The sequence below is a fragment of the Pygoscelis adeliae genome, unplaced genomic scaffold (assembly GCF_000699105.1).
Source record: "Pygoscelis adeliae isolate BGI_AS28 unplaced genomic scaffold, ASM69910v1 Scaffold78, whole genome shotgun sequence".
Lineage (NCBI taxonomy): Eukaryota > Metazoa > Chordata > Aves > Sphenisciformes > Spheniscidae > Pygoscelis > Pygoscelis adeliae.
Window position 1 is genome coordinate 2266599 of NW_008825409.1, and position 72089 is coordinate 2338687.

Genomic DNA, 72089 nt, shown 5'->3' on the forward strand with positions numbered 1-72089 from the left:
TGGAAATGACGGAGTGCACTGCAGGGTAGAAAAGAACTGGGCATGGTGTGCTCTGTCTTACTGCTGCAGAAAACAAGGGTTTCCAGATTTTCTCTCCTTACATTGTTTATGCTATTTCTGATGAGATTTGTTTTGACCTGTAAAAGGGCCCCCAGACTGAGAAGTGACCACACTTGCCAGAAAGACACCAGAACACTTTGGGGATTTTTTTCTGGATTGTTTAAAAATACATCTCTTTTGTGCAGGCAAAATGCAAGTTGTTTTTTTTTTTTAAAGCAGAAGTGGGCTGTTCTCTCTTTTCACAGCTTTTGATAGGGGTATATCTACTTCTTTGGACACACATTTTTGGGTTGGGATTTGAAGGTTTTGGGAAGGGGTGGTGGTATTTTTGGTAGCTTTCTGTTCTAGAGGAGGTTTCCACGAAACAGCAAACAAAAGCTGGGCAAGCTGGTGGACTGAGATTGTGTTTTGCCTGCTTGATTTTACTGTTTGTTTTCCCTCTTTAGTCCATTCATTTTTTATTATTCTCTACAGTGTGTCCCTTGGGCTCTGTTCCTTACAGCAATTGGATGGTTTTAGGAACTGTTACACTATATTTCCCTGTGGTACCCAGTGCTCTATGGAAGTTACGATTTAGGTCAGTGCTTCGGACGCTGGCTCTTTCTCCTGCAGAAATGGAGACAGTCCTGGCACACCTAAATCCCTTAGGTTTACTTCTGATCCAGTTTGGGATGGGGGAGAGATGCCCTTTTCTTATCTGTCTTTGAACACCAAGTTTTCTGAGTCCTGGGAGGAAAACTTTGGGATGGGAACTAGTCAGCAGATTCTCATAGCAGCTTAAACTTTGCGGCTGTGTAAAACTGTCAGCACAAGAACCAAGTCCTCATAGATGATGAACTTGCAATGAATCCCACCGCACCTCTGAGGATAGGCGGCTAAAAGGTTTTGAGAGGATAGAAAAAGCACTTGAACCTGCCAAAGGGAGAAGAAACAGAGAATGAATGGCAGCAGGGGGAGTTGTTAGAGAAGTGAACTCCAGGTCAGGGTGACCACTGAGCCTGGATAGAGCGCAGCAGCGATGACTTTAGGGGAAATGACATTGCCAACTCAAAAACTAGCACTGGGATCTGCTAACAGCATATGTGAGTTGTGACCCCAGCAGAAAGGCCACCGTACAACTGTTAGGTCATGCTTTTGGAGTGAACGTTGCAGTGCTGGTAGCTTTTAAATGGGTGAAAATTTCTGTCTTCTGACCAGAGTGCAGCTACAATAGGAGGAAGCGTGTGTGTCTGAAACTTGATTCCTGTTCCAGTTTCAAAAAACAGCTACATAGGAGGGGGGGAAATGGCCAATGGGTTAACATTTCAAGGCTATTTATCAACACTAGCTTAAGCAACAGGTTCTGCATAGGAAGCTGAAATTAAATCTTACTCTGTCATTCTTGTTTTCCTCCCTTTCTTAAAAAAAAAAAAAAAAAAAAAGCGAGCTCTACTGTTTCCGGATACTTTCACCCCATTACTTCAAAGCTTTAGATGAAGTTAGAAGCAGATCTGGAATAGTTGTTCCACAGTAGGTTCTTCTGCCTTCTGAAATAAGTATAAATCACCTAACATTTCCCCAAAACTTCATTGGCATTATAAGCCCTAGGGTACTGCTTATCTGGGGAGGTAAAGCCCACCATTACCCTCAGATTTTGGGATGCTTCTGTCAGCTACTTAGTCTCCCTGCCTTATACTTCTGAGCAGGAGGTCCACCTCAAAGCATTGTACTTGGTCATCTACCTATTTAAGCTCATTCAGAAAATCAGCCTTCCATCTCTTGGCAACCTTTTGAGCAACTTACTTTCTGTCCTATTTTGCTTCTTTCCTCCTTTTCTTCTTTCTTTCTTAGATACAATATACCACCTTTGCCTTTTTGATTTCCTTCTATACCCATACTTCTATCCAGCTGTTCACCCCATGACATCCCACAGTCACAGCTTGGATTGTGTACAGAATTTCTACGTTTTCCTGGGTTATTCACCATGTTCGTGGTATTTGTGTGCAATCTTTAAAGGTTTTCATCAAATTGTCCAGTTATTCTCCTGCATATCTCCTTCACCCTATTGTAATTTATCTTTCCTCTCTCTTACCTCTGATTACAATGTTTTATCAAGATCACATTATCCTTTTAACTCCTCTGTAGGCTTTTGTTCCTGGCCTCCAACAGATATTCAAGTTAATTCTTTTGCTAATCACAGAGGAAATTGATGCAACAAATCAAAAAAGGAGTTCCTTTAAGGGTTAACATTTTACTGGGAAAGGAATGGGGTGAGAGTTATACAAATACATTTTTGGCATAAGTTTCTTAAAATAGAGGGGGACTTGCCAGGGGAAGATGTATACATATTAATGTATAATCAATGAAGGGATGCAACAAGAATTTTTTTTTATTTCACTGGCTTGAAAAGTGACCAGCAGACTTCAGCTAGCTAAGACAGATTGCTTTGATAAATCTCTGGGAATTTCGGTATTTTTTGTCTCAGTTGCATTCTCTGGCAAGCACACAAAAGAGATGTCCCCTCTAGCACCCAGCAGCTCAGCTTGCCTTTTGTATGTGGATACGATTCTCCTTTCTGAATCTGCAAAACCTCTAAAATCTCCATTAATATGCACTGTAAACCTCCTCTCTTTGGGAGTACTATGGAGCTATGAAAAGAAGACCATAAAAGTGAAGCCAGAATAAATAAACCTTATTCCAAATGAGTGTGGATTGGCAAGCTTAAGAATCATTAGTTTTGCCTTAGTGAAAAAGGAGGAAGATGGAAATCCACGGGAGAGAATTAGGTTGGTTCAAGCAATACACCAGCACTGTAACCCTACTCTAGGTCTGTGTGCAATACACCCGGAGGGAAATAAGGCTTTACAGCATGAAGATTTTATCAGCCTGCATTTCTGTGACAGTCGAGTGCTTGTGAGTGGATGAAGCCAGTGGGAATTACTTGTGTTGTTCCAAATGAGTGTCACTAAGATCTTTGTGCCATACCTATCCAGCCTCTCTGTGCCACATACGGCAAATGTATATCTGTGAAAGAGGTGTCTGTATTTTGGTTTCAAAACCTTCTGCTACCAAAGCTGGACTCCAGAGCACCATGACTCCTGTCACAAGCATTGCAGTGAGCGAAACAAAAATTACAAGCTAGGTTTGGCTTTTTTCACCCCACCCATAAAAAGAAAGCAAAGATCAGCTGGCTCCATGCCCCTCTCCTGCTGTCAGTGCTTGATCCTGATATGGGAAGGGGAGGTGAGGAGGAAGAGGAGGGGGCTCTCATTAGAACTCCAGGGATCTGTATTTATTTATTTCATTTACTTAGCATTTAACTGAAATATCTGTTCAGTGGGGCTGGAGCAGTGCTGGATGAGGACATGAATTGTTCAGTTAGGAAAGAACTGAGAATCCTGTGTTAAATCAGTGCTATCTGAAGTAAAGTCCTGAGGACAGGTCTGTCAGTAGGCAAGAGACGACTGCGTGGAGACTTGCACTCCATGGCCTGTCACAAGGGACCCGGTGCTCTTCTACACCTGCAGCAGCAGCTGAGGGCTGGGCAGGACAGGCTGTGTTCCCGCATGGCAGAAAAACCTCTTGGAGTTTCCTGCTGTTCACATGAGTACTGTCATTTTTGGTTATGTCTAGCTGGTAGCCAAACAGGTTTATAAATTTCAAATGTGCTTACTTTTGCAAAAATGATGCGACCTTGAATTAGAAAATCTCAGGACTCTCCTTAACCAAAACCATGTTTTGCTTATTCCAGGAGAAAGCGGGAAGTTTCTCTCTCCCATTACTCTAAGCTGCCACTTCCACCCTTGAATGAAACTGAAATTCAGGACTGTGGGTGGTTGCAGGTTCAGGAAAAACTGTTTCCTGGTCTTGGCTTCTGGCTAGTGGAGCAGTTTGTTTGCTTGTTTAATCAAATTGGGAGTAGGTTTACTGGGAAGATTTGTATATAGTCAAAAGTTTTTGATAAGTGGATCTTCTAATGTGTTTCTGTAGGAGAGCAAGTTGCATTCAGCCTCATAAGGGACCCAGATTTTCTGCACAAGCCTTCTCTGTCTCAGATTCAGGTTGCTGTGATGTGCATGGCACAGTGAGTCTTTCTCATTGGTTCTGAGAGTTAGTTTTTGAAGGGTGTTTATTTACCAGCCTCTAAAAACCAAATCCTGTCTACAGATCACTCTGGGATATCATCTTGCATACAGCCCAACAGATGATCATAAGCAATACTTGTGTGTGTGCAAAGCAGTGGTTAAAGGAGGAGCGAAATTAGAAATGCATTTGGGACTCTGGGGAAGCAGGAGAATCCCAGCGTCTGTTTCCTAATGATGTTTCTTTGTTTGACTGTCATTGACTTCAGTTTGATGCTGCTTGTTATATTTTACAGTCTACAGTCTCTCGCCTCCCTTAGAAATACTGGTGGTATAGTATTTCTTTTCTTATGTGATTTTAAATAAATTATTTAAAATTTTTAATAGAACTTTTTTTATTCTTAATGTGGTGCAGTTGAGAAATTAAAATCCCCAAACGTTTCACTTACCATATTTTTCTTACAATGATTTTTTTTTTTACATACCAGCTGTAAGTACCAGAAAAAAAAATAAGAAATGTCCCTTCTCAATTTGAGAACTCTTATTTCTGTTTGGTTTCTTAAAAGCTGTTGTTCCTTTAAAAATCCAATCTTTTGCTTTCTGGCATGGTGTGATTAAGTGCTCTGAAGTCTAAAATTAATGAAACAATAATGGATTTTTTCCTAAATTAGTGTTTAACATACAATACAACTTATATATTATTATTAATATTAAGTAATTTTTTGGTCTGTTTTTTAGCAGGTATGAATCATGTCAGTTGTATTTTATCACCTGTGAAAAAGTGAGCTGTATTGGCTTCCCACAGAAATATATGGGAGGGGGAAGTATGCATTCAGTCTTTTTTCCTATTGGAAGGCATTCTCCCAGACTTGGCCGCAAGCTATGTCTGTAACAGGGCAAAGAATTTGGGGAAAAAACCGAGAGAACAAAACATATTAGATGCCTAGGAGAAATCCACAACACAGCACGCCGTTGTGTAAGCACATCTCTGATTGCGGAGCCTGCTGGAAGGGGATGTGTACGTCACCTGCAGGGAACACTGCACTCGCCACGAGCCACGCGGCCGCCTGGGAACAGCTGCAGGCAAGCTGCTTCCACTGGGCTAAACTCAGCCCCAAGGCATCAAAGCTGGCTTCCAGCTCTGTTGGATGATGTCTTTGCGTGGCTATTTGCACTGTGGAGCTTACAGTGTTGAAGAACTGGGGTCTGTATCGTGCTTAAGAAATAGCCCTCAGACTTAGATACCTATTACAGGCCTTCCCCTTATCTCCAAGATGAAAATTCGTTGGCTGCGTGGTGCGAAGCATCAAGGTTGCCTTGTGTACCCGCTGATACAGGTGTAGGTTGATCTGCACCTTGCTGTTACCAGGGCGATCAGAGAAATTGTCTCAGGACATCCATTCCAGCAGGAGTAGGGGGAGGCTTTGTGCAAGTGTGGAAATGCTGTTCACAACAGGCCGTTAGTCTGATGGGCTAACCGGGAGCACGACTTGTGGACGGCCCTCTCTAACAGCAAGCTGTGATGCCAAAAACTACTGTTCCTGGCCAGCACTGAGGAGCACCAAGGTAGTGATTCAGAAAGATAATACTTAAATACGTGGATAGGGGAAGCTGATGAGCTGAGGCAGAGTCTGCAGATGGTGCTGAACTCTTCCCTGAGGTCTTTTACCAGGTCAGCAATTTCTAGATGTGTATTTTGTTTGAGGCCTAGACCAATTGGCAGTCTTATTTCTGCTTAATTAGCTTCATGATTTAAAACTATTTGTGGCCTCCTAATGAACTGGGAAAAACCCAGCAGCTGTTAGCAGCTGGCTGGGATTTTAACAGCAGCCATGTGTGTTCAGCAGAACAGCAATAAAGTAGTGAGAAGAAAAGTCTGGCAGTACTGCCAGGGGTCAGAACACGCGAGGGCTATCCTCAGTCCTGTTAATGATCACCATTAGCGCAGTACAGAATGTGCTCAGCAACTGAGCCTCTTTCCTGATTTCCTTGTGATCTGGAGAAGGTGTCCTCCAATCTTTAATGGTATGTGACCATCCAGGTGACAACCTCCCACGGCTACAGTCTGCTTCTTCTGATATTCCTCCTTCTTATAGTGGTTCTCAGTTATTTCTGTGATGCAGATTTTCACGGAATTATTTTGGCCACCCCTGAAGCCCCAGATCACAAATCTGCTCCATCTCTCATGAAGATTTCTAGCACTAGTTTGGACAGAAGATCTAACATATCTTATAGTTGAGATAGGTATATTGAGATGTAGCCCATAATGCTTAATGCTCTATTTTTGCCAGTCACAATTTAACAAAACTAAATATGGATCACAGTCTCTCTCAGCGTGCATACTTTTTTGTGGCTGCCTCTCTTGTTTTGATAATATTTTCCTAAGTTTAGAGGTAATGGAGAGCAGGTACAATATTGCCGAACCTGTGCTTCAATGATAACTACTTCAGGAAAAAAAGCAGTATGTATGAAAGAAACTATGTGTTGTCTGGTGAAGATGCTGTTCAGATGCAAAACATACTTGGCTAGTTGATGTACCCGTAGGAAGGCTGGCACCAGGGGCTAAGAGCATTCTCTTAGATCATTCCAGCTCTTCAAGAGGCCCACCCCATCTTTGCTCTGGAGAAAGATTTTTTCCTGTATCACAAACATTAATTCTTTTGTGAGTGTCGAATTACATTTCGGATGAACGTGACAAAAGGTAAAGATTTTCCTTAATGTCTGTCAGTGCACCTTTGAGGCCAGTATGAAGTATGTCTGGCTCTGGTTTTAGGTTTTTCAATCCATAAATGATCCTCACATGTCCTCTTAACCCATATTTGTGGGACATTTTGGTGCCTTTGAACAAAATTCTCTCTGGAGATGTGTACACACTTCCTTTTGCTATCTCAGGTGCTAATTACATTATGTGGAGCCTCCTCTCAGGATTAACTCCCATGTTTTATTTTATGGCCGGATGGATTTCTTATATTTTGTTTTAATCAGGTTGATATGCACATAATACAGTGACCTTTACTGTGGTTTTTGTCAAGTGCTCTGAAAAATATGTCTGCAGCCACTAAATAATGCACTGGCGTGGTTTTGTTATGAAAATGGTACCTAACAGAAACAGAAATAGCAAAGAATATCTGCATCACTGTGGGAATTTAAGTGTATCTATTCTGGGGAGGGTTTCATTGTTCAGGCCAGGATTTCTTAGGTCTGGTTCCTCGAGTTATTTTCCAGGATTTGGGATCAGCAGAGCCCCTTCCTAAACCAAGGAAAGTATCATAAGAAAACAAAGCAATGTGCAGGGTTTTTAACCTGCGAGCTACTTCGGGCAAAGACATGTGGAAGCTGAGAATTTTGGTCAGTCCCTTTGATTTCCTGATGATGCAATTGGGGATGCACCTCTCACCCACAGGAACTGAAGGTCTCTCAGGTGAGGGAGATGTAGTCTTCTTTGCAAAACTGAGACTGCTGCTTCTGAGCACCTTCTCTTTCCCACCATGGTTTGCTGTTCCTGGAGGGTGACAGCCCCCATGACCTCCAGGCGTAACAGCAGCTGCCGCTTTTTTTGTGTGGGAGTCACAGAAGATTTGTATTGTAATATCAAAATTAAGATACTTATAACCTTCTTTTTCCTCGCTGCATCTAGAAATGCTCTTGGCTGAACTAGTTACCTATCTTCCATTTGTCAGGTGTCCTTGAGTCTTGACAGACATGCTGGGAAAGCTGACCTGAAACTCCTAACCTCTTTTGGATGCCCATTTAGTATTGCTAAATAGCCCTGCTAAAAAGCTTGACATATTTTTCATGTACTTGAGGGTTTTTCTTCTCATCTGCTGCCACAGTTTGTATCTTTCCCCATTTATTTATCTGGCTAGTTTGGAAACAGACTTCTTTAAAGAGGGAAAGACTTCACCACTAGAAGATCTCTGTTTTACTCCTCCACCTTTTATTGCCTGTGTTCTTCTTTTTCTTTTACCTGCCCTCCCTCACCCCCCATGCTTCAGTATACATCTTTCTGACAGTTCTTGACTTAGATACCTACATTTTGAAAGTAAGTTGAACTTTAAGAAGTGTCTTTTGGCTTTCAGTGGTGATAGTCTAATCGACCTTGGCTGCAGTTTTCGCCATTGTCCCTTCAAGTCAGTTGTGTTGTCTTTGTCTTTTTATCCATGGTGTGTACTTCTGGTTTTTGCAAAGTGATAGTACCCATTGCACGTCTTCATCCTTTTCAGAGTATTGGCAACTGCCAGCCAATCTGACTGAGCCGCTGCTGGGAGAGACAGCAGCAATGGAGAGGATATCTTACGGAAATGGCTTTTCACAGCCAGTTCTGTTGAACTGGGATAAACAACCTACAGCAAAAGCTTTTTCATTCTGGGGTCTAAGTGTCTTCCCTACCTCCTTCTGGAGCCCTTCCTTTGCAAAGTGGTTCTTTGGCCTGACTTTGGCCAAAAGTGTAGCCCAACATTTTTTTCCCCTTTTTGTCTGTGTTTTCCTTCCAGAGAGAGCTCTCATATATGGTCATAGATTTCCTTTTCATGTGGAGTGCAAGGCTCCTCAGCTTTTTGTAATGCAGCTTCACAGTCAGTCTCTGAGGAAGCTGAAAACAGTTTTAAAAGCCCTCCCCTATAAGTGCTGTTGTCAAAAATTACCTTATCCTCAAACAACTCTTTATGTGTGTTTGCATCATCCCTTACAAATCCAAAGTGTTTTTAAATCCCTGTCTTCCCCATTTTGAGAGTTTCAGCTCTTTGAACCACTCTGTTTTTCTTAGTTCACTTTAGTCTAACCATTTTGTGTCAGTCTGTAATCTCTCAAAGTCTAAGAGAGGCCTGCTTCATTTCTGCGCAGTACAGCAGCTAACTCCAACTGGCATTTATGTCAGCCTTCAGAAATACAGATCCTCACCAATGTTACTTTTTGCTCTTTTATTTTTACTTGCCTGACAGTGAAGTCACCCTAACAACTCTTCTTTCCTGAAAATCACAGATACAAATGAGATTTTAAAACATGAGGGTGTCTCATCTATTGCTGATAGACATTCGTAGCTATTAAGGCTGAGGGACCATTACGGCTCTGGAATGTGACTTAATAATTCCTGTATCAATCTCAATAACTTGTGGTGGGATGCAGGTATATTACTGTGGGCCAGCTTAAATCTTTTTGTAACCAGTAGGTGAACTGCTGTCCTTTTTTGATACTTACAGCTATAATGAACAGTCGACCTTCTTCATTGAACAAAACTGTTGAAACTGTAACAGCTTCCATACAAAGCACAAGTATATGTCACTGGTTGCGCAAATGCTTATGCGCTTATATTTGTGTGTCTCACCATGAAAAAGAAGCAATTATAGCTTCAGACCACTGGACAGAAAAGAAGCAAGAAGTCAAGCAAAGCAAGCATTAAGTGAAAACCCTGAAGGATGGATGGGAACTTACAAAGAGAGGGTTTTGAGTTCATTGTCAGCTAGATGGAAGTTGAGCACTGTGAACAAATAAGCTATCTCCTACTGTGTTCAGGGAAATAGGTTTTCATGTATGGTCATTGTAAATAGCAAGACCGTGTAAGAGATGTGCATCCTCTGTATCAACTTCTTTTTTAGAATAAAATGACACTTTGACCTTGAATTTCTGCTAACTTCTCTGGTCAGAAAGGAGTAACGATATTTCTGCTTAAACAATCTGGTCATGATCTTAAATATATTTACTGCTGGAAAATCTGACACCTTGTGATAAACTGTTCAAATCATTACATAGCCCCACTGTTTAAAAACACGTACTATAGTTTTAGAATTTCAAAGGGAATTGGGAATGGCCTGAGGGAAGAGCTGATGAGAAATCTGTAGTTAGCTGCATTTCGAAACAAATGAAACTTTGGAAGCCTTTTGCTGGTACTGTTTGCCTTTTATGCATGTGTTTCTTCTTTTTGCAGGTTGTAATTTTTTTTCTTGGAAAACCTCATCTCTTTATTTAACAGGCTACCCTTCACCCACCTACCCCAAAAAGTCAACCATTAACACTTTCTCCTTCGTTCTTATTTGTAGCCAAAAATGTTTGGATTAAGCTTTTGACAGTAGTCAAGAAATTTTGAAGATGGCAGACACTTTCTGTGAAAACAGTTATTTCTGTAAACCTGTTTATTTCAGTCTAAGGCTTGCTGAGTAGTATCAGAATTCATTTTCATCACTGCCAAAATCTGAAGTCTGGAGGTGTCACTAAGCAGATCTCTTATTGCAGTTTTATTTCCATGCTATTTGATTTCTTAAGTCATTCCAAACACATTAAGATGGGGAAAGAAGTTGGAAAGGTATAAACAGAGCAAGGAGAGCAAAATTGACAGAAAAAGGAAAAAAGGAAAAAATGCTTTCTGTAAAATATTAGTAGAAACATGGTGGATCTGTTTATCTGCAGAATGATAGATTGGCTTTGGTTTGTGGTCGGTAAAAGGCTACTCCTTTTTTTTTTTTTTTTTTAAACTGTTTCTCTTTTGTATTTTTAAATTCTTTTCTTCCCACACCTTTTATGTCTCATTTGCTTACTTTTCATTCCCTGTCTCTCCTTCTTTCTTTGGAGGTAATTTTAGATGCAGTTCCTCACTGCTGGCTTGCCAGACTCTTAGCCCTTTGGCAAGTTCTTCAAAGTCAAATACGTGTTTACAGTGAGTAATACAATGCTGGTGGGGGGGGGGGTTTGGTCTTTTTTTTTTTTTTTAGCTTCCAAATTACAGGTGCAGTTCATGCCTGTGCTTTCCAAACTCACAGTTTATTTGTGGTTATAAATCAGTGTGTATTAGATGATTTGTGCTGGTAATTAATCTATTCATTCTCCATTCTCTACAGATTTGAAATTGGAAAGGGTTGTCCCCAATTTTCATCTTGGCTAATGGAATCTCTCATTGCCAATGAATAGCTGAAATGTTCAGTAAAAACTTTAAGTTACATCTTTATAAGGAGAGGACAAGTTAATGACTTTATGTGGAGTGGAAGGAGTTCACACATTTTCTAGACCACATTCACTGTCAGTACCAGGGGTTTCTTTCATTCGTTCTGTTTCCCCCTCTCAGTTCCTCGTGTGCTTCTCGCTCATGTTTCTCTCTTTCTTGAGCTCCCTGCCATCCCCCAGTCTCTGCCAGAAGCTCTCTGTTATGATGTCATGTTTGCTAATCTTTTCTTCTCAGCCATCTGGAAGATAGGGTTTTCTGCTGAGTGTCTAAACAAAACACTCTCCTCCCCCTGCTGTCCCATCAGTGACATCTCAAGTGAAATCCTTCATTGGTCTGTCTTGGGCCTGATCCTCCAGAGTCGTCTCTTTTCATTAAGAGTTTGGATAATGGAAGAGAAAATGCACTGAAGTTTTTGTGATGGTTTGCTCTGGGGAGAGTAAACTTTCTCCAGGGATGATATAATAGGAGATTATATCACCCTTGGTGAGATATAATAGGAGATTATATCACATGACCCTTGCATGTGATATCCCAGTTGCAGTATTGTGCTCAGCTTTTCCCAGCACTGTGACAAAGTTGTAAATAAATCAGAGGTCCAGAGTGCAACAGTGGGAGTGAAAAGAGATTTAGAGCAAGTGACCTATGAGGAAAACATGAGGAACTTTTCTTTTTTTTCCCTTCCCCCTCTAAAAAAAGAGGAGATGGTCTACACTAATGGCCTCCAGTATAGCAAGGTCTGTTATAAAGAGGTCAGCAATGACCTGTTCTCCAGGATTGCTGATCATAGGGAAGAAATAAGCAGCAAGTCTGTGGCAGAGAAGTATTGGGTCCTGTATTAGAAAAACTGTATTTATAAGGGTAGCAAAATGGTGGAACAGACTGACTAGGAAGACTGTGAACTTGTCTCAGGAAGGATGGGTGTAAGGCAGGCTTGTCGTAGATACTCTAGGAACTGTTCTGCCTGCTTTCTGTCAGGGGATTTCTTCCAGCTCTGCAGTTCTGTGGGGAGGAGAGAGTGGTTACGCTGGAGGCCACTAGTGGTTTCCATTAGCCAGTTCTTTGATCTGCAGGCAATTCCTGTCCTGGCTGAAGCTGATGGCATTGCTGACAAGTTGCCATGAGATCTGAGTGGCCTCACTTCCCGCACCAACATTAACAGGCTGCTGGTCTTTCCTGCCTGGAGTATCCCCTTACATTCTGTGTTGTTCAAATGTGGCTGCGTCCTGGTTTCAGCAGGGTTAGAGTTAATTTCCTTCTTAGTAGCTGTTACAGTGCTGTGTTTTGGATTTAGGATGAGAAGAAAGTTAGTAACACACCGATGTTTTAGTTGTTGCTGAGTAGTGCTTACACTAGTCAAGGAGTTTTCAGCTTCCCATGCTCTGCCGACTGGGAGGGCTGCAGGTGCACGGGGGGCGGTGAGGGGGCACAGCCAGGACAGCTGACCCCAACTGGCCAAAGGGACATTCCGTACCATGTGACGTCATGCTCAGTACATAAAGCTGGGAGAAGAAGAAGGAAAGGGGGGATGACGTTCAGAGTGATGGCGTTTGTCTTCCCAAGTAACCGTTATGCGTGATGGAGCCTTGCTTTCCTGGAGATGGCTGAACACCTGCCTGCCCATGGGAAGGAGTGAATGAATTCCTTGTTTTGCTTTGCTTGCGTGCGCAGCTTTTGCTTTACCTATTAAACTGTCTTTATCTCAACCCACGAGTTTTCTCACTTTTACCCTTCCGATTCTCTCCCCCATCCCACTGGGGGGGAGTGAGCGAGCAGCTGTGTGGGGCTTAGTTGCCGGCTGAGGTTAAACCACAACACTGTGTTACCACTAAGCGGACAAGGAAGTGCTGTTAGGGTGAAGAGAAGACTTAATTTTGTTCCCCCTCTAGTAGTTAGTTGTCATCATCGTTATCACAGGACTTGATGTCAACATGTAGATCGGTCAATGAGGAACACTGAAATAGGTTGTGGCCCAGATTCAGATAAATGAAATGCTACCTTGGTCCCAGAGCCAACCAGTAGGGTAGAAGGGCAGTGGTGGCATTCATGCTGTCTGCCTCCATGCTCCTGTGTCTCTGCTGAAGACATCCTGGTATCTTGACTTTAGCAAGCCTTGTGAAGTCCTAAAATCACTGATTCAGTAAGCTTCCTCTATGAATAAAAATGCCTGTTTCTCCCCAGGGTTCATTTCTTCTAATTATTTTTTCTTTTCCTGTCTCTGCTTGAAGGATAAGATTGCAGAAAGATTTTCATTAGAAAGAGTGCTGAATCAAGTACTGCTTTTTTGTAATAAGCAGTGAGTGCTCAGGACTTATACCCTACTGGAGTGGTAAACGTTAGCTCTCCAGTTATTGAACATTTGCCCTCTACTCTGTAACACTGCTTTGCTTAGGAATGGTGCTGTTTGGATCCTGTTCCCCCTTGGTTTGCTACTATTAAAGCTATGCTTCTAATGAAAGTAAGATTTTATCTGCAGGCCTGAGGTGCTAAAGTTTTACCTCTTTATTTTTCTCATAGAAGGGATTAATGTGCATGGTTTAGTCCTTGGCATTCATTACGTAGTCTGTGCCTTTGCTTCTTCCAGCTTCTGCTGCTGCTTAGTTGGGCAGGATTGCTTTATGGTCCCTTCCATAAAGCAATGGCTTTATGGCCATTGGGGCCATATGGCCCCCAATGGGGGCCATTCCCTCAGTGGCCCCCACCAGCCACAATGGGAAAGTGTAGGAGAGAGTCCATCACCTTACCTAGGGATCCTTACGGATCAACAGCCAGCCCGCTGGCTACCTACTTGGTATCTACATTACTGTGCAGGAGATCATATGATCCTGGTTGGCCTACAGAAGAGCTGATCCATTTGCCTTATCTGCAGGCGTGAGTGAGGGCTTCCTGCAGAGTTGTGAAGCCTTGCAGGAGGAACTGCCATCAACCCTCCCAAAGAATCCCCCCTGTAACATCACTCAGTGAGGCATTTTTCACTGGGAGAAGCAGTGAAAATGTGTTGCCCTCTTTAAAGCAGCTGCTGCTTGTAGACCATGACTTCCATGACTGATAAGCATGAGGAGACAGTCCCAGCCTTGCTTTCCATGTCAGAAAGGCAGACATCAGAGCGAGACAAAGTGAGAGACTTAAGGTTCATGGTGGGGAGCAGCAGAGAGAACAAGTGAATTAACAGAGTTGGGGGGAAGTGTTGGAAGCATCTGTGGGAAGGGGAAGGTGGCAGAGATGCTTGTGAGAGGAAGAGAACTAGGAGAAGAACATGAGTCAAAGCCAGAGAGGTAAGGAGGAAAAAAAATAGGGGACTGACTGACAGCTAGCAACTGTGTATGTGGTACACTCCCAGATAAATTTAACTATTAATATATTGTTTAAATGCTATGTTTCTGGTTTGCCTATCCTGATATTTTCTGGCTGTAAACTCAACTTCTAGGAGTCTTCGTCAGGAAAAAGAGTAAAATATGTGACCAACACTTAAGTCATGTTTTTAGAAGGAAAAAAATCATCAGCCTTCCATAGCCTCTTTCACAGGTGAAATATTTAGAAGGAAGCGCATGGTTCATTTGTCTTTTTAGATGCCTTGTTGATCTTATGCTCCTTCCTTGAAAGTGGATCTCCAGCCAAAGGTTACCTGCTTCCCTAGTCTTCTTCCCAGCATTTCTAAGCCCTGGCACTTTTCCAGTTCAGTTCTCCCATTTTAAAAAGTTACTCCGTTGTTACATATGCAGAAAAGTAATCTTTCTGATACGAAACAGCAAGCTATTTTTGGGGATGGCTGTTTAACTGCTTAAAAAGCAACAGTCCACGTTTCACCATCGCTTTAAAAAGAAAATAGAAGTATTTGTTTTGTAAGCGGGTCTTCGTGGTTATTATTTTTGGAACAATCTAGAACATGATAATTTGTATGTTTGTCTTTTTCTTTGCTGATTCTTTGAGTAGTTATAAAGTTTGCAAAACCCACATTAAAAACTTTAGCTAATGAAATGGTGAAAAAGCAAGACTGTGAGGATAAAAAGCTGAGCAGGTGAGCTGAGAGGCCAAGAAACTGGATGGTTTGGCAAAGCAGTTTGATGGCTGGAAATTTCAGGACAAATTGGGAGAAGCTCTGGGATCTAGACATGCAGTCTGTACAGAATATCGTCTCCTGTTCTCCCACCCCGCAGATGAGTAATCTCTAGTGATGTCAGTGGGCGTTATCCCCGTACCCTGAGGGTAATAGATTGGGCCCCCGTTGTGTAAGTAATGCCTCATTTTCTCTTGAGCTGGAAAATCATATGAGTTTCCCTTAAATGTTTCACAAGGGAGCTGAGAGGGAGGAAGAGAGGTTTAATATTCCTTTCTAGTTGCATCACTTGCATGTTTCGCAGTCGAACTGCGGAGTACAAACCCAGATTTTGGAATTGTTTAAATGACAACAGAGTTATTGCTTAGCTTCTCAAATATTTTGGCTGCTCACATACTCAGTCAAGCTGCAGCGCTCCCCCCAACAAATGCACTCATGGGAGAGCAAATGGCAAAGAGCATGAACAGCCCAAAGTAGAGTGTCAGTGCTTTTGGTGGGGAGGTGCCAACTGTCATTGGAAACAAGTTCAGAATTCGCTGTGAGGATCTTTCTGAGGAGAGCGAGTCTTCAGCAAGGTTATAAAAGGAATGAAGCCCAGGGCAGCAATTCAGCAGTGTTTGCTAATGATGTTTATGCTATTATTTTGTAAAAAAAGGTTAGTTCAAAAACTACTTCTGACAAAGAAGTTCCTTGTTCTATATAAAGATACACGCACACAATTTTGGAGAAAGAAAAGTTGTCCTGATTCTTTAGGTTCATGAGCCTTGAGTGATTTAATTAAAAAGAAGGAAAAAAACGCAGCTTGTGCTCAGAGAACATGAAAGCCTAAACATGTGAAACTTTTATGAGTTATGAACATGGGAGCTGTGCTGTAGGAAACTTCCAAGGAAGTTCTCTAGCTTTCTAGTAGAAATCTAGCACAGGGCTATTTCAGATGTTTAAAGGCCGGTCCTTTCTTCAAGTAAATGCTTGCTTTCATTTAAAAAGAAAGAAATGGAGGGCTGGGAAAGATGGGGACAAATGACTAGAACAAATGTTAACTTTGCAGATCCCAAGTGGAAGCAGCCCAAGTAGGGAATAATTTCAGAGCTGGCTCTTCCAGGAGCTGCAGCTCTGCCCCGTGCTAGACAGAGGTGGCTGAATGTCAGCCCTGGCACTTGCAGGGTGACGTGCCAGGTGGCAATGAAATTAGGGAGGGCTCAGGGCAGCCCATTGCTCCCCCTTTTTCATTGAATGACCTCCTTCGAGAGCAGAAGGCCCCATGTTAAACTTGACTCTGTCCTAACTGTCCTACAGTTTTGGCTTGAGTTTACCAGAGTTGACTCTAAGTAAGAGTATTTCTTTTTGATGTGAGTAAAGCAGATCCATAGCCCATGCGTACTGAAGTCTGATAAAATACATCCTTTATTCATAACTGCCTTTCCAGCATCGTTGCAGCAATTCAGATTTAATTTTTGGGTAGGAATGATTTGCATGCAAAGAACAAGTACTTCAGAGTATGTGAAGATAAGGGACTTACGTAAAAACTAAGCAGTCCACAGTCTGCAGGATAACTGCGGTAGCTTTTTCATCCTAGTCAGAAACCTCAGAGAAGTACCAGAATGAGAGAGCACTCCAACTGGAACAGCACAAACCAAGTCTTTAATGAAAGCAATTGGAATAACACTAAATAAACTGTTTTAATGGAGCTCCAAAGAGATGTGTAAAAGCTGCTAGTAAAGTCAATTGAAGGCCTGTCACAGTGCCTCAGAAGTCCCTTCACAGCCCTCCTGCTGGCAGCAGTTCAAGTCTCTTTACAGTACATTAGAGGTAAGTGTAGCAGTATTATACCAGGCCCTTTGAAAAACTAATAAAAATGTTCTCTCTGTGAGAGAAGCCCACTGCTGCTAGGAGAGGAGCTGCGTGCCCTTCGGTCTGGGAGTCATTTGTTTCTTCAGCTGGGATAAAGAATGGTCTTTAATAATTCGCAAAGCCATTGTTAATAGTTGTATTCCCTGCGCTTGTCTCCTAGTAGCAAGAGACATCCATTAAAATGTGCTGCTCAAAAGCAGGTCTAAACAATACAGTTCAGTGCCCCAAAACTCCTTTTTCAAATTCTGGCCTGCATTGGGTAGATTAGAGTAAACTGTAGCTTATGCCGTGTGGCACCGCCTTGCTGGGAGACTGTGCTCAGAAGTTCTCATGCCTTTTTGCTTGGGCGATGGTCTCTTGCTCTGTGAGGATGTGAGCACGGGTGTAAGTGTACGAGGTGAAGCTCTGGTCCTTTTTTTGTCGGCACCAAACCTGTGCCACAGGGAGGCTTCTATGGAAATGCAACGTGATGAGATGCAGGGAGCAGCGTCTTCCCTCTGTGGTGATGGCTCACCTGGGAGAGCATAGTTTCTGCAGCACCTGGGAACCAGAATTTCTCTTGGTGGGTGGCCACCTTAAAAATTAACACTAGGTTACTTCTGCTAAGGAAACTGCTGTTCTCCCTTGCCATGTGCCGTGGACCTAGACCCGTAGGAAACTTATCCAAGGGGGGTTTTGCCAAGGCCCACAAAACCAGCAAAGCACATTGTCTTCTTTCTCCAGGTGTACTGGAACCAGGTTCTGTAACTGCGGAGGAAATGACCCCAGAATAGGTGTGAATGCAAAAGCTGTTAAAGGTGCACCTGTATACTAAGATTGCATATGTATTGCTACACTGTACATAGAATATAAGAAGATTCATGGTGTCATCGTAAGAGAAATTTTGAACTGACAAATAGAGTTTGCACAGAGGACAAAAAGCCCAATTCTCAGAATATTTGAAATAAAATATTCTGAAAAAGGATTTTCTTATTAATTTAATTTTCACTTTATCATCTGTATTTTACATTTAATTTTGATTTTACTATTCTGATATTTTATAATGCAAAATATTTCTACCTATCATAATAAAATGTTTGATAATTTCCTTCCAAAACCTAAAAAGAATAAATATTTTCTGCTAAATGTTCTAATTCCCATCAGAGCAGCATTTTTTTATATGACGTTGTTCAGATGGGAAGATTTCGGGTGGCTCTCTTGACAGTCATTTGGAATGGGTACTTTATCAAAAAGTGAAAAAACCTTGGAAGAATTATCCCGGTCATCTTAAATAAGGTCCAAAAAATCATTTATGCCATAACCACTGCGTTCTGTACGTGTCCTGTATTTTAGAAAGAAGTTATTTAAGATACGGTTCAGAGGCTTTTTAAAGAGTCATTTTTAAATCCCTCCCTGTAAATCTATGCCCTGCTTAATACCATAAGCATAGCTGCATGGCCTTAACGGGAAGGAGGATATCAAACAAGCTAATTTTAAGCTTCTCAAAGTTGAGTTGTTTTCAGCAGAAAAGAAATTTGAAGATGCTAGACATTAGGCCAAGCTAAAAGCAAGGATACTTGGATATGTTACGAGATGTGGGGCATGGGAAGGGGATGCTGGTCCGTAACCATTCCGTGTAACCTCTGACCTGTGTCTGATGGCAGGGGATTGGTGTTTGTGATTCCAGTAAAAAGGCTTATCTTCTAGTGGGGAAAGGGAGACAATGCGGTGGCCAAAAAGGATGGCAGACATTGGATTGCCCAGAGTCCCGCGTGACCACAGAATAACTTTCTCACGGGCACTGGGTTAGCAGGATTGCGCTGAGAAAAGTGAAATAATCGGTGTCTACAGTAAACGCATTCATCTCATGGCTGTTGCCGTTTTAGTTCTGAATTTGTATGCACACACAATTCTGTTTAGATCCAGACAGATGGAGAAAACTTTTAGCTGTCATTTTTGTTACATTTTAGACAATAAAAGTATCTCCCTGTGGCCTCTTCTGCTGCACCCAGCCTAGGATATGGATCGCTAGTGACACATAAAGACACGTGTCTATGCTGTGTGATTCTGTATCTTTATTTTTACTGTCTGCCATAACCAGTAACAAAGAGATTTGTGCAGATGACTATCAACAGTTGCTGGAAAGAGAAAGAGAGAGTAGCCCCAAAGTATTAATAAAACCAGTAGCTTCCCTAGGAGGCTGGCCGAGTTTGAGCTGCGATCTCGTTTCCTGCTCTGCGAGTGCACAACACACAAGCTGATTAACAGAGCGAATGGCATTGCCATGGCCTCCCAAGGCCTCCACGTTTTACGTTCACAACAGCTCCTCTCGCTAGAAATAGGGGGTAAGAAAGGACTAGTAGACATCTGTTGTTTGTGTTTTGTCATGCCTCGGGTGGGGAAGTCGTGCTCCCTTTGCTTTTGCAGTGATGTATAATCATCCATTTGATTGTATTATGATGTACTGCTGCAGAGAAAAGAAGTGTGCGGTATCTGCACATTTGGAAAATGGGGGATTAAATCATGAGAACAGCTTAAGGATCTAAATGTACATACCTGCTGATGCTGCCTACTGCTTTTGGGCTGCATGTGTTGGCATGTCTGCATCTAAATTTCATTGTGATCTTAAAAAGGGCAAGAGGACCTTAAAACCTGTATGTGTTGAAGAAAATGTCCCAGTGATGCAACAGTTCAGAAAATGCCTCGGATAACTTTTTTGTCTCTGTTTATCTCAGCATTCAAGATGAAAGCAGGACAGTATTGAGCTAAAAATTGACAAAGGGACTGAGAGAGAGCAGATCTGGACTGGGCTTTGGAGGTCGTTCTTCGGTTTTTAACAGCTGGGGTGTAGGATCCTGCCATTGCACTGCCTGGCACCTGGTGATGACGTGTGTGTTGCAGAGGGATACAAACACACCATTACCCTTGTGGTCTGCTGGCGAATGCTAGGTGCCTCTCTACTGTACCACTGCAAAAGCCTTGTGCTCTGGCAACTGTTCTTCCGTGAGAAATACTTTTGAGCTTTCCAGAATAATTGGGTGGGAGGATTACATGTTTAAGATGAACTTGCAGTGGATAATTAATGGTCCTATGTTGAAAAGGACCTATTATCTTGTAGCTATTGTACAGGCAAACCCCTACAAGATAAAATACAAGAGAACTGAAGGAAAACTTAGATGATTCATAGGCTCAGGTGATTAATAAGGTGAATAGTTAAAAAAAAAAAGTTATTTGGAAAACTCATTCTCAAATACACCCTTTGAATGTCTGATCCTGGCGAAGTAGGTGTGAGAGTTGTTCTTCCTGCTGTGCTTCCTTTTTCCCTTTGTTTTTTTCATCCTCCCTTGCCTTGTGAAGTCTTGACAAGTTAAAGGCTGATGTCCTCCCTGCTTGGCTGTTTTGATGCTGATTTCCCTCACACCATTGCTTTGGTCATTTCAAACTTGAGTCATTCCTAAACAAATGCCAAATGCCATGGAAACAAACTCAGCTCTCATGTAATGGGCTTGACCGTTAGCCTCTTGTCTTAATGACTTCTCAGCAGAAGGAATTGAGAACTTGAGCCAGTCCAAAGCACCAAAAGGAGGAGAGGGCAAGAAGACAAGAAAACCTGTATGTGTTGAAGAAAATGTCCCAGTGATGCAACAGTTCAGAAAATGCCTCGGATAACTTTTTTGTCTCTGTTTATCTCAGCATTCAAGATGAAAGCAGGACAGTATTGAGCTAAAAATTGACAAAGGGACTGAGAGAGAGCAGATCTGGACTGGGCTTTGGAGGTCGTTCTTCGGTTTTTAACAGCTGGGGTGTAGGATCCTGCCATTGCACTGCCTGGCACCTGGTGATGACGTGTGTGTTGCAGAGGGATACAAACACACCATTACCCTTGTGGTCTGCTGGCGAATGCTAGGTGCCTCTCTACTGTACCACTGCAAAAGCCTTGTGCTCTGGCAACTGTTCTTCCGTGAGAAATACTTTTGAGCTTTCCAGAATAATTGGGTGGGAGGATTACATGTTTAAGATGAACTTGCAGTGGATAATTAATGGTCCTATGTTGAAAAGGACCTATTATCTTGTAGCTATTGTACAGGCAAACCCCTACAAGATAAAATACAAGAGAACTGAAGGAAAGCTTAGATGATTCATAGGCTCAGGTGATTAATAAGGTGAATAGTTAAAAAAAAAAAGTTATTTGGAAAACTCATTCTCAAATACACCCTTTGAATGTCTGATCCTGGCGAAGTAGGTGTGAGAGTTGTTCTTCCTGCTGTGCTTCCTTTTTTCCTTTGTTTTTTTCATCCTCCCTTGCCTCGTGAAGTCTTGACAAGTTAAAGGCTGATGTCCTCCCTGCTTGGCTGTTTTGATGCTGATTTCCCTCACACCATTGCTTTGGTCATTTCAAACTTGAGTCATTCCTAAACAAATGCCAAATGCCATGGAAACAAACTCAGCTCTCATGTAATGGGCTTGACCGTTAGCCTCTTGTCTTAATGACTTCTCAGCAGAAGGAATTGAGAACTTGAGCCAGTCCAAAGCACCAAAAGGAGGAGAGGGCAAGTATTGAAGGTACTTTTAAATGCTATTCTGCTGATAATAAACACAATAAAGAATAAAGGAAAAAGGTCTTTTATCACCTCAACTGAGGTTATACCAGAAATGTCAGGTTAGTTGAATCCTGCTTGCTGCTTTCAAAACAGTTTTTTCCCTAAGGAAAGTTTTTTTATTCCTCCAGAAATGCTCTATACTTTTTTCTTTTTCTTTTTTTTTTTTTTTCTTTTTCCTTTTACTTTATCCTCGGCCATCAGATAGGCATGAGCAGCCGCATCAGTTCTGGAATCCCACTGAGTCCCTGTTCACGACTGAGTAGAACTGCTCATTTTGGCCCTAGAGTAGTACTGAATTAAACCCTCTGGAACAAACTTTAAAAACTTATTTACTAGTGTACTCTATGAAAAAAGATCTGTGTGTAGTAAGTATAGTTAAAGCTGTAAGTGCTTGAAGGTTAATAAAAAATAATCATTAAAGAAAAGATTTGATGGGGGGGGGGGGGGAGTCATATGGGCAACCTAAGGTTTACAATCCATAATAAAGACTACAGATGGTGAATGGGAACTTGCACGGTAGTGTGCATACTTAGTTTCTTAGAATACTTGACAGAATTTTGCTAAATTGGTCAAGCTGATCGACAATGACTACTACCCTTTAGGATTACGTGTTAGATCATGAATCCATCTTTCAGAGACCAAAACTCTGTTCTTTTTCTCTGCATAGCTTCCTGCCCCCTTTTTCAGTCTTCACCTGACATTTCTCCTTTTTATGTGTATTTCATCTGTGAGTGCATTGCAGGTGCTTTGGTTTTTAACCCCTGTCCTTGTTCTTTGTGCAAGAACAAGAATTTAATCATCTTCTCTCTTCAGGGGAAAAATACTTTGGAGGCAAAAACATCTTCTGGTTCTGCAGGAGTCAGACAAATCTTGGAAAAGATAGATTCTCTCCATCCAGTGCAGAAGTGATTTTCTATCTAATAGCTGATTTAAAAAAAAAAAGATGTACTGAATTTTCATTAGGAGTGACACACATGTCTTTGTGCACTTCAAATCAGCAGTGCAATGCAGTAAGTTATCCTCTAAATAAACACCTCAAAGGAGAGGAAAGGCCAATGTAGTGCCTGCTTTCATAACTGCTACAAAGTCTGTGGGTTGTCTACCTAGATATTTGCTTTATGTGTTGTCTAAGTAGCCATATACCTGTGCATACTTAGTAGGTCACAGAAATAAGCTTCTGTGGTGCAATTCCTTTCTCTTGTTTAAAGCTGGATTAATTGGCATCATTGCACGTTTAACTCTGGAGATTAGAATGCAAAATCCAACTTTTCGGATCAGATTATGAGGCTTCAGCCTCTCCCAGGCCCTTATTTCATCCTATTAATGAAACCACAGATTTTGAGGCCACTCTTCTAAATAGCTTTCCCACATCCCAAAGTACTATCTGATCTAGTCTACAGCATGTGGCCCTACAGCCATCCTGCATTTTCATCACTGATCCATGATCACTAAATACTGACTGGCAACTCAGCAGAGAGGATGGTAAGGAACATTTCTTCTATCTCTTGGCAGTACCCCTTGATGCAAAGAGGATATAAAAGCCTATGTAGTTTATTGCCTGATATGGCTTTTCTGGAAATACTTAGATTTCTAGAAAAATGCCGCTCAGGGGTAGAAATCTCTAATTTTGATAATTTAGCATTTTGCTCATTTATGACCCACATTTTAATGAAGTGGCTATTGTTTCACATTGTTGTAACAGAAATGTAGCTGAGGAATTCTGCCAGGTGGCATGCAATTAAAATCACTGGTTGGCTTTTTGCCAATAAGATAAAAAGAATAAGCATAGGAAATTATAAGTTTATACACTTACTTAAAAAAAAAAAATCTATATAAAGCACAAGAGCAACATATCATGTAATGGTTCTACTTTATTGAAATGAATGCTGGTTAAAAATTTTGTGTGATAGCAGCAGTTGAACACTTTTCAACAAATACTTCTTCAACATACAGATGGAAAACAGAGCAATAGAATTGAGGGTTATAACACTTCCTTTAAAGTATGTCCTGAGAAGAGGTATTTTCTTAATAAATACCCTGAGTGGGTACTTTCAGCTTCCACTAGTCACAAATACACAAGCACTCTGTCACTTCACTTTGTCTGTTTTTAGATTATTTTGATGTGTACATTAGTGCTCACGTAACTCACTCTTTTAGAGTCCCATCTCATTGCTGTTTGGACTGGGAACAACTCTTGGTTGTTTTCCTGTACTAAACCTACTCTAGTGGAAATAATGTGATGTGGGAAGATGAGAAGCATGAGCATCCCCTGCTCTCTGTACAGTATATGTGGAGAGGAAAGAGGAACATGTCTGGGAAGGTACAGAATGAAGCGAAACTACAAAGCTGGCAAATGGTGTAAAAAACCCACCAATTTTTAAGTGCATTAAAAATAAGTACTCCGTAATGCAGCATATAATCAACTCATGGGATTTTCTGTCAGAGGATGTTACTGAGGCAAATAGTAAGATTCAAAAAAAGGATTAGGCATTTGTATAAATAGTAGTAGCACTTGAGGCTTTATTGGGTAGACCAAAGATTTAGAAGGGTCGTGGCAAGTCTTTCTTTTCAGGGCATAAGCTGAGAAGAAAGGATTTTCTGCTTCATTGTGTAGCATAGGTTATAGACTTAGCCAGAGGCATGGAAATTTGTTCTAGTCCAAAGACCCAGTCCTCTGTAGCACCGGCAGAGATCAGTGTCACAGACCAGACCATGAACTGGTTGGGCTAGTTGTTTGCTTAAGGACATCATTCCCTGTTTTCCTCTAAGAAGTGGTTTTGTGACAGAGGGCCATTGAATGGATTGAAAGTGTAGGGGCTGGTGGTGGAACACCCAGAATTTCTGAGAATTTCTGTCATTCAGAGCTTTTAAATTGACTGCAGTTTTTACTGGGTATCTTTTTGCTGATTGTTGGTGATCATCTGAATGCCTAGCAAGCAGTAGTTACTGAGTGAATGAGCTGGGTGAAGATGATCTACTACGAGCATGACATGAACCTAAACTGTCTGTGGTTCTCTTTTGATGTCACTTTCTAGATTGCAGAAACTTCCAAAGTCCTGATCAGATTCTAGCCAGGGTAAATTCATTCTTCCTCTCTTCGACTTTGCCATTTCACTTTGCGAGGGGAACCAGAGGGTGTACACATCAGTGAGAGTTTTGAGGTGGATCTGCCTGTACCTTTTCTTTAAGGTAAGCCCTCCAAAGACAGACACCCCCCCAAAAAAAGATAAACCAGGATTCATTAGAATGTCTTTTTTTAGGAAGAACTTAAAACTTCTAAGAATGTCTCAAACTCAGAGTAACTAAGCCAGATAGGATAGAAATTAGAAACATGATTTCTAAAAAACCTTCTCCCCCTGCCCATGGTGATCTTTCAATCAGGTCTCGACTCCCAGAGTTTATTTTAGTCAGTTCAGTGACTTTTTTGAGTTGCTTCACATTATGCCAAGTCCCTTCTAATCCATAGGAAGGGCTTTCCCTTGCTTCTGAGGCCTGTCTTCTCTGTTCCTCCCAGCAGTTTCTCAGTCTCCTCTGTAACTGCAGGCTGCCATTTTGATGCTACATCTCTGTCCTCCCAAGCCACCCTGCAGTCTACAGTCTTCTCTCCCCTTTGCATGCTCAGTTACTTGCAAGGGAAGGAGTAATCCCACTGTCCTTTCAGGGCAGTCCACTGCTCTTAAATGTACATAACAGAGGGGAAAAATACCCAAATTAAACAGATAACAATTTTCATGAACATGTAGAAGATTAATTTCTTGCCTTTTTCTCCAAATCACACTGTAGCATTAGTGATCTCTGAGGGCACATGTCAGTTCTAGGTGGGAGCGTGGACAGAAGAGCTGCATCAGATGGTGGCTTAAAGAGCTCAGGCCTTTGTCTTGTGAAGAGGCCAAGCTTGCTAGCTTGAGTGCAGCACAAAAGTCATTGCAAAGTCATCCCAGGTAAACCAGTATGGCTACATTGTACTTATGTACAGACAAACTGGGTCAGCAGCTTTTACCGAGCAGGAGGCTATCTCTGTACCCCTGCCTACTGTGGGGTGGATTAGAAATAAGAACTGTATTTTAGTCCAGGTTGCATTTTTAGATGGGTGACAATAGTGTTGTCTGTAGCTCATATTTATAGCACTTATGAGGAAGACATGAATTCTTTTTTGGGGGTAGTAAACTGGGCTAGAAATAAAAGTAGTGGCTGGATCATGACCAGCTTGAATTTTCCAAGGTGTTTCCTAGATTAGCCAACTCTTCATAGCAGGGCACCTTGAATTTAGAGGGACCAGTGTTCCCTTAATATGTTGCTATATGTGTAACTCATAGATTTATGGGGAGCTTAAAGTGGTGTCCAGAAAGAGCCACACATTAGCAACCTAATGAAAAATTGAAAATTTTTTGTAACAGAATGTTCAGGTCAGCACAGCTCACTTTAGATGCATTTATACTGGTGTTCCTTTATTTGAGCAGAGCAGAAACAGGAAGCTGGTAAAGTAATGGAGATGAACTGTTTGGAAAGTGTGCGTGATCTGGGGTGCACATGAACAAGGATGGCCAGGTTGTACCTTAACATAGGTGCATGCTTTTATGGCCAAGTTGTACCTTAAGCAGAGTCATGCCAAAGGCTAGTTTGGCAGTGCCACACCAAGTGCACTAAGCTTAGGTTAGTTGTGACCAGAAACGAACAGGGGAATCTCAGTGTGTTTGTAGGATGGAGATTCCAGATTTCACTGCCTCACCGTCTTGTCTCCATCACTTCTTCAAACCTAACTTGGAGCTGTTGGAAAAGAGGGATGATCCATTCTCTGGTTACTTATTTAGTTTGCTATAAATTTATGCTTATGAAGAACTGGAGGATTACGCCTAAATATGAGCCTGGCTGGCGCACAGCTTTCCTTTGTTTCTCTTTGTATGCAGAGAAGAGCTTGTGGGGTGCTCCTCCAGTGCAGTTACCTACTTCCAGAAGAACTGAAGTAATTGAATATTTGAAGAATTGCTTAACGGCATATTTAAAGCTGCCTGTCAGGGTCTTTAAGGTATGAGAATCATGTCATTCCTGATAACAGAGAGCCTTGGACCTGGTGGACTGGGGAGAATAGCTTGGGAAGTTGGCGAGGTACAGTTAAAAGCGTCTCCTCAGACTGCAAGTACAATCTACTGCAAAGGTGTGGAAATGCAAACATAAATCATTCCTGTTGTTTCTTGTCTCAGAGGAATGCGAGTGCTGTACAAAAAACAACTAACATGCTTGTAACTGAACATTTTGTATTATGTATGCTCTCATCTAATATGTTCACAGTATGTACATTGTGTATATAACATTATACAGATTTCTATAGAATGATTTATGAGAAACCTGTATCTTTACAGAACTGCTATTATTTTACTGTGATGTGTTGCAATACATTCAAAACTAAAGTATGATGTATATCATGATGATACTAATTTTGTTGTTGTTCACTTGCAACAACTATTCATTATACAGCTAACCCCTCTGTGGACACATATGAACTGAAACAAACCCATCTGCAAATTCACCGCAAATCTGAAGCAAATTAGACAAGCATTTACGTTGTATGAAAGTTCAAAAATTACCTCATTTTTTCAGTGTTCACCCAACCTTCTTTTTGGCTTGTTTTAACTATGGAATGGCTTGTCCTAGAACTTTAACTTTATTTAATCTGTTGGTTTTGGCAAAGACTGATGTCTTGACTAGTTGCAGAGGCCTTGTTGGCAGAATTAATTAGCACTAATAGCATTAATAACATGGTTTCTGCATACCTCAAGGGCTTCACAGTGCTGATTAATTCCACATGGTCCTAAAAAAAGAATTAAGCGCTGGAGCAAATAGAAAGGGGGTATACAGTCTCATTCTTGCTTATCATTGACATACATTTTTGAAAGCCAAAATCATGAACAGTTTTCTAGAGCATAGCTCACTGGGAAATTTATGCTGACAAAGTAGCGTTAGTGCATTTAAGGTGGCTATAGGGTACGGGCTACTTAGCTATACTGAACAGATGAACTGAGCATTAGTGGGGCAGGAGCAGAGTCAAGGATGCAGAAACGACCTTAATCGTGTCTCTTCTTGAGTCATAGCATTTGAGTTCATGAGTAAGTGTGCAGATGAATGTTTGCTTTTAAGATTGCTACATTTTTCTAAATATTTTCCCTTGAACAATATTTAATTTTTTTGACATTTCTAGTAGCTTTTTCTCTGCATTTATCCACATACAGGTGAAACAGAAGACAGACTACTGTTAGAATGATATTTAATCTCGCTGTGTAACCCAGGGCATGCCCATTTGCTTTTCTGTGCATCTGTTTATTCCTTTTCTAACTTGCTTTATAATTGGGTTGTGAGGATTTATTCACCCACATTTAGATGTTTCTTCAAGATCTTGAACACCAGGGTACCGTAGCAGAGCAGCACAATGCAGCTTTTTAAACGTATTTCCTTCAGTATTTCTGTGATAGGGCTTTAAGCAAATGCAATGCTATGAAGACCTTAAGAAGGGTAAGGACTAGTTAGTGGTGCTGTGCAACCCAGGTAGTAAGTTTGAAATGTGACATGAGCGATTAGATGCCTCACTAACAAGTAAGGTGTCTTGGCTGAGCAAAGGGTTATTAAAGGTCTACCCAAGGTGCCAGGAGGGTTATGTAGATTAGGAATGTCTAAGCGCAACCTTAAAAGGAAAAACTGTGAACCAATCTGATGGTATTGCTAATGACTGGGACTTGTGCTCAGTATGCAGGTGAAGTAAGTTCTCAGTTAGAAAGCTCATGTAGAGGATAACTGCTGCACGATGCGTTGTGTAAGGAACTGATGAAATATTTATAAGGGACAGTCAGAGATGGAAATACTTGAATTCTAGCTGCAGGACCGTTAGACCCTACTATATGCAGTTTGATTGCTGGCATGCATGGCTGATCCAGCGTTGAGCCTAGTTGCACGGCTGAGTGAGCTAAGTTTGGTTCCTGAAGGCAGGAGGACTGGAAATGGGCAGTCAGTTGTGGTGTGTGGATCAGCTGTACCCTGACACGCTGTTATGGGTTAGTGGAAGGAAAAGGTTGAGGAGAGACCCTGGAAGATGCAGTAAACGGTAGCGATTGACAGAACATGTCTTATATATACGTTTTTGCAGTACCATCCAGGTTTGAGTAGAGGTGTGAGAAAGAATGGTCTCCTGATGTGTGGTTTTGTATTAAAAGGAGAAGCACTACTGCCTTTCCTTTAAGCGTCTGGCCAGCTCAGATGCTAACTACCGTGTGGACTAGAAGGGCTAAAAGGGAGTTCTTAAGTTTAATGAGCTACAGAGTTGCACTTGTGCTGTTTCTGAAGTGCAAAATCAGATCTGAAGTAGAAATTGTTTCATTTCACATTAAAAAAAAAACCACTTGATTTTTCTGATGCTCATTGAGGCATTTCAGATAGAAGTTTTAAAGAACTGTACACAGAGCATAATTCAATCCACACTCAAGAAAGTTTTGCAAGTAGGGGCTTTGCATCTTGTTTTGCGCCCAGGGCCGAATGTAAAACCTGAAATGCCAAGCATACAATAATTTGCCTTCACAATCAAACAATCTCTTAATTATGAGACGTGGTGGTGACCTGATGAATTTGGAAAAGAATTTTCACATAAGACCTCCATAATATGCTGTTGTAGCCTGTGAGTCACTAAGCCCCAGCTATGCACAGTTGGAGGAAATTAATAGTCTTTTTTACGGAAAGAACTGAAGCCTGTTTATACTATTTATTGTTGCTTTGCGGGGATGCGTGTTTATTATCTGGCAATGATCCTAGTTCTTGCTCAACTCACTCTACTAATAGTATTTTTCCTACCTGCCCGTGCAGTGAACTCAGTGATGGAGTCAGTGAAACTGTTGTTTCTACCTCATGCATCATCCTGAGTAGTAGAAGAGAGGGCTTCCAGCAAAGTAAACTGGTCGGATGTGTCATCAGCTGGGAAGGCGATACACAAAATACATCCACAGTACAAAGCCTATAATTCTGTAATCATCTCTGCACAAGCATCACAAAGAGTATTAGAGAAAAGGAGTGAGGTAGAGTATGACCTTCTCACACTGTCTGAGAGCTGAGCCCACAGTCTTTTTTTGTCATAACATTGTCAGCAATGCACTTCGGTGCCTTTCATCATGATTGATTGATCAGGTTCTAAGAAAAACATTGTTAAGCCAGCAGGGTTTTTTTTTAGCATTATGATTTTAATCTATGTCCTCTGTAGGCTTTCATTGATGAAAACAGCTTTCATACAGTGGTGAAAACATAAGTGCATCATAAGAATATTTGTAGGTATCAAATGAACAGGCACATTTCTCCTGGCAGCATCATTGGAAGCTTTTAATCCATGCTGGCTGCTGTTCTGCGTATCAGCTGTTACCTAGAGGGAGAGACCAGCTCCTGTTCCAAAGCACTGGGAGTGGTGTCCCCGGCCGTGGCTCTCGCTGGCCAGTTCCTGGGCAACGCTGGAGGTGGAGGTGGTCAGGTGGGGCCGAATCCTTCCCGTTCAAAGATAGTCCCTGCTGAGGGATGTGCCAAGCCTCTGGAAGGAGTAGAGGCCCCCAGCAGTATCTCTGGTTTGCTTTTGTTTAGGATTTTCCCTATTTTTACGAGCATCTTTGAATGGAGATGACTTTTTGGTGTGTTGAATGGGCCTACGGAACAATAGTTTATGCAAGCGTACCAGGCTCATGCCGGTGTTCCCAGTACTAGTCTGGGGAGCTGGTGAGGGAAGAGTCGACAATGCTCTCGGCTATCCTTGAAAGACTCTCTCTCTGCTTTTTGGCATTTTTATAAAGATGTGTTTCACAAAGGTTAATTATCCTCCTAAGCCACAGATCTGTCACTAAGGTGGGATCTTCCACTGGCTGTGAAGAAATCGTATGAGACTGCTGGGAATAGAGTAAAAAGGCAGAGCAAAAATTCAGAGCTCTGAATGCAGTCAGACCTTTGCCAGATGGGGAATGATCTCCTTGAAAAGCTTTTATTTCAACAGGATGACAGATCCAGAGAAGACAAAAGATTTGTTCATTTTTTTCTAAGCAGTTATAGCTGTTTTCCTCTATTTTTTCCATGATTCCCCTCCTTGTCCCCCACCACTGGCCTATATAGTTAACCAGGAAATCAGCAAGCCAGGAGATGGGAAATGTGGTATAGTTTCTGTAAATACCACAGATGAGAAGTTGAGGTTGAGGGTGCAGTGTCAGCAAGCTTTTGGGAAAACTTATAGCCTTAATGACTGATTTTGGTGGATTTTTTCATTTTCAGGATTATTTGTAAGAACAAAGGCCAGTAACATTTTATTTTGAAGAAAATAGTGGTTAACCTTTTAACTTTGCCTCAAGTAGGCTGACCCATCATCTGCCAGGCCTCCATGTTTACCTGTGTGTTTCCATGAATCTGTCACCAACAGCTGCGAAGGAACCCCTCTTCCTGCTTGAGGATTCTGAAGGTCTGCATGGTGCACTTTGGTCTTCAACTATTAGTCTCCCAGCATTAAATAGAAACAAAACGCTTTTGAAATTCAAGATTCCAGTCTTTTTTTTGAAGCCACTAGCCAAGTGTTGTTTGGTTTGGGTGTTTTTCCCCTTGCCTTTTCCCTCATCAAAATCTAACAATAAAGCTACACTACAACAGTAGGTAGGGAAGAGTTTCTCTTCCTCCTCGCAGCGTTTTCCCCTGCTTTGAGTGCTTAGTGAATTGCTTTTTCCTGCCCACCCCTCCAGCACCTTTAGTAGTAAGTGTCATGGATATGCAATCTCTATGCAGAGGTCTTTGCCGAGAGATCTTTCTTTGAAAGACCACACAGCAGAGGGTGAAAACCCCTTCTTAATTACTTCCTGCCCACTGGCCAATATTGTAAAGTCAAAAAATCATACCAATCATCATTGCAGAAAATGCATTTCTTTTATAGGTTTCTTGTACCTTCAGCTGCTGTTCTGCCATTTATATTCACATCTGTAGCAATGCAGATGTCGGATTATTGTGAAAGTAAAATGGGACAATAAGTTTTCTTGCTCAATATATGTTAAAATACTATCTGGAATTGGTGAGTGTCTCTGTCTAGATGGTTGTATCAAAAAAACAGGGGAGAAAAGAAGTATATTCTCATTCTTGAGCAGTCATTCTATCAGGGGTTATTGTGGTATTTTCACAGATTAGTAGAATAGTCCTGGTTTTGCTGTTTCCACCCTTTTGTTACTGACTGTACTTGAATATTTTAGAAAATTGACAGTGGTAGAGTTGGACTGTCAGATCAGAGATCGGTTCTGCTGTTTATATTCCAGCTCAGATTCAAGAGCTCCTTAACTGAGTTTTGGGTCCAAAGTCTAGTCTAAACCTAGTATGTATGTACATTCCTTACTGTAGCTCTGGTTTGAGCAGATTTATTTGTCATTTCCAGAAAGGAGACACTTATGAGGCGCAGTAGATGAATGGTAGATCATAGCCTTGTAAAATTGGATCTTCTTAGTTTTCAGTGGTAGGCAACACGTAGCTTTAGATTTGGGTTTGCTCATGTCAAAGTGAACAGGAATTTTGCCAGTGATTTAAATTAGTAAAATCAGGTCAGAAAAAGTAGTTTTGTTGTAAGACCTGTACAGACCAGGGCATTAATTTTCCCATGTAGAGTATGGTTAAGTTCCAGACATGGAAATGTAAATAGAAAACATACCAGTGTGACTGAAATAGTGACATTAATGTCCTTGCTAAATTATTCACATTGGGCTGAAGCCTACTGTTTTTGTTTTAATTCATATCCAAGGGTTTTAAGAAAAATTAACTACTACCCAATTTCTAAATCTTTTTGCTGCCTTGCCAATCTATTAACTGCTCATGTTTATAAAAGACTTCTGAGCAGAACTGGTGTGTCTCTCTAGGTTGTGAGCAAGGGTACAGGTGCTAGAATTCACATCGGGATGGTCCCATTGTGAGATCTGGGGTGGTGCTCTTCCCCTCTTCCCAGACGGATCACGTTCACTAGTACTAGTGCATGAATCATGTGGCTTACAACTGTGTGCGCTTGGTAGATCTCCTGAGTCAACTCTTATGCTTTGGGTTACGTTGAATACTAAACATTTATTACTGTATGGTGCACTTCCAACAGCACTAATCCGTATGGATGTGAAATCCGGAAGATAAGGTGCTTTCAGAGATTATATTAATGACTGTGGCATTTATTCTTTATCAGACCCTTGGTGTAGTTTGACAAACTAGCTCGCTTTAATGATGACTCAGTACTGCACTGTTTTTGTGGCTCCTTGTAGCACTTGGTATACCAACTGGCTAAGCATGTGCCTGAAGGCAGTAGAGCAGGCACAGCGTACCCAAGCCCCCAGTCATTTGGGGCCAGGTTTCTAAAGGTTTCCATTGATTTAAATGGGAGCCAGGCACCTAAGTACTTAGAAAAAAAATGTAGTCCTTGCTTCTTAGTGTACCAACCACGTATAGCAAACACTCATTTTCCCTGAATCTTGAAAGCACAAGACAAGCTCTGTGGATAGTGATGTGTTTGGAACAAAAATAATTTACAACTGGCATTTAAGCCACTGCTGGCAGTGACCATCTAATTGAAGGGACCTCATTTGTTACACAAGCCACACAGGAGCTCATTGCAACAGACTGTAAACTAATTGCTACCCTCGTGTAAAAATTAGGGGAATAATTAGGGCATTGTTTTATTTTGGAAGCTTCTGCTTTTGTGTACCCAATTTGAGAGGGACTGCCATGAGAAGGTCAAAAGATTGAGGGAGAAGCAGAGACTTGGATGGAGCAATCTGTCCTCTGAACTACAGACATGCTGGCATAAGAAGATCTTGCCGAAGCCTTAGATAATACAAGCAGGAATCTACAGTTGCATGGTTTCATCGAGTCCATGAGATCATCAACCCAACACCACCAGGCCCACTAAGAAGTGCAGGACCCGGCCCTTGGCCTTGTTGAATCTCATACAGTTGGCCTCGGCCCATCGATCCAGCCTGTCCAGGTCCCTCTGCAGAGCCTTCCTACCCTCGAGCAGATCAACACTGCCGCCCAACTTGGTGTCGTCTGCAAACTTACTGAGGGTGCACTCGATCCCCTCATCCAGATCATTGATAAAGATATTAAACAGAACTGGCCCCAATACTGAGCCCTGGGGAACACAAGAAGATCTTGCCGAAGCCTTAGATAATACAAGCAGGAATCCACAGCTGCATGGTTGGAATTTTTTTTTTCCTCTTGCGCTGAGCACTCTCTGTGGCATTTAAAATATATTATGTCTTCAACAGAATGGTTGGGGATCCCTGCATGAAAGAATGAAGCATAGATAGGCGAGCCTTGTAGACTGCGTGTATGGTTAGTTTTTATGGTTCTTGCCCTGGAACCGAAATTCCACCTCAGGGAAGAGGAGAGTCATGGCCTGAAACCACAGCAGTGTGCATTCAAACCAGACCAGAAATAGGGACGGGGTTCAGCTCCCTCTATCTCATGACAGGTTGCTTGATGCAAGGATGCCTTGAGGAAGATAGCAATTGCCGCTGCTGCCACAGTCAACTCGGAGAGTCTCATGTTTAAATGCATTCTAGGCAGTTGTTTTGCCAAGAGGGAGATCTGTGCTTCATGTTTGGATAAAACCTTGTAGCTCTTCTCCAGGATTCCTTTTTTTGGATAAATGACATATGCTGAGGCCCAGCTGTGCAAGCTAGTTGTTTTGCTGAGTAGGCAGGAGGAAGAAGACAACAAACTTCCCTGAGGTACTGGTCATTCTCCAGAAAAAAGGGTAATGCTGCTGCAGGCTGGCTTTTTCATTCAGGCTTTTTCCATCCCTCTCAGAGTTGGGAGCAGCCCAATTCAGCAGTACCGCTGTCGTTCTGCTTACTACAGCTCCGTGCTGAGATGCACCTGACAACTTTTCACATTTGCCCCCTGGAAGTTCTGGTAATGCTCACTAAGGTGGCGAAAGTTGGTATCAAGCCTGGGACAGACCAATTAAAATGGGAAGCCTGTTTCAAAGATGTGTTTCTGCTTTTTATCAGAGTTGCTTTGGTACTGAGAAACTGAACTCCTTCCCCAATTAAAAAAATAAATAAAATTTCCCTTGGAAGTATTTTTCATGGGAACTGTAGTGATTAAATTACACAGCCATATCCTTTGGTCTGGAATCAGAGAGCTTCTCAGCCCCTTAGTGTTCAGGATACAAGAACAGATCTAGGGAGCGTTGCTTTATGCTACAGCACAGGTACCCTTGTTATTAATCTGTAATTACATAACCAACACTTGGCAAAGATGGCACTTATTTCTGGTGATTACACAGTAAATACACTCAGCTGATTCCAAGTAAAAAAAAAATTAATAGTTCTTTGCAACACTAGTGAAAAAGTTAATAGTAATATTCTGTAATTTACTTGTGATGCGAGTGTACACTGAGGGTCAGTTAGCGCTGCTGCTCACTTGGGTTTTGGCTCATAAAATAAAAGGATATGACTATATTAAGTCTCATCTGGCTTTTAGAATTCATTGTGCTGGAATCTGGTTTCATTTCCCTCAAAATAATTACTGGGAATTACATAGTTTGATGGCGTTAGTCAGGATTTATGCTGATATAACTGAGATCAGTTTCAAGCTCAAAGGTTTGCAATTACAGTGGGAAAGGATGTAGAAGTATTTGCGGTTGATTACTTACTACATGGTTTGTTGTCGGGCTCTCCTTGTAGGCTGACAGTGACAGATTGCACTGTCAGACAGAAGCTCGAGACGAGTGACTCAAAGAGCCTGGGCTTGCAGTGCCAATTTCTCAAGCAAAAGGCTGGGTGGTAATGGCAAGGTTACTGCGCGCTGTTTCAATATACATTCCTATCAGGGAGGAGACACCAAGAGACACTAACTGAGATACAAGCCCCATTAAAAACATGAAGTTTCCTTGACATTGTCTAATTTTGCATATGATGGAACATTTTGAGGACGCTTTTTGTTTGCTTTACAACTGGTAAGAGCTTTGGCAGGAATTATATTCTCCTTGTGTATACTTCTAAGCAAAGTTATGGCAGAATGGCAGAATGGCAGCATCCCAACAGAATATTGTCTGAACACAACAGAAAAACAGTGTCTGGAAGGGATTGGGAGGAGAAAAAGAGGCTGAATGCAATTATATTATAATAGGATGGTGATTAAAATTCCCCTGGCTTCTAAAATGGGTATATAACTTGGTCTTAACTGAAGGCATGTGTCCGTTTTTTAAGACAGTAGTTTTTTAAGACAGCTGAGTGAAACTGGCCATTCGTATCTCTGACTAGCCTTGCAGACATGCATACCTGTGAGTGCTAGTGAATCTTCTATCACCTTCCCATTTAGAAAAAAAACCATAAAAACAACAAAACTAAAATACCACCTGTATTATCAGTCCAGAGGTTCATTGTTCTCTTTTTACTCTGGTATAAATCTATAAAGTAGAAATAAATGTGGCTGTCAACACAAAAAAGAGAAATCTAACTCTCTGCAGAAGGATTAAGCTGTAAGGCGCAACAGGTATTTGTATGTCTCACAATACGGTAGACCTGCATTTCTCCTCCAATACATTATTTTAGATTAGTTTTATTGGGAAAAAAATAATTTTTAGTTAAAAATAAGGCGTTCTATTTCATGCAGTAAAGCAAGTGAGTAAAGGTTGCACAGTGCTACAGCAATTTCTGATTTCTGAGTCCATAATACTGTGAGACATCTGGATACTTTTTTTCTCTGAATAGGTTGACCCTTCTGCAGTTCTCTTGAGTGAAATCCTGGCTTCATTAAAATCAAAAGCAAAATTCTTATTGACTTCTGTGGGCCAGGATTTTGTCTTGGCACACTTTCCATAAGAACCTTTCCTCTTTCAGACCATGGCTCTGTGGAGCACTTAAACATATGGTTACCTCTCAGAATGTCTATTTGTTAGCAGAAAAATGCTCTTGAAAATATGTTCATCATCAAGATAGGTAATACTAGCACCACTCAGAGACATGAGCTGCGAGGAAATACATTTTGAAAGAAATGTTCCAGTTTGATTCATTTTATCCTGTGAACATTTAGCCTGCTTGTAAGAATCCAATGGGTGCACTTTTCCTTTAGATTTGTCTAGTAACTTTTCATCCCTGGCTTCCACAGAAGCAGGAGTGCTTTGATGAATATTGCTGTGGAGATAATTAATTCCAGTATTTCATGAACTGTATATTAAAAGTAGAAGAAAGAAGGGAGGATAAAAAATCAGAAAGTGGAGTAGCCAGCTTAAAAGCATGTGGCTTGTAAAAAGGTTGTGCTGTTGCTGTTGTTCTTCCAAGGAAGAATTCAATTAGTTGCTTGTTCGCTACTTGCTTTTTTATGCTGTTCAGATTTATAAAACAAAAAAGGTGAAAATATATCTATTTGCTTATACTTTAAAATTCTGCCCAAAAAAAAAGAACATTTAGGTCAAAGGGTATTGTTCTGCTGAATAAAAGGGAATTGCAGATTGCTGAGGGCATCTCATTAGCACCAGTATCTACTTCTCTGAAAGAGTGGCAATGTGTGGATGTCACAGCTGAAGAATAAATGAGAACATACTGCATCTCAAATGAATCGTCCCAAATATCACCTTCCCTGGCTGCAGCTTCTTACCTCTGGTGAAAGGCCGGTGACTAGTGATTTCTGGAACTTTATTTCTGACAACTCGTGGGCCATTGCTTTGCAGCCCTTGCATAGGAGCGTTAAGGAGAATTCGACATGATGCAAAACCAAGGGCAGTCACCGGCCTTGCTAGTAGAGACACAGAGATCACTAGACACTGCTCAGCTTTGTAAGTGGTTGGGAAAACTGACACGTGTTAGTCATACGGCTAGGTACTGTAGATCGGCAATTGTCAGTGGCATGTTCCTGGCTCAGGAATACAGTCAGAGCTGACCCCAAGGATCTGCTGTGGAGAAAGCCACTTAATACCATCAAAGGTCTACCACTTGTCACTAAGTTTTTAATTAAAAAAAAAAAGTGTATGTGAGTATAGTCAAAGTAACAAGGAAAATTTTCATTGTGCATCTCTTGGAAGAAACGTGAATATTTTATTTATATCAACAAAATCTGCAGCTCCGATTTGGAAATATAACTCCACATATCCCTTCTGCACATACAGGCCTTTGCATTGAGAAGGGTGTGGTAGAAGGAATGGCTGCTGTAATTTGCATTAATCTCATTAGTTTGTTTATAGAATGCCCTAAAGAGAGACTTTTTGTGTGAGTCAGTATGAGCAGATGGAAATAAGAGACCTAGTAATAAAATGTGTGCTTAAGAAAGACATAAAACTTTACAGGAAGGCAGAGCAAATTGAGCATGGATCCCAGTTACTTTTAAGACAGGAACAGTTGTATCAGTGTGAACAAGGGAAGAATTTGGCTTGGTGGATGTTGCTAATTTGGTTTTATGTACAAATACGGAAATGTTGGGAGCATACAGTATTGATAATTAGGGCTTTAGGGAACTGGACAGACTATGCATCTCCTATGCTGTGGAGTGCATACATGTTGTAACTAAAAGTTAATACAAACAGTGAGAAAAATTGTGCAACCTTTTTTTTTCCCCAGTTCCCTGTAATAACATGCCATTTAAATTCTAAGAAGACACTCCCCTGATATTTCCATTAACTGAACCCAGTGTCCCAGGAGGGGGTGAAAGGGAGGAGAATGGGTGTTCACTTTTCCTGTCTACAGTGAAGCATTTTCTCATACCTATGACTAAGGAGGGAATTTTGCAGTTGGGTCTGTTTTTCCTTTCTGTCTACTATGTTTCTTAACACAGAGATAGGAGAAAACAGTGCTTAATTTTGGTCACTTGACCAAGGGAGAAAAGGGGGAAGGGAAGCTGTGCAAGTTGGCCCAGTGTCTGGTGCAGGTGTGAGGGACAGACTTGTGACCCTGCAAAACTTGCCCACGGAGACTCAACTTGATTTTGAGTCCTCCTGTATTCACTCTGACTTTTAACTTCCTTTCAGAGCAGTGATTGTGTAAGAACTTTGTTGTGTCTTGGTCTCCTGCTCATCCTTTTCCTGTGGTCCTGAGTTAGCACAGTCTGTGGCAGCCTGCTACTGGTTATTTCAGTGCCTCCTTGGCCACTGCACTCCTCCTAGACCCTTCCTGGGATCTTTCTGAGTCTTTCGTACTGCTTGTACTCCCTGTTCCTGCATGTGGAGCCCTGACAGGACGAGTATGGGCCCCTCAAACGCTCAGCTGCTTTTGAAAGGCTCTCTGCACTGGTTGAAGTCACCTCTGGTCTTCCCTGATGCCACAAGTAATGGACCTCACAGTCTCAAGCCAGAGTAGTGCTCAGATTTTCTTGGTTGATCCTAATGGTGGCATAGTAACACCAGTAAACTCTACATCAGACATAGGCTGTTTAAACACAAACTTGAAGGATGTATCTGTATAAGAAGACAAGCAGAAGAAAGCAAGCTTTGGAAATGTGGTAAACCTTAAACATTGCCACTTACAGGCCTCAGACTGTCTTTAGATCTTGAGCTTTTGAATCTGAACTGGGGCAGGTTACCCAGCATGGTGAAGTGTCTGCCCTTTGGTATCAGCAGATTAGCTATTATACAGCCTGATATAAAAAGAGGTAACATAGTCTATTCTTAGTGATGGTATCACCTTTAAGAGTAAGAAAAATCCTTAACGGTTCATAAGCAACCAAACAAGATTTGCTTACGTGTGGCTCACAGCACAGCTCATGTCTTAATAGACAAATTGTCTCCTGGATACTTCACAACCCATTCAAGATTATTTATATCCTCTCCCACATGAGATTACAACATTTCCCTGATGGCAATTACAGCAATGGCCTACCTGGAATAGCAGTATGAAGGAGTCTGTGATCTTTCATTTCACAGGCTGCAGCCAGAGATGAAGAGCAGAGCCAGCTAGCTGGTCCAGGGGATCTGTCTCCGCTTGGTCCACAGAGCCTGCTTTGAGAGGTTCTGTTTTGCACAGTGCTCTTCTGAACTGTGCATGCAAGCATGAGGGAGGCAAACCTGTTTGCCCTCAGACTTTGAGCACAGGGAAATAGGTGGACTTGAAAGAAATTGTACCCTCTGGTGAATTTAAATAAGATAAATATTGCATAAACCTGCTGGCTACCTTAGTTATTTATGAACTCACAAAAGAGTTTAATTCCTGAAGCAGGAAGGACTCAAACCTCAAAGCTTTCCGTACCTGAGCCCTGTGACTTAAGGTCATTGAATAGTTGACCTGTAGATATTTTCCTTTGCAGAACATACATGCAAAATTCTGGAAGTCTTATCAGGGAGGACTTGTAGATATGGTGTATGTGACTGGGTATTAAGCACACTTATAAATACTGCTGGTGTCAGGCAAGCTTATTTATATCAATTGTAGTTTAATGTCAGCTACAAATTTTGACTGAACAAGTAAGAATGATATTCAGATTCTGACAGTACTTTATGTAACAGCCAAACTATAAATGTACCCTTTAGGCCATTAAAACTTTGTTTTGAACTCTCCGCTTCCTGAGACATTTCAGAACGGGGAATTTTACATTGTCTGCTCCAGCTATAGTTAGTCTTGAAGAAAAAATGTGTTCTAAGGGTCTGTAACTCAGAGTCAGAAATGGTGAAGCAGGCAAAGTAAAATTATTTGAAAATCTACCAGGAACCATTTCAGGCATAAAACTGAATCTCAGATTCAAGAATCTTGTTTAACCAAAAGACCAGCTCTCCCATATGTTTTAAATAATTCTGAAAAGTGCTTTTTAGAAACTAACTTCAGACTATTCTGCTTACTCTCTGGAATTCTTTATACAAAATTTGTTTCAAAAATATTGCTGTTTACAGAGAGACCCATATGGAAAGAGTTTCACATAATTTTTTTCTGTATCATAGCTGGGGTTGATTAGCATGACTCGGGTTTTCAAAAAAAACCCCAAAACAAACAGGAAAAAAACCAGCTCCTTTACAGTAGTAGTTGCTTCCAAATGAATGGATCTGATTTCCTTTCTAATATTTGCAGGGAAAGAAATGGCCGTTCAGTTTGTTTTAAGAATCTTCCCTCCTGTTGAAGTTTATTAGGTTTTGTCATTCCAAAAATAGTGTTTCTGGTTCCTTGAGTTACAACACCTTATTGAACTTTTTAGCAGGGGTAACAGATTTTTATTCTGCTTTCCACATTGTCCTTTTATCAGATCTCAGTTCAGAGCGGTGACTTGTGTTCTGCGAGGTCTTGCCCTTTTTTTAGCCTTCAAGGAGGCAGAAGGGGCAGGAGCATGACCGTCTAAACCCTCAGCTTATGTCTCATAGCGTTGTAACACAACTTCATTATTCTTTCATAATGTATATACTGCTGCCATCAGAGCTTGACCTCAGGTTGACTTTCAAGTTTACAGTATTTATATCTAAGGAAAGCTGAATCAAAGTAGGATCAAAACATAAAAGTAGACAAGCTGCCGTAACCTAGAAGGACTTCTAAATACGCTGACTCACCAGGCACCCCATTAAGAACAACTGAGTAGAAGTAGATTTTTCTTGTTTTTACTTCTGCCTTAGAAAACCTTTTCAGAGGTTGTTTTCCTTAAAGACTGTCTTCACAGTCAAGCTCTGTACTGTACTGACTGAAAAAAAGACCCAACCTTCAAACTTGGCCAGAAGAGATATAAAGTTATCCCTTTTTTCTCCTTAAAATATAAAGCTTTGGAATATAATAAACCAAACATTTTAAGCCAGCAAGCAATACCACTTGTAAAGTAGACTAAATTTAGACCTTGTAATAAAGCTGTTCATAAAAGCAAATAAAAAAAGTTTTAAACTGAAAAAAAAACCCAAATCACTCCATCGCTGTAGATATCAGGAGTCCCTAAACTGTTCTGTATCCTGTTGCCCCCATCCTATTAGTCTGAGAAGTGCTTTTGTTGTGGTGTGGGAATTGCTGGGCTGGTCCCTGTGCAAGACTGTGATTCTCTCCGGCATCCATCTTTGCTCTGCAGCAATGGCTGCACGGGGTCTGATGCAGAATCCTAATGGAGATGCCCAGCATTGACTTGTTCACATGCACCAGTCAAGAGCTTATTAAGGGGCTCACTGTTTTGGGTCATTTGTTTTCAGTGCATTGCTTTTGTGAAGCAAAAGGGTAGGAGGTGGGGCTAAGCTGACTGACAAAGAAGATGGAGATCCTAACGCAGCAGCTGGGATATGGAAAAGGAAGGTGGTTACATCTTCTGAACTGCTGACCAAAGTGTGCCTGTGCTCTGTGCCCAGCAAGGCTTGTGTCCCTTGAGATTGCTTACAAACTGGGGTCTTTGGCCTAGGCTGAGCTTATCTTAAGAGGTATTTGCAAAATCGAAGACTATTCTAACTAAACGATCTGTTGGAAGCTGTGGGGTTGCTAGTCTGTATCTTATGAGGTCAGTGCAGACTCAGAAACCTGGTAATGGCAGCCTTAGTTTAGAAAGTTTAGCTATTTATTGTTGCCACGTTCCTGAGTGGTCCTTTAAGGAACGTTTTGTGACAGCAGGTATCAGACCTTCACTGCAGTCAAAGGTTCAGGTAGGAATGGGGGAGTCTGAGCTTAATGTAACTCTTAGCCTATCTATTTCTATTAGCTGAGCAGTTTTTAAGTCTCATTATTACATTGCGCATTGAGACAGATTTCCTGGATCTTGATGAGATTTCATACTTCAATTTAGATGGTGCAGGAGATGTCTGAGATGTAACTATTGAACTCATGAGAAAACAGTTTTTAAAATTGAAAGCATTTAAGTTAAACAGAGTTAGTGATATGGAAAATGAAAGGCAGTATGTTGCCAAAACCGTATCAGTGACTGAGGATTTCAACCACTGTTTAAAAATTATAGCCCTGGTGCTTACACGGTAAGTGTATATTATAGACATACCCTGTATAGAGTAATATATACTTAGAAGCAGGATGTAAGTACTTCAGTAACGTAGAATGAAAATGTGCCAGTTGAAACTGCTTCACTTGTCATCCCTGGGTTGATGTATGCTTCTGTAATAAAAAGTGCATACAAAGAGGTTCAGCATACAGCTTGCCTTGTAGTCCAAGCTTGGCAGTTGACAACAGATTAGATTTTTCAGAAAACTAGAGGAAAAGTTGGGTTTAGGCACAGGAATATCAGGAAATATCTAACTTGTGAGTATGACTTAGAACTCTTCAGTCAGCAGCAGAGGAGGAGAATGGTTCGGAAGGAAATTCAAAATGAATGAGCATCCAAAATGGAGAAGGAGGCTAAGGAGGGAAGCAATTTAGATAGATCAGGAGGATTATGTCAGAGCAAGGAAGGTATCTTCTAGGCAGCAAAACCTTTTTTTCCCCCCTCCATTAGTCTTCTGCATTACCGTATCTCTTGTCAACTAGTGAGGGAGGGAGGAGGTGGTAATGAAAACAGCTATTTCAGATTTTTTTTTTCTCTTTAGGTTTTTGATTCCTGCAGCATTGCCTGGCTCATGGAAATTGGTACTGAAAGGCTGAGCAACACTGAGGGAACAGGAGTTAATCTCCTGGTTTAGTGGGCATGGTGGTGTTGGGTTGACGGTTGGACTCGATGATCTTAGAGGTCTCTTCCAACCTTAATAATGATTCTATGATAATCTCTTGACCAACCTCTTAACTCAGGCATTGCCAATATAGAAATTAATTAGAGGTCTTTCAAGTGATTGAGATCCATTACTATTACTTAATAGACCACAGTGCACAGAAATCCTTCATTCTTTCTTGAACTAATAAGGTATGTGTTCCTATGGATCATTTATATGGCACCATAAATATGTGCTCCGTGTGCCAAACGGCGCTGGCTCAGGTGCCAGAGGTGTGCTCCCAGGGAGGTGGGAGCCTGCAGGGACCCAGCAGAGGCAATGGGAGCTGCCCTCCTGCCTGCAGCCGGCACGGGCAGCATGGCACTGGGCTCTGGGCAGCCCTTTCGGTGGCATGGCTTTCATTAAAGGACTGCCTATGTAGCCGTAAAAGAAGAGTAGGTACGGGATGCGACCCTGCCTTTGACTACGTTAGCTAGCCACAGCAGTTGCCCCTGTGTAACTGCCCCTCAGTCTAGCGTACTGGAAGACAGGCATTGCAAGCTGCCTCCTGTATGTGTGTTTCCTGCCTTGGAGATTTTAGGAACTGCATAAATGACAACATTTAGCAGTTCGACAGTGCTTTCTATCTTCCAAGCTTTGTATGAACATTAAGTAGTAAACATGTTACCATAAACATGATAAATGGAGATGGAAATAGCTCAGTTCGGGTGAAATTGATGTCACTCAGCTAGAACCTTTTGTGAGCAGGGACATGATCCGAGCTCAAGCTGTACTGACTGAGAAAGATGCAAAATGGGAGCCATAAGAAATAGCAGACTGCTACTCTGCAGTTGGATGGTTTCTAATTCACTGTCAAACTTTGCTCTCAAATGTGCCACTGGCAGTTGGGGAGGAGAGGATGGAAATTTAGTTCTTGGTCCTTGCTCATTAAGTGCTTCAGGACAGTGGTGTTAGCAGATCACTCTTGCTCCTTGTTATGTCAGTGCGGGACTTCCACCACTATGGAGTGTGCCCCAGTAGGAAATCTCTGATTCTTTACCAATTTTAGGTAGGAGTAAGCTGTTGGAGACAAGAACTGTATTTGCAGTCAGTATAACTGTAGCGCAATGCCCACAGACCTGAGCTGTGATCTGGAAGCAGTGTCACTGTGGCACCGTAGAGCTCCAAAGGAGCTGCAAAGCTCACTGGGGAAGCTCTGCAAATAATCAGACGGTCAGTCCAGGCTGTGGCTGAACTTCTGTCAGCACCTACACTAGTGGGCTTAAAGCTGGCTCTGATGTGTTTGCATTGCATTGCGTTCCCGTCTCAGGGAAGTGAGTCATAGCAGACCTGGAGAACTTGAAGAAGATTGTTGTGAATGCACAGAGTTTCCATGGGTTTCAAGTGAACTTGGTGGATACTTGGAAGAGTATTCCACTTTAAACTTTTTGGGGTTTAAAAAGTAGGCAAACCACATTAGGTTCAGGAAATCTTCTGAACTACTAATAAGAGCTGAAAGTTGGGAAAACACTCAGGAAAAAGAGCATATATGCCTACCCTGTTCTTTTCCCTCCCTTGATGGCCACTCGTGGCCATAAGTGTCAGAGTTAGGATGCTGGGTTAAATGGACTTTTGGTCTGAACTCTTATGGCCATTCTTTTGCTTTGGTGTCAAGGGATCACCCTAGCAGTGAAATTACCTGTCAGAGGGCCTGGCTAGTCATAAGGTGGCAACAACTGAGCTATTTGGGGCTTTTCAGCCATTTTCAGTTGTCAGAGGTGAGGAATGAGAATTCCCTGTCTTCCCAAAGCTAGCAACCTTTCTTTTTTCCCCAAGGACTCCTTCTTTCCAAAGGAAAGAAGAGCCAGAGTGAGAAACCTGGCATTAGAGATGTTGTTTTCAAATAATTTGTAATGCCTTTGTCTATTACTGACTTCTGTACCTGTCTGGCACCATTGCTTATGTGCCTCTTGAGCAATTAAACTGTAAGCCAGAAGGGTGAGGTTCAGAATGATGTTTTTCCAGAAGAGACACCGATGTATCTGAGGGACCAGAACTGGGGTGAGTGTTTCTGTTAGTTCCAGCTTTCAAGGATTTGCCTAAAATTCCGATTGTCTCCCTAAGATTTCTGAGGGATGGGGATGCAGTAGCTGGCTGTTCTGGCAATGATTTCGTGCCTGTTAACAAGTGGTGTACAGACAGAGTTTGGGGTTTGTTTGGGTTTTTTTCCCCCAGATAGCGCTCACATGTTTCTCCAGATCATTCATAAAGCACATTGAAAAACATACATCCAAGACCAAAGCTGTGCAGAATCCCCTCTGACACAGCTCTGGCTCGCGGTTCTGTTTCCAGCTAGCTCTTGAGAACTTTACTTAGTCAGGCTTTGATCAAAGTAGCATGTTAGTTTTTCTGTTTTGTCCTTCAGTGTCCTTAATTCAGCTGAGGAACTTACTGATGAAAGACCATTAGGACTGGATTTATCAGATCTTAGGGTTTATCACCGAGATCCTGGAGTTCAGGAAGTTTACCTTGTGAAAGTCGACATTTTTGGTTCAAAGCCATATTTTGCCATAGGCAAAGTAGATTTATATTTCTCTCCCATCTCTTAATAGCAAGTCCTTAATAATCAGGAAATAAGTACTTCAGGACTTCCTTCCTTCAATCTCTATTGATGGAACTGGTCTCCACTATTTTGTTTTGTATGAAATTTCCGAACAGTCGTGGAGACAGAAAGCAACTGAGTGGGAATTACTTTGTAGCCTGGAGTTGAGACATTCCTTTGAGAAAGAAAGGATGTGGGTTGAAGCTCTCCACAGCAGAGGGGAGATATCCTCAAACTAGTTGATATGTTAGAAAAGAGATAAGAAGGACAATTAATAAATTAATGTCACTGGAAAAATCTTTCTCGAGATTGAAAGTATTTGGCAGCGTCAACCCAAATGCATAATTTTGAAACAGTTTTTTTTTTCCCCCAGCAATTTTTCTAGGTTTGGTTTTTTTGGGTTTTTTTACACAGTTCTAATGTGGAAATTGATGTAAATGCTGAGTGAGTGGGAAATTCTTGTTACTACCCATTAGCATGTGATTTGTACATTTCTAAATAAGTACTGTACTCTTACAAACGATTCAGACTAATTAGCAGACAGGGAGTTTGAAAAGCAGATGTTATTTACAAAAGGCGATAGACAGGAACTTATGGAGAATAGTTTGGAACAGAAGAATAGAAGCAGAGAGACCAGCAAACAATCTGTTTTTCTTCCTTCTCCTTCTACTAAATTTAGAAGGCAAAGCTGCATTTTTTCCAGTGCTGTCAAAAGTGAAATGCCTTATAAAATGGAAGAGATTTAAAGTAACTCACAAATAAATAGCTGCTGTAGCTAGGGGGAAGGAATAGCTTGGAAAAGGAAGAAAAAGAAATCCTGCAGTCTGAAAGAGACTTAGCTGAGTCTAAATATGAACTTGAATGTCGCTGAGACTTTTTTCCCTGAAATCGTACATCCGACCCTGTGGAAGCCAGAAAAGGGAAATTCACTCCAAATCCACAATGTAGTGAAGGCGTTCCTTTAGCATTTTAATTGAGTCTTGATCACCATCAGTAGCAAATCAAGTTCAGTAAATCAGATTTCTGCCATGAACAGAAGTGTTGAGTGATGGGCTTCAATCTTTCTGATTAAAAATTAAAACATCTTTGAAAGATCTTTGCAGGAAAGCATGTAGACTGGATTTTGGAGTTGCCGTTTCCTTATCTGCCACAAGCATTGAAACAATTATTCTTTATTTAGGTATTTTTAATTATGGAATTTTAAACTACGACTTTTATTCCCCACATCTTCTCAAGGTCTCAAAATTAGGAAGATGCAAGGCTAGCAGAGTAGTCATTATCATGAATGCATCTGCCATAACAAGGCCGGGGACAGAACCAAAAGGTTATGAGGCTTTCTGAGCAAGGAAGTGTGCAGATGCCTGATGAGAAAGGGCTTGACTAGCTTAGATTTCACTAGGTAGGAGAAAAGCATAGCTCTTGCTGTGGACCAAAACAAATTATCCCGAAGATGATGGTTTTCCTTATGCTGTGAAAAAGCATTGCTCAGGTTTTAGAGAGGCATGAAAATCCCCTTGACCCATTGAAATGATGTTTCTTTCTGTCTCTCTTTCCACAGAATTCGAAGTTTAAACTTAACAAGGTGGAAGCAAGCCTGCATTTTCCCCTGTTGATTGAAATGGGAGCGTGAGTGGACCTTCACTTTGCGATTCGGACAAGTCTGGACTAATCAAAGCTACAGACATGTACATTTATAGCAAAGGTCAGAAGCTGAATTGTTAATACTCACCCATAATTAAAGATCCTGAGTAAGGAAAGATTTGGTAAGGAAATCTCATCTCCTACCTTGCTGCAGCAGCTAAGCTTTGTTGAAAAGCCTAATGCATTTTATACCGTTACTGAAAATTATAGCTTGAAGTTTTGATTCGTATTTCAAGCTTAGTTTGCAATTAGCAATCCTTAGATAATGTACTGCAAATCCTTCTAATAAACCCACAGAGCCTGGTTTTTGTTAAAAGCATTGGGTTGATAGAAGGCTGTTTCCCTCAACACTAGTGCTTTTACAAGCTGCGTATGCCATAAAAATGTTGTTAATGTGACAAAATTGTTTACTTGCTCATTAAGGAACCTCACATTAACGACTGGGAGAAACAGCGGTGTTACAGTTGAGTCAACAACAGGGCCCAGAATCTGAAAGCAGTAGGTTTACAGTACATTGGGCTAAAGAGACAGGCCACCACGCAGATCATCAGACGTGGCTGGCTCATGGAAGGCCTCTTTCATGGATTTCTGTAGTCAGTGGGTTGGCAGGACAAAAAAAGGTGAGTATGACAGAGCACTACTGGTGCTGGCTTGTAGGTCTGTGCCAAGCTACTGGAAGGAGGGCTTTGTAATTTTGCGGCTCCTTGAAAGGGAAGCTGAAGTACGAACAAGCTGACGGAGAACATGTCTGAGTGGAAGACCCAAGACTTTTTGTAGGACCCCAGCTAAGAAGAAGGAGAGCTTGTTCAGGTGCTAGTATCCACCACGGTGGGGATTACAACTTCTGCCGACTCCTTAAGAGAACCTGTGCATCCTTCCCACATCCCTGCCTATCTGTGGCAGGAGAGTTTGCCCCTCAGATTGCAGAAGCAGCATTGTGAAATTGGGTTTGATACCAGGGTTGTACCCCAGAAATCTCATCTCCTATCTTCAGCTATATCACTGCCTAGTAAGATACTACCTCTCCTTGCAAACCTTCCTTCTGTGAAATCCAGGTCATAGTCATTATCCCAATAATACTGGTGGGAGAAATGCTCCAGTGAGCAAATTATCAGAAAGACAAAATCTATTTTGGCAAGTCTTCCTTGAGATTTGTGGATTCCTTAAACTGGCCCCGGCAAAAGTATTTGAAGAAAATACTACCCAAGGAAAAAATTACTTTACCTCTAATTCATCATTTTGTAATAATTCCAATTGACTTCAGTGACGGCATAATAGTGAAAGTGGTTAACATTTCACACTCTACCAAACAAAAACATTAATTCCTCTGACTGACAGGAAATAATAGTACTATTAATAGGTGGGAAAATGGATCTGATACATTTCTAGAATTTTAGGTGGCCTGAAAACTGCACACAGTACTAGGGTAACCACAGAACGGTATCTCAGAAAAGGGCCATTTCCTGGGTCCCTGAAAACAAAAGGACCTTTTGTAGTCGCTGACATTTGGTCAAAGTGGGCTGACTCACCATTCTGCTTTTGTAGTGTTTCATACCAGTTTTACACTTTTGCAAGTCCTCACCTTAAGGAAGCCTTTTTTTCCAGTGATTAGCCCTACTGCTTTTACTTCAGACCCTACCAGGAAAGAAAGTGGGAAGTTCTCACATGTTCCCCTGACACTAGGGGACAGTTACCCAACATGACGTTTGTCCTGGATGGATGCCTGCTCAAGCCACAGAGACACCAGCTGACCAAGTAGTTGGCCTGTGGCAGAAGTGCATAGGATATAATACTGCAGATAGCACAACCCAGATGTTTGCTCACTTAATGCCACTCAGCTATGCTCTTATAACAGGAATGTGTCAGAAATAGCAACAACTTGTGGAGCATGAGCAGGGTTTCTGTGGCCTCATAAAGCGGATGTCCATGAAGCTTGATGTCCTACAGGTTTGTGTCCTGAGTACCATATAATGCGCTGCCCTCCAGAATAACCCCCGCTCACTCTTGAGGCTTCATGGCCATCTGTCACTGCTATAGTTTGTCCCCTTCCAGAGTCCTGAATGCCACTTTCCGCAATGCCTCTTTTTTCCATCATACCCCTTAATATCTCTTTTTTCTCCAGACCTTCTGTGCAGGTACACATGCACACGGTAGTTCTTCCCCATGTTCCCTACATGTTTTACTGTACAAATCTGTGTATGTTGATTAGTTCTGTAAGGTGCTGCTTCTTGGAATAGATAGGGCTGAATTTTGCCAGTCTTTCACTTATTAGGGACTCAGATATAGTCCCCTCCCTTTAGCTGGACCTCTGAGTTTCACAGAACTTGCAGAATTTCCACATTTTCAGGAACTCGCCTGTCTTTCCAATCTGACCGATATTGACTAGTGGGCTAAAAAAATTATTAGGAGAAGGGGCTGACAAACAATGTGACTGAAGAAACCTTTTTCCTTAGGAAAGCAGGCTAAAAAGCAGGTATACAAAAGGTTTTGAGATGGCTCTTGAGTAATAAAGGAGCACACAGCATTCTGGGATAGTCAACAAAAAAGTAGAAGGACCATCTGACAGATTTCACTAAGTATTATCTAAAATGAATATATGAAATAAACATGAAAAAATATTAGAAAACATCCTTATTGTCCATTTACCTGGAGGTAGATTGTCAGCTTTGTGAGCAGGGAGTGCTGACAAGGCCCTGCAACCCTGACTGCACTTGTGTGATTTGAATAGGCATTGGAGAAATGAGTTTGGATGTGGTATTTCAGCCCTTTTAGGGAGTTGACTGTCACCTGAAAAGATGAGAGTAGCCATGCCCTGAAGAACTTATCAGTTACAACCTGGATCTGAAAAATGTAGCGTTGTATGCATTTGTAGATTAATGGACCTGAGAGTAGGCGACTCTGGGATGTTGGGGCTGAGGGTTTATTTCACCCACTGTGGGCTTACATTTTAAGTTTAAGCTTGGGAATGAAGAGGGAGGGAGGAAAGAAAGAGAAGCCAAGCTTTTCAAAGCAGCCAAGCCTCAGCTACATCAAGGAATGAATAACAGTCTATATGCTCTTGGGAGAACTTCCCACCACTGGGGATGGATGGAGTGGACCACAAAAGCTAGGAGGAATTGCGTGAGAGCTGAGGACCAAGCATTCCCTGCGAGCAAGCCTCCAGAGGTGATGAGGCACATTGATTTTGATGTCCAACACAACAAAAAAAATGCTTCTTTCATCCATTTTGGGGAAGTGGTATAAAACTCACAGACAGAAACAACATTAGTAAGACTGTTTTATGCAGTGGAGGTGAAAGTTTGGCATAGCAAAGAAATAGTATGTATTAGGTAAGGTGAAAAATAAAGTCACACCTCCCAGAAGTCCCAGGTTCTTTTGTGGTCTTTAAGCTTTTTTCATGTCAAGGGGAGAAATGAATGTTACCCAAAAAGATGAAAAAAACCCTGCCTCAAAGAACTTAGCTGCTAAAGCTTTTTTAAAATTATCTTTGCTCTGCAAGTTTCAGTTTTCATGAAGCCAAATTGAGATACATCCGAAAATTTATATAACTTTAGAAAAGCATTTACTAAAATGTTCCTGTCATTCACAGTAATATGGAGTGAGTCAACTTGTTCCACACAGTGACCTTAACTTTTTTTCATATTCCAGAGAATTTTGTATAATCCCAGGAGTGTAGGTACAGTCCTGTGTATCATTGTCATTCTGCCCCAGCACTGATTTCTGGCAGAGTAATACCTTCTGAATACTGTGTCTGCTAATTCTTTCTTTCTTTCTTTCGGTAAGAGGTAGATATGTGTATTGCCTAGTTTGTAGTAGACACTCAGCGAAGTACAGTTTTATTTGTATTTGCAGAGACAACAAAATCAAAGAAGATAGCAGCTTGGTGACTCCAACTGAGATAGTAATTAAGATAAACCAGTGATGTTTCTGGCATATTTTAAGAAGCCTGGAGGAATTAGCATAGCTTGCAGGGAACTGTGGGCTGAAAAGAGATATTCTTTAAGAGTAAACATGAAAATACTGTCTTTTTATCAAGTATGATGGAGAACTGATACGTCTCTCCTGTGTTTGGGTAGGTAAGTGGGGTGGGTGAGTTAAGAGGAGCTGAGAATAGAGTTTGCAAGGCAATTGGGAAATGAATGAGATCATTTACCCTCCTTTCCAAACAAGCATTTCTAAAAATCCCATATTTCTGTTGTTATCCAAAATTTTTAACACATCCCATTATTTTAACTAGTTCAGTTTTACGGATAGCAGCTAACTATAAAAAGAAATAATAACCTGAAGTGTCCTTGGAGCCATTAACCGTACCTTTCCGTCTATTCCCTAAGAAGATGCCCTGGATTTAAAGACTATGTGTATTAAAGCAAGTAAGAGAAGAAACAGCTTCTTTCTGACACTTGCACTCCTTTCCTTCAGCTTGTGCAGAAGGCTGACAGCCCATCTCATTCCCATTAGTGGTATCCCACCAGCTCCCCTGGGAGTTCAGCACTGCATTTGGCCTGTTCTACTGATCTTCGTGAGCCCCTCATTTCTGACCTGCAACACCATCATCCTCGACAAGTCAGGTAGGAGCTGAAGGCATGTGACACTGCTAAAGAATTAAGCGTCAGTTGTCAGTTTTAGCCATTTGTCCTCCAGGTGTTTGTTTTGCTGGATGATGATTTAATTTTTGGTTTTCTAATATGTTCTTTGTAGATGTTATTTTAAAGCTTCCGGTGGAATAGCAGACAAGTAGGTATCCTTCCTTCAGAGGAGCTGTGCTGATTTTAGCTGATGTTTGCATATTTTAGCTACCACCCTGGGGTTTTTAAGGTTAACAACCACAGGTTGTTAGAAAAGGTTAAGACACATCTCTTAACCTTTGTCTGCCTCACTTCTCTTTGTGATACACAACTGTTAATCTCTTTAAGACACACACTTGTTAATCAGTGGTATGGGGCATTTTAAGATTCTCACAGGTAAGGATCCATGTTTACGTAATCACTTAAGTGTAGTCCTGCCTTTAAGCATAGGTATAGCCAATGACTATTACTGAAGTGGTTATAAAGTTAAACCTACATATTAGTTTTTATATACATTAATGAAACTGGGTCTGTGGAGCAAAAGAACTTTCTGCTAGTCAGGTATACTCATGCATCAGCTGATTTTTCTGCAAGCTGATCCAAATTAGGGGCGAAGCTGTGCCTTTTTTATTACCTAGAATGTGCTGTTTGTGCATCTCATACGTATTTTGTCCATTAGCTGATTTCTTACATTGTGTCACCCCATTAATACCAGCTGTTGTACCCAGCACCACCTTGGGGCTGCATGGAAAACTGACAGAAGGGAGCAGAGCTGCTGAGGAACAGGCACTTTGCGGCTAAGAAGCAAGTGCCTTGTTATTTGAAAAAGCCTGCTTGAAATGGCTATGGGAGAGCTTACAGACAAAATGATTGTGCCCATTTGCTCTGTGATAATTGCTGGTGAGGAGGCCTTGGGGTCAGTGATTTGCTCTCCTCCCGTCCACACGGTTGTTTCACAGGCAGTCCATGGGAAGCCCACAGGAACATGCCCCAGCAGCATGTTAAGCCTCTGGGTGTGCTCAGCTACGTGATATTGGAAATGCTCTGGAGAGCAGTGCCTGAAGAGTCTTGTTGCAGGCTCACTACATGGGAAGAGCAGCGTCTGGTCTGAGGCCAGAAAGACACAATAGGCATAATCAGTGGGTTGATCCCTCCCCAGTTTGATACCAGTTGGACCCAGAGGAGCCTTCTGTGAAAGTGAGTGTAAAAAGCTGCCCAAAAATGTTTTATTTGGAAAGATGAATATATTGTGAGATTGCAAAAGGAACACAGTACCTCGTCAACAGTGCCTAAGGACACAGCATCCATTACTGTAGCTGCTGCAAGTTTGATTCCCAAGTCTCACTGAAATGTTTGCTCAAAGGATGAATCCGTTACTGTTGCTGGAAGTTACACTTTCCGGTCTGAATCATATATTTGCACCTCTGAGGTGTCACTGGGCAATCAGGTAGAAAAGCCACCGCTGCGTGAGCAACAGTAGGAAATCATGGGATTGCAAAACTCTGACCCATTTAGAGAAAATGAACTGCTTATAGCTAAAATAGGCCACCCTGAAAACAAAATGTGAGACTAAACTACCAGAATAAATGGTATGCCTCAAACTAATTATTCAGACACTTGTAGCAAGTTGCTCCAGCTCCCGTTCTCGTTAGCTTGCCCCTAATATGATTCTTATAGTCCTTTGCTCTCTACAGCTTCCTGAGGAGGGGAAGTGGAGAGGGAGGTGCTGATCTCTTCTCCCTGGGATCCAGCGACAGGACGCGTGGGAATGGTTCAAAGCTGCGCCAGGGGAGGTTTAGACAGGACATTAGGAAGCATTTCTTTACCGACAGGGTGGTCAAACACTGGAACAGGCTTCCTAGAGAGGTGGTCAATGCCCCAAGCCTGTCGGTGTTTAAGAGGCATTTGGACAATGCCCTTAATAACATGCTTTAACTTTTGGTCAGCCCTGAATTGGTCAGGCAGTTGGACTAGATGTTCCTTGTAGGTCCTTCCAACTGAAATATTCTGTTCTATTCTATTCTATGCTATGCTATGCTATACTATGCTTTGCCTGTTAGCAGTAACAGAGTTTTATGTGGAAATGGGCACAAACCAGAATTGTAGATGTGATTATTGTTGGGTTGTTAGATCATTCAAAAGAGATGTGGAAAACATTTCCCTGCTTATCCCAGCCTCTCATCTATATAATAGATGGCATCAAGTCTCTTTGGCTTTGAGCACTCTGATGTAAGAGTTGATGTAGGCCTACGATCTGGACTTTGTGACCTATTCAAGAGTAGTCAGGGGTGTGAGAAACTACATAAATCAGAGCAAGGGAGCATCCTTGTGTCTAAGTGGCAGCTGAGCAGTACCATTTGTCCAGTGAGCAAAGGGTCTTCTGAGGTGATGAAAATCTTTGGCAGCTGAACTTCCCAGTTGAAAGCATCCAGTCCCCAGGAAGCTTAGAGTGAGGTGTTGAGATCATTCATCAAGTAGGCGGCTTGTTACCTGAAACGTGGTCTGCAACAATCCAGAGCCCTGAAATGGGACAGCAGTAATACTGGAGGAGTCGTGATGAAGTATGAGGAGTACTGAGAAGAGGCTAAATCAGCCAAAGCTGCAAACCTCTAGGGATTGGAGTGGAGAGGAGTGGCAGCAATAAGAAAGTCATGATGACAACCCCCGAAGCATGCTGCAGCACAGAGGAGCTGTGTCAGAGAGGCTGTTGCCATGTCATTTCTTTGAATAAACATCTGGAGTCCTTGGACTTACTGACGTGGTGCTGTTCCAAGAGCCAAAAACTCTGTCGCTACTTTATTTGAAACCCTATTGCTTAGAGAGTATTCAGCACCATCTCAGCTGTGAAACTACTGCCTTGAATGAGTGTAGTGTCTCCCAGAGAAAGGAGACATCCTTCATATGAGATACAGTCACATGTAGAAAGGAAAAATGGTCTTGTGGCTTAATCTGAAATGAGGATCCTTGTCCTTCGCTTCTAGAGACTGTCATTTTGTCCTCTGGCAGGTCACTTTGGAACAATCTGATTTTAGTGGCACATAATCAGAGTAACTGCCTTGGCCCCCAGGCTGTGGGTGTGGGTAAGAAGCAGAACATGTTATGCAGTACACAGAGGGAAGGGCACAAGATGCTGGGGACTCCATGCACCTGCCTTTTATTTTGCTTTGCACCCTAGGTTAAAAAAAAAAAACAAACAAAAAAACCCAACAAAACAAAGCATCCGTTGATTTCAGGTCCAGTCTCCAGGAGTGTACAACCTGTTTTTTTGGGTCATTTAGCTCTCAGAACACCAGCTCTAAAATGACCTCTCCCAACTTTGAAAGTGCTTGACATCTCTGAAAACTGTGTTTGGGGATTTGGAGTCAAATAGTGATGCGGATTTTATAGGAGCCACCCAATCTTGGGCTTAAAGTGTATTATGAGGCTGAATTAAATGCTGCTAGTTAGAGCCCATTAAGATCTTTAGTGGTGTGTGCCGTACAAGTATTAATAGGGCTTTCTGGAAAGTGCATGGCTCTGTCAATGCTACGTGTACTGCAATTCAGAGCTGCTTTTAATTTTGTCCCATTGGTGTTCAAAGAAGAGGAAAGCTTTGTGTGTTCTTTAAGTGGATTTAATTCAGGTGTATTGAAGAAAAAGCTGAAGAGTAGAAAAGACCGTCCACTATGAGGAAAGCAGTTTATCTTTTTCCTAAAACGCCTTCTTTATTCAAAAGTACTTTCACACAGAGGGTTCTGTGTTTCCATTACACCTTTGGTATGCGTCTTTGATTTTATCAGCTTGCCTCTAACTTCTCTTTGGTAAACTGTGGACTGTTCATTTAACTCAGCAGCTTTGAAAATAATTTTGAATATTGTGTATAAGTCACTGTACCGAAAGGAAAAGAATGAAAAGGAGCGAGTGTGGAGAAAAACGGAGTTGTTAAATGTGAAAGGGGAGACAGACACACCTATATATATGCAGCAACCCAGGGGCTCCGCAGGATAGGAGACTAGTGCTCAGGGGGTCTGCAAAGACAGAGGCCAGCAGAGTCCGCTTTGTCATATCCAAGTCCAACAAGGTCACTTATGGGAGCATCTGGACTTGGCAGCAGGCTTCTCGTCATTAAAGAAAATTGGTCTGATCCCTGACTTGATGTTCAAGAAAAGGAAGAAGACAGCTTCCCTGATTGCCAGCAAGTCTTGCTCACAGGCTCCCACAACTGCAGCGTTCAGAAACTTGGGAGCCCAGTAGGGCCAACTGGAGCTTATGAGTGTTCATGCTCATATCCCTGGGAGAAGATAAACCAGAGTACTCCAAATTTCCTTTTCCTAGGGCAAAGCCTCCTCTAAAGTTCCTAGTGAGGTTTTCCTCATCTTTGAAGATGAGGTAGTGTATTTTGTGTGAAGTTGGTTAACCACGTTGCTGGCTATCCTGCATGCTGACCCATCTGGCCAAAGTGTGTCTCTGCCTTTCTAGCCTACTACATGTGCCCTTGTTCATGCTTTGATTAACCTCCTCCAGTTCCCGCCCTTCTGGCCTTGCCATCAACATTTTTGTCTTATTTAACTGAAAGGATTTTTTTATATGCATCCACTGGTCAGCCATGTTCTTCTCTTTGCAATGCTGTCTCTCTTCGGATTCTGCCTCTTTCCTTCTGGCCTTTTCATTTTCATTTTGCTGTGCTACTGGATGTACATAAGGCATGTTTATCTTCTATAATACCCACATTGCTGTAAGTCACCCCTTTACTCTAGGGGGCAAACTCTGTGGGCGAGAAGGGAGCATCCTGTGGGGCAGTTTTCTGGACCTTGTTATCCCAACCCAAACATGGATTCAGAATTGAACTTAGGCAGCAGAAAGCAGCTCAGCTTGTGCTGCAAGGGAATTATATCAGCTGATCACAGTGGCCCTTTTTGGTTCTTTTAGACTCTTAGATTTCATGTATCTGTACAAGCTGTATCAATGTGTTTTTCCAGTTGCAAAATGTCTCCTATCTCCAAGCCTGATGAAAAATTCCACTCTAACTTCGAAGCTCATAAGTAAAGTATTTTTCTTAATTACGGTAAAGAGGTGGATACTGCTACCACACAAGAAGTACTAACGTGTCTGAGGCAGAAGGATTGCACTTGCTTCCGTGGACCTCTAGGTACAGAGAGATCAATGGGAAAAGGAAGTTTAAAGACGGATGACATGACTGAAGAAAAGCTAATTGCCTGAAGCAGTTAAACTAAGCTAAAGATGTCCGTTGTTGAAATTCTCATCCCAAGGAGATTTCACCCAAGGGAATCCTTAGTCCTTAGTATGCTGTTAAGAAGGGGAGAAATTGCAAGGGAGGAATTCACAGAACAACGTGGGAATACTAATTCTAGTGAACTGCCAGGACCAGATGGTGTTCATCTCAAGCTGTGAGGGATCTCAGCTCCAAAACTGGAAAGCTTCTGACAAACACATGCAATATATCCCTTGAAATAGGAGTTCTTCCTGGTTGCTGTGAAAGTGTCAGCAGGGACCATCACTTCCAAAATGCAACGAAGAGTGACCTTGGGAGTTGCAGGTGAATGCACAATATCCTACATAGAGGGGAAGCATTTCAGGATAGTCAGAATGGAAACATATACTTAGAAAAACAGAATTACATCATCTGACCAACAACACAGTTTCTGCTTAAAGTCCTCAGCTGGTCTTTGAAGTTATTTGAAGACTTTATTTAAATTTTGGGAAGAAAAATCTGGCATATATCATCCAGGTTGTTAGGAGGTTTTGATGACGTTTGTAAGAAAAGGGACTTTATATTATGCTAGACAGGTAAATTTTTGTCCCTAATTAAATACTGGCTAGGCATCAAATGTTTTAAGTACTGGCTGTTTTTCAAAATGTAAGTGACCTAACAGAGGCATGCAAGATCTATGCTGGGATTGCTCTTGTACAATTTTGTTGGTGATTTTTAGACTGAGTTGAAGATGTGGTCGTTACATATCACTGTCCACGTTAGGAAAAACTAGAGGAGCACACAAAATCTAGAAAGACTTACTTCAGTGAACAAAATAGTAGGTATGATTTAACTTGTATACATACAGACTCATGTACAATAGGAAGAAAAAGCTATTTTTTTCACAGATGGTAATGAATCTAAACCGTGAAGTTTTCCTTCAGAAGCAGAGATCTAGGAGTGGTTATTGACAGTGGTTCAGCCTGCTTCACCCAGGCAAACAGAGCAATGAGAAAGTCTTGCTTTAGATTCCCAGCAAATGAAAGCTATAATCACATGCAGCAGCAATTTGAATATTCTTAAAACAAATGAAAGGAAATAATTCTGCAGAATTCAGTGCTAACAGCATGTCATAAGAAGCAAGGTTTGCAAGATCTAAGGGATTAGATCATTCTGCTACCATTAACAGCTTTACAGCAGACAAATTATATGACCAGTATGAAACATCAAATTCTGGGTTATAAACTACCCTCTGGGAGGTAAAATGAAGAAAAATACCTTCCATAGAATTGTACAGTAAGAGAGGCATAATTTTAGTTGGACAGAGGTTACCTTCCTCTTACATAGAAGGATGACCTGAACTGGTGAGTTAATACACGACTTTACTGTTGAGTTCTGATGACCCATCTTAGGCCTTTGTATTTCCAAGGAAGAGAATGCCTGTCTGTGGGCTTGCATTGACTGCATGTGTTTCCTCGTTAGACATTAGTATTTTATGGAGAATGGAAGTTCACATGAAGTCAAATGAAATTGCTGGCAATTTGAAATGTTGGCCACCTCCTTTGCCCTTTTTATATTATGTAATGTGGTTAAAAAAAAAAAAAAAGAAATTGTATTTTATGCTTTACAGCAATGATTTCCAAAGTAAATGTAGCCCGCTCTGCTAAGTGTTTTCATTGAAGTCCCAAAAGTCAGGTGCAGTTACTTTAGAGTCTGAAGGTCAACCTCAGTCTCATAGTTACAAAATTTTCCAAGACACTGAATTATGTATTAATATGTAATAAAAAATATAAAAGTATAGAAATTGTTTTTAAAAAGGAACTGGGTAAAAAAAAAAGAGAATAATTTCTTTCAACCACAAAGTCATTGATGTAACTGCTATTTCTGATTGCCCTTTTACTCAGTGTATTCCCACTAGACTTGAAATAGGTCTTTTCTTCTCTTTTCTTCCTTTTTTTTTTTTTGCTTTTATTCCTTGAGGGAGAATTATAAGACATTTCATGGCAGAATAGACTATTGATGTAAAAACACATGTAGTGCTTAATTAACACACGGTTACAGACATGCAGCAATTACTAGCATTTTTCTGGTATTAAGTTATAACTGCTAAAATCTGATAAAGCCCTACTAAAGCCAAAACTTTAGATACAAGATAAAATTGCTGAAAGCACTTAAGGGATTTATAAACATGTGATGTGTCATTCTTCAAACGTTGTTTGGCATTTAGCCTTAGTTTGAAGTCACCTGTAAGAACTCAGACTTGGGATAAAATTTCCAGATGCAGCAACATCTGTGTGTGTTTTTATATTTTTGTATATGTATATGCATAATGTATATACATATATATACACACATGTATATGTATGTGGCAAATAGAGATTGTAAATACCACCACACATGGTTTAAAGGCGGTAATAGCAGGGGGGCTTACCTTTGGGATTTTAGGACTGAAGGAGTCACAATTTGAAGGAGGAATTCAAGGAAAATACTTTGCATCAGTGACATGTATATTCTGAACCTATACATGCAGTCTCTTCTCTCTCTCAAGAAGTGCCATTTCCCCATAAAAACTGTGGAAGGCAAAAAAGTCCACAACAAACTTAGAAACCATTAGTTACAAATTAGGTGATTATACATGAACAGCTCCTGAATTGTTCTGTCTGGATAGGTAGGAACACAGTGGTACTAGGCAGCAGGAGTCCCTGATGTGATCGTATATTAGCAGAAGTTTCTTGATGTCTGGGAAGAATAGCAAAGTAGTGAACAGAGAATTAATTGTCACCGATTTTTTTCCCCAAAAGCTTTGCCTTCTAGAAATTAAAAATGCTTTCTCTAGGCTGACCTATCACTGTAAGATATCCTTGATATTCAGTCTCAGTAACTAACTTGTCTCGGTGGCCAAATTAGGAAGCACTGCAAATAAATCATGCACTATGTTTAGAGCACTTCTGTCTGTCATGATCAAAAGTGTTCTGATAAAGGTAATGGATTACTCCTCTTCACTCAGTGTAATCACTGCGAGCATCAGCAGCCGCAGCACCTGATGTGACCAGTAGAAATGCAAGCCTTGCCGTAATCAGTCCTGACTCTGCCAGGCTGGTTTTCAGGCTATGAGGAACAGTCTGTGTGGAGCAGTTGGTCTGAGAGCCTTGCTTTGTTTTGAAATTCCCTCTGAAGCACTCAGCATAGCTCACAAACGAGCTCATTTTCTGGGTGCGGTTCTCCAGGGCTTGGGAAGGACAACTGCAAAGTTCTCAGGGAAAGGTTTTTTAGCGTGCTGAACGTCAATGAACGGGTAAATTGTTTTGACTAGTTTGTTGGTGCCAAGGGTGCTTTTGAATGATGCGCAGCCATAGTCAAGAAGAACTCACTTGCCATGAATGAGAATGCCATGAGTGTTTTTTGTCTAAGATTTGCTCTGGGAGTCAGCGGGGCATTATTGCTCCATTTTACCCTTCCCTCTGGATCTCGGTCAGTCAGGGGGGAGAGAAGAAGCAAAAAAATGAGAAGGGACAAGCGGAAATCCAAGAAACCAGTCAGGTAGTTAATACATAACTAGGTTTACACCAGGAAAAGGGAGAGAGCCAAGACATATACGTATGGCTCTGGATTCCTTCCAGAGGTTTCTGAAGACCAGGAATGCTGTTGCTGTTCACTGACACAGCTGACCTGGGCCTCTGCCAGGGAAGGGGGCAGGCAAGGGAGGGTGTGTGTGTGTGTTTGTCTTTCCCTCCTCAGTGTGAAATACGTCTTCTTTCCTCTGCCATTGGCACTGCTTGTGACCGTGTCTGTTTGCAAAATCACCATCTCCCCTGTGGAATGATGAGGTTGTCCAAATCCCAAGTTTGAAGGGATGGGCTGCTGCGTAACATTTATTTTTGTTTTTCTTTGTGTTTTGTTAAGGTTTTGCTTTTCGGTGCCTATGAGGAAATGTTCTAAATATGTCTTTTGTTTCTGTAATAGCAATGTCTGAAATGTCCCCTTCTGATTTTCATTTGTGTATGGCTATAGAGTATTTTTAATTTCCTCTATTTGGTAGCCTTTAGCAGGGTCTGATCTGCACTCAAGGACTAAAAGCCTTTTGAAAATATTGTGTCATCCTACAGATAGTCCCTAATAGGTCAAGTACCTATTTAAAACAAAATGGTTTACAGTACATTTAATAACTTATGAAAAGTAACTGGTTCATTTTGAACTGATGTACTGCTGTTATGCCCACAGACAGGATTTATAAGGACAGGTTAAGTGTGTGTATGTATACATATGTATAATAGGTAGATACAAATACACATGTTTCTGTATTAATTTTAAAGCATTGAAAATGTTTAAAGCATTTGAAAAAGAACAGGCTTTTTGACGCACAAAGCCTTCTTCAAACAAGCGGATATTGTTGAAATTACCTTTTCACTGTTCCCCAGGGGTCCTTAAGTCCTCTCAGAGTTCAGGGCATGGGGACAGTGGCCCACAAACAGTGGGATACGGGCCAGGAAATCTTGCATCTGCCACTGTTTCAATGAGTGCTCGCATGTCACACCTTGTGCCAAATCAGTTGGCAAAGGGACAATTTTTGCTTATAACAGTTTGCTGAATGCAGTTCAAACCAGCACAGTTTCCACTGCTGTCCCATGCAAGATGAGCTCAAACATACTCAGTGCCACACCTTACCTCTAACTCACATACGTGCGCTTCTCAGCACTTCTCATCACCTATGTCCCGGATTAAGCCATCTAAAGACAGGTGTGGACAGGCAGCGGTGTGGTGGTTGGCTGGGCTCCAGGGGCCGTTCCTCAGGGAGAGCAGTGCTTCGTCAGGCTCCGCCGTGCCTTTTGGGAGCATGCACGTTGTGGCGCATGTTGAGTCAACGTATGGCTTATGTTGCGTCTAGTCCTATCTGCACTCCCAATCCCCTCTGTGGCTCTGCGTGGTGAGGAAGAAGCCGGGACTTACCTTCTCCCTTACCTTCTGCCTCTGCTCAGGTACCAACCCAATGCCCAGAAAATGGGAGCAAATACTTCTATTAAAGTCACTGTGGAACTGCATGGTCCCTCAGGCAGGACTGCCTCACTTATAGTATGGGCTAGGGAAGCCCAGAGATGTTCAAGGTTGCCTGGGAATACACAATTTCAGGGGAATCAGGCTCGGTTAACTATGTTGTCACTTTACAGTGGCCAAAAAGGGAATTTGGATCTGTCTGAACAGTATCTCTTTGTAATCAAATCATTCTGGGTGAAGTAGCGTTATTGCTCTTGTCCAGACCCAATCCGCAGGGCTCAGAAAGGCTGGCTTGCCACTTTTCTCCCTGTTACACCCATTAAGAGGAATCACTTTCTCTTTCAATAGCAGTTTCCTATAAGGGTAGTGTGCCCAGTGTTCCTTACTCATTCCTGTTTAGCTAATGAGGAGGAGCAATCCATCTTTGAATGGTCTTAGTACATACACACTAAGAGCAAAAACAAAGCTAATGCTAATGACAGCACTACGTTGAATGGAGATCAAAGCTGCTGTAGGTCACTAGATCAAATGCAAGCTGAACTTAATGTATTGAAATGTGCCTCAAAAGCTCTGCAGAGACCTTTCTAGAGTCTTTTAGCAAATGGGGGAAGAGATGGCTTAGATTACCAATGCTAGTAGTGCCAGCAAAATTTTTCTGGCCAGACTGCACTGCAGAAACTGTTATCCCACTTATTGCTGCTCAAGTAACTGATTTGACATTGAGTAACTCTTTGAAAGGAGGCAGGCTTAGAAGTGTTGATTCCTAACATGAGCTAAGCAGGATGATGAACAGCACTTTTCACATATATGAAAATCACCAGTAAAATTGTTTTCATGAATATTTAGACCTCTGAGAAGGACTCTCATATAGACACGCTCTGTTCCATGCGCTCACGTTGCTGGAAGCTGTATTAGAGGCACACCTGGTTTCATCAGCTGCATGGCATGGGCCCAGCTGTGACCTGGAAGCAGTGTTCTTCTGTGAGCAAGGACGGCTGCTTCTGCTATCAGCCACACCTGGTCATTAGTGAGCATTTCTGTAGCTATAACCATAAGGCACTGAAGTTTATTTAGTGACAGCAATGTTTAATTTCATGTAGGAATCCTTCAGAGTTGGAAGTTCAGCGTCACTGGCTAGAAGAGGGCTGGTACAGGTATTCTTGTGTTTCCAGAGAGGAGCACTTAGTGTGACACCAAGGCATTAAAGGCGTAGAAGAAAGGGGAGTTAGGGGGGGAGAGAATTGGGAGGAAGAAAAGCACTTTGAGTTTATTCCCTGTATTACAGGCAATGTTCATGAAATATCCAGTGCTTAAACTCTGAGTACGTGGTCAGAATTTCCTCTCACTTCTGAATGACCTACTGCGCAAACATTGAGTTGTTGACATATAATAGCTGCCTTCAAACAGGATATTATTCAGCACTCTAAAATAATCTAAAACTCATTTGAAATAGCCAGGTTAATCCCTATCACCTGTGAGTGAGGCATAAAAAATAAATTATTCACAACCCATTACTTCCCTAGTAAAGTCCTACAGATTTTTGCAACTGTTAATGCGGCTGGAGTCAATTAAACTGCTGTGCCATTCTTTTAGGGTCTTAAAGTATTTAACTTTTAAGTTTGGGTTTAAACACGGACAGTGGCATACTTTTCCCAGTATGAATTCACAGCACTGCAAGGTGTTTTGGACCAGTAAAGACCTGTTTAGAAAATAAACCCATTAGAGGCAGAAAGGAGAAAATATTTCCATTTAAAGAAGAGGACTTGGTTCCGTGGAGCTTGACTTTGGCTTAAATTGTACCAAGTGAGCTGGTATGAATGATGAGATGTGGATGGATATACAAACCTTACTGGAAAAAAACCAATTGCATCTGGTTAGTTTATAAGAGATAAAAGCAACATAGGTCATACTTGTACAATACCAAAATCCTTGTGACATGAGGCAATATTAATTGGGACTATTTCAGTTAAAAATGTAATTCATTACCTTTAAAGAAATGGCAAACAGAAATGCATTACTGAGCAAAATGGCCACCCCTGGTATTCCCTCTGCACTGCCATCGGGGCTGGGTCACCCGCAGCCAGGTTTTTGACCTGCCAACAATTAAGTGCCTCTTCCTGTAAACTGCATAAGCCCTTCGGAAAGAGATGTCCTCGTGACCTGTTTTTCAGCTTTTTGGTGTGTGTTGGAGGGAGGCAGGAGGCAGGAAAACATCTTCCTGAATAGGGAGGGCTGAAGGGTCAATTGTTTCCCCAAAAAGGGGTGGAGAGGTGGTGGGAAACAGTTTGCTTTGTAGTTAGTTAGAGGCAATAGAAGTTCACGCAGTTTTTGCTTTGAGATTTTCCCTCCTTTGTGGAGGTGACTGCACAAGCTAACTTACCTCTCTGGCATGACATGTGCTGGAGAACAGGCATACTTAGTTTCGAGCCTTCTTTTGGGCATGTTCACTAGTAAGGTGGACTTCACGGTTACCGAGACAGTCTCTGCTAAACCCTCCTTTTGTCATGAGGGGAAAATACTTCACAGGCAGCCCTCTGAGGCCGTTAGGTCCACTGCTGGCTTTTCTCCACCATTTCTGACCTTCCTGCTTCCATCTGTTCTCCAAAATGTGCTTTTGAGAGGTGAAAGGGGATACTTTTGTCAGTGTATTTTGCTGTCAGTGATCACAGTAACAGCTAATCCCACAGCATTTAAAACATGATGATGCCAGTTGTACATTTAACAGCCTACAAAGCCACTATGAGGACATTTCTTTTGCCAATGAAAAGAATATAAATGCTTGTCAGACAGCTTTGGAGTCAGGTGTGTAACGTGCTGGATCTGAAAAGAAAGCGTTTCATTTTCAGCCCTGTCAGCCAACAAAGCTGTGCTGAGCTTTTCCAGTCCTTCATATCCCAGAAGGGTATTACACTGAGCTAGCGACTGGCCTTGGAGAAGGAAGGGGTGAAACCCAAGAGCAGAGACTGACACTTTGCATGACCCTGGCTTGATGGAGCAGCTAGCATGCATCAGCTCTGCCAATAGCTGCAAATGGGTTCCTCCAGAGCCAGCTTCTTGTTTCATGTATCACATAAGACTATAGCCATAACTAAACTTCAAGAAGTTAGGATTTTTGGAAACACTTTTGATTTGCTCTTGTAGCCTATGAAACCCTATTGCTGTTACTGCTGGAGAGAATCCAGCAGTTGTCCGAGCGAGAGTTCTTGCTTATTTTCTAATTTATTCCTAATCATCTTGGTTTCCTTTGGTTTGTTTTGAGAGGGAAGAGGAAAGTAATGCTCATAGCCACCAAAGTACCTCAGTTTCTGGAGGGCCAAATCATTTCCATGACTCCTGTTACTCCTCTTGGAGGAGCACGAATGAGGAGGATTGCTGTGGGGAGAGAGGTTCTGGCCAGGCAGCCTGTGTGCTACCAGTGTAGACAGCAGACAGCAAGAAAGCGAGAGAGAGCAGTGGGCAGCTGTCATGAATGTTGGCCTTTTACGAGGGAGAGTAGCGAGTGGACTGAAAGGGAAGAGCAGTGTGTTTTGTGATGGTGGGAGATGTTCACACAGGTGAACATAGATGGGGGGGCAAGGTGGGAACTTGGGGTAAGCAAGGGAAAGGAATGGGAGGCAGGATTGTCTGGGTCAAGAAAAGGTGGCTTTCATTGGAGTTCTTTGACTTTTAGTGCTATTAGAGCTAAGTCATCCTAGTAGGTTTTCTCCTCAAGATTTCAAATCTTCCCCATTACTATTCCCCAAGAAAGTTATCTCACAGAGACTCCAAGGCTTCCTGAGCAGTGACACTCACCTGCCAGAATTCCTACCTTCTGTAGACTTTCACTCAGTGTGCTGGTCCGCTTATCCCGTGGTCCTTACTTGAGAAAGACTTGACCCTTTTGAATGTGTCAAGCAAACACTTCTAGATTTGGTAATCAGTTATTGACACCCCCCTCCCCCCCCCCCAAGTCCAGATGCTTTTCTGTAATACATTGTGGTGTTTCCCCTAATATAAAACTGAAAAAGTGGGTGTTGGTCTCTCAAGGTCTTGGCTCAGTCACTTTACCCCAAATAGTCCCTCTTGCATTAGTCTGTGCTGATGGCTTCCACGCAGGGAAAGTCTCTTCATCAGATACAGCAAGTGCAGAAGCTGGGTGTTAGCTCCTGTCCCTCGCTAACAGGCTACGGCTAGAAGAAGGGCACGGAGTGTTGGGTCTGTGCGCAGCTGGAGCTATAAGCAGCATAAATGATAAGTCATAGAGATGAATTAAACTGTTGTTTGCCCTCATCTTAGGGTGCAGCGCTCAAACATGGCTTAGCTAGATCACGGGCGGGCTGCCTGCCTGGGTTCTCACAGCTTCTGCTTCAGGGTCCTCCAGCACGTCGGCACTGTTTGTACCGCTTCTGCCTGGGCTTTATAAATAAAACTGTTCTTCGGTTTTGGCACCTTTTTGAAATTTTCTTTTAATTTTATATTTCTAACAGATTAGTGTTGCCATTGTTTTTAACCATGCTTCCCGAAGGTAAAAATTCTGCTTTTATTAGGGCAAATGCCAGGATGACAACATCTTGACAACTTGGAAGCTCATCTGTTTATTACGGGTTCTTCTAGCACAAACTCATTTTAAAGAGTGGGGAGGCTGGTGAGAATAGCTGTCTTCAATTTTCTGTCAGCTGCAGAATCCCATTGCAAAGATGTGGTAACAGATAAGGGCAACAAGGGAGGGAAGTCCTGGGTGGGGTTCTGTTTCCAGGCACCATATAACTGGCAATTCCAGATACTGTTTGCAGCGACTGCTTAGAGTGTCAGCTATGATGGTGCAAAAGATGCCACCATGGTGAATGAAAGCAGATGCATCTAATCATAAAGCCGCTACATCTGCTACAGGAGGGTGACCACAAACACTAGGACTTCTTTCTACACATGGTATACTAGTAATAGACATTTAATAAGGTTTTTTTACTTAGTTCAAAAACAGGCATTATCAGTTCACAGCCATTTTGCAAGACTTGTTTTAAGGGGTTTCTTATTTCAACATCTTCTTCCTATGCCTATGTAACTGAAGAGGAGAATGTAATGGAATTGACTTTCCAGCATATTTTAGGCTGAGAAACACAGTGGATGGAAGAAGCATGTGTGTGTGCTTGTACCTGGAAACTAGATAAGCCATTTGCCAGCTGGATCTGGTTAATAACTAAACCCAATAAAATATATTGTGAACAACCTCCTCCTGACTGGAGGTCACTTTTTCTGCTCCGCATATATTCATCAATAAAGTCACGTTGCACATTAAAAGGCCTGTGTTTGTGTGAGTTTGGGGAGATCAACACTGCACGATTACAGATTTTTAAACAGCCATCCCTATAAATAAACAAACTGAAAATTTTATTCAGAGGAAACTCCATTGATGATAGGTATGGTACCAAACCTTTATTGTAAGGACACTGGAATTCATTCAAATGATCAAGGAGTAATGAATCTTGTTTAAATGAATAAAATAAGTGTGCTTTTAAAACTACGCACAAGGTGCTTCTGAATGCAGCCGCTAAGACTACAGACTGTGAGTCAGGGAACATCTGATTGTTCATTAAAATGTCAAGAAAGGAAGAAGAGGGACGATAAGACAGGAAAAAGTGGGTACACAGCTGCTTTGCTTAGCCCTTGAGATGCAAACTCTTCAGTGTGTTGTTCTGAAAAAGCTTTTAAGAGAAGAATTGACCTCATTTGTGACCTCTGTGACCCTCAGTGGTAATCACGGGGCTCTGCTCCTTCAATCCGCTTAAAAGGTAGCAAAGGCTTGTTGTTGTAAGAGCCCAGGAGAAAAACTTTTTTTTTTTTTGGTGCAAAACAACGAAAATGGTGATGTGTCACTCCCTGAAGGATGAGGTGTTGATACAAGCACCTATCTACATCACTGGATGGTGGAGCAGTGAGGGAGTTGAGATCACATTCTCATGTTTAAAACGGGAACTCAGTCTTATGTGGAGCTAAAACCATACATTTTTACCTTCCATAGTTCTTTGGGCTTAAAATTAAGCATGGTCTGCAAGTTTTAATTTATGGCCGTGTTCCAGTAAACAGTTTGCATTATTTAATCTAAAAAACAGGTATTAACAAGAATATTAAAAGGGACAAGGGAGGCTCATAATTATTATTGCAGTGTTAGCTTTCATTAAACTAACACAGCTAGAGTTACAGTGCTAATAAAATAGGTAAGCAATTAGAAAAAAAATCATGCCAGCATTGTCTATCCTGGGGTTATATATATGTATGTTTGTGGTGGGTTGACCTTAATTCTGTTTTTCACGTTCTCCAAATTTAAAAATTTGCTCATCCAGATATCCCCCAAAGGCCAGGATTTCCAAAAAGTTAAAGCTGCAAGTCTCTCTGAATGACTGCAGCTGACCCTGTCTCCATTACAGAAAAAAGTAATCAATAGCCAAACACCTACAGAGCAAGCTCCGAATGAAAGTCATAACCAACACATCTGCTCCCTAGGCTGACCTCTGTAGAGCTAAGATCTTATAAACTGAAATTAAAGTGAGTGCATTGTTCTGAATGAGGTGTGCCCCTCTTTTGCTTCTACTCCGTTGCAGTTATGTCGGTGAGACTTAGCTACCGTAAGCTGCAGGTTGCTTCCCATAGTCTGAGGACAACTTAGTCATTTACTGGTGTAATGGAGCTTAAACAGAGGATTCAGTCTTTTAAAGTTGAAGCTTGGTAGCACTGAGCACTCTCATTTCCTCCTTTCAAATATACGATCACTGCTCAGAATCCCTTTGTGGGAAATTCTTCATCCCTTTTTACTTGATCCTAGTAAGAAGATCCTGGCCTGAGTCTATCATCAAGTTAATATATGAGAGATGTGATGTCATCTACATAATTTGTGTGCCTGCAAGAAGTCGTTTTCCTAGGAGTACCAGAGGCAGTTCTAGGCAGCCATACCTTAAGGCCTGTGCTTTCTAATTTAAAGATAAAGGCAGTTGGTGGCGATTCGTGCCTTAAAGCTAGTACTTCAAAGGACAGAGAGAAACCTTTAGTGTTGTAAGTCTCTCAGGCCTCATCCCTTTGTATAATACCATGTGTTTATTCTTAAAATAGAATTTATTTTATATGTATAAATATATGTATAGTTTGTACACATATATTTGCACCAAAGGATGCTGAAAGGATGAAGGTCTGTGGACTTCAGATAATGAAACTATGAAGACACCATAACACCTAGCATTCACATTATCACCATCTCAAAGTCAAAAATACATAAAAGAAAACAAAACCAAAAATGCTGCAAATTTCTCATAGTCTTGGCTCAAAAACTAGCTCTGGAGTTTTTCAAAGGCTTCTATTAATTAGAAGTTTATGTAGCTTTTTCTAGTAAGTTCTCATTTCCTAATGGTTTTATCTTAAGAGGTAACTGTTAGAGAGCCCCCACCACCCTCATCCTCTGAGAAAAGAGATCACTGCAACCTGAACTTCCAGCCTCATCCCGTTACCAAACGCTAAGTGTTGTGAAATGAGCCGAGTACATTTACAGAGCTTTTCAAGGGTGCACAAATAGAAATGAAGTAGCTAAGTGAATTCAGAGAAACGGCTCTGCTAAAGTCAACCCGTGCCCTAGTCTTGACTCAGTCCTGCTGATACGTGGGGCAGGAGCGGGGGGGGCTGGGCCACGCAGGACGCCTACATCCCAAGCATCGCCAGACTGCAGCTCCAGTGGGTTGCTGGGTAGGACCCCATCACTGCACGAGGCTATTGCTGCTGTTCTGTGGCAAAAGCGCTCCAGTCTCCCTTCACAGAAAGCATAGCACACAGGTTAGCCTTAACCTACCCAGCTTAGTGTTTGCAGCAATCTAGCTGTTCAAACCTTGGCCGCAAAAGCTCCACGAGGAATTAGCTAGGTTGGGTGTGATGCTTGAGCTGGCTTGCTTGCCTATGACCCACATAAACTGCAGTCTCAGAAAACAGCACACAAAGCTAGAAATGACTGTAGCTGCTTCTAATGAATGTAAGCTCTGTCCACACTTGGCAGGTTTCTTCAGCTCTGCCGGTTAGACTAATAAAAGAGATTATCTCTCCCTATGAGTTTTACCTTGCTTATATCCTGTGATTATCGCAGCCCTGCCACTTGGAGGTCAGACAGAGTAACTCCTTGAGATTAAGTAAAGCTATGGTGATATCTGAAGAAATAACTTGAGAATTATGCTCTTAAACCAATACAAAGTTTAAAGCCAGGCAGTGGGTAGTTGACAGGACTTTGCAGTCCCTAAGTGTGCTCTGTTTTCATTTAGTGACATGGTTTCCTGCCAGTGAACTCCTTTAGCATTGCACTACGCAGTGTTTCTTCCTGGGGTGTGTGCTCTGCCTGGTCTTGGCCAGGGGCAGTTGCTTCTTTTATAAAAACCAGCCTATTTTTGCTGGACTTTGAAGCAAGCCGGTCTTCTTAGAACAATACCAGCATGATCTCTTGAAAGCACTTCTGTGGACTGAGTAGGATTTTGAAAGCTATTGTGTGCATTTCTTGCATGGATTTTTACCTCTCTTTGCTTCTCACTTGCTAAATCATAACAAATTGAGGATTGTGTTTCATACTCTTCACTGACTCAGTCATATTTTCAAAAGATATTTATTTTTAATACAAACAAATGAAACAACCTGCCTTGCCTTTTCATATCTACACCCCCCCCCCCATGTTTGCAAAACACTGCAGCAGCCTAACAAAATATAGCACGTGGTGTTTCTGCTGTGACCCGAAATACTCACTCATGTGCTCTAGCCCAGCCATGATAGTTTGCTGCTTTTGGCTATGAGCGGTGGATGCTTTATTGCAGTTAACTATTATGTTCTGTATACGCACATTATCCTGTCCACATTCCCTGCCAAGGCAGTTTCTTCTTGCAAAACTTCCTTCGTCATTTTCCCACATCTTTTCCTTTTTTTTTTTTGTTTCCTCTTATCCAGCCATTATCTGGTGTTTTGAAAAGCAAAACCAGCCCATTGCTTGTAAACCTTTCTTTCTTTTTCTCTTCTGGTGCACCTCTGTTGGATTTAATATTTGTAAATCCTCATTTCCTATGTTTTATTTGTCATATTTCATTTCTGAAATACCCATGGTTCATGTCTCATCCAGATGCCATGTGCTATTTGTGTTATTTTTACATTGCAGTCTTGTTCAATACATTTCCCACTTCTGTCTTTGTCCACTTTATTTTTAGTAAGAAACAGTGGTTTGCAAGCGTTACAGTAAAGATTCAGCTACATGTCCGGTATTATCTGACTAAGAAATGGTTGGATTTCCAGGCATGTTCTTTCATTAGGCAATATGTCTCAATGTTCTGGTAGAAGTCCTTGTAGTACAATGTGTCATATAAATGGCATCCTGCTTTTCCATTCCATGCCAATATTTGTTGTCCATTTAAAAAACAACAACAACACCACCACAAGCCAAAAGGAAATCAAAACCAGCTCTTGGTGAGTTTAATGCAAGTTGGCAGTAGTCAAACCTCATACAGTGCAACAACGTGTAATGTCTGCTTTAGGATATGAAGCTTTTTGCAGGAGTGCTTTCTTCTGAATTGAGTTAGGGAATAAAAAGGGAGTTTGTGGACAAAATCATTTTCCCTGTTACAGTGAGTTGCAGAGGTCTAAGCCATGTTCAGTGTTCAGAGTCCTCTGCATGAGGAGGCGTGCAGGACGACTGTACTGGACTGGGAGTTGCTTAAGTGGAGTGGCACACTTTCTTGGGGTAGTCAGACATCAGGTTTCGCTGGTGTCTCTCCAATCCTCTCCATTTCTTTAAATCTGTTGATATAGTTCTTTGAGTTACCAAAACAAAACCCATGCCTCAAACTTTTTGTATGTGTTACAAAGCTGCTGGAGTACATAGAGTCTATCAAGCATGTGTAATAAGTAAGGGGAGGGAGGAGAAGAAGAGGGAGGGAGGTGTCATCACAAACACATTTCAAATTTCTCCATTAATACATAAAATATTTTGAGAGCTTTGTAATAAGTATGCAGACTGAAAGGTCAAACCAACTCATTAGAAAAACGTTGAAA